The following is a 72,029-nucleotide window of genomic DNA, read 5'->3' on the forward strand; positions in this document are numbered from 1 at the left end:
ATAAATTTAATTGAGCATATATAAAATTATTGATATATTCTTAAAAGGTGTATATTTTTTTGTTAACTTTAACGTTTAGACTCAATTTCTACTCCAAACTATTCAATATTTTGAATTCAACCATCGTTAAGGGATGTAAATTTTATCCAAAACAGACCCTATAAGATCTTAGAGTATACGACGTGAATTTAGTATTGATCTTACCCAATAAATTCATTGTGATATTTTTAATGAATAAATAAAATTTTTAATTTTAAATCTATTCTCCATTAAAGTTTACAACTAAATATTAACGTTTAATTATAATTCTTTTATTGAATTTTTAAAAATATAATTATATTTAATGAATATTAATTTAAATAGATTATAAATAGTATTATAATCCCAATAATTTAATTTTAAATTGTAAATAAAAATGAAAATTTATATATTATAAAAATAAGTTATTTCTATTGTTTTATTAAATATAAAAGGAAGACGTGGATTGTTAAACCAAGATGACGCACCTACAAAATTCAACCATTAACATACACATTATTTATATCTATCAATATTATAAGATTTAAGAATCGACCTGTATATGCCACCATGGTTCTCGGCTAACAACCTTTGTTGTGAAGGAGACATTCATCTCCTTCACTGGAACAACTTTTCCTGATCTTAAGTTGAATTGAGAGACAATTAGATATCTCTCTTCAATTCTGAACAGAATCATGTCAATTCCACGTGTTATCCAAGGCACTTGCAAATTAAGTTTTTAGTCCTGGAAAGTGACCCTATCCCCCTCGAGAATGATGGTAACTCTTTCCTGAATTTTAAGACACCTTTTTAAGCATGATGGTTGGACATGAGTAGAAAAAAATATGCCTAATTCTCCCATCACTCTACCGTGACACTGGTACACTACACCTCTCCTTTTCCTTCTGCTACAGGAAAATCCTCTCAAGCTTCAGCTTGTAAAGTTACTTCTTAAGTTCATGTTTACATTGTTATACATGAATATGATCTGTTTCTTCACTCTGTAAGCTTGGGGGTTTGGCCTTGCATCACCTTTACGGTTTCAGACTCGAACCACCTGATAGCGACAAGTGATATTGTAGTACTATTAATTTACATTTATAATTATATACCAAACATCTAAAGCTATACCACACACAGTTAACACTTATAGTCCATCTCAAACCCATAATATTGTTTGCAACCAAACCCTTTTCGGATACCTTGAGGTTCTTGCTAACCTAATATGCTATCTGATAACATCCGAACTTCTCCTCCTTATCCAATCTATGCTTTATAATATAGACACACTCCAACTGCATTGTAGTTGGTATTTGTGGGAAATAATGTAAGGGTTTCATATGTAACTGCAAATTTCTCAAGATATTACAGGAAAAAAAAGGAAAATAGAGTTGAACATTGTTTAGCCAGATCTCGCACTTGAATTCAATTCTACACCCACTACAACTTCTCACCCACAATGAAACCAATTAATGCTGCTCAACAGTCTTAGGTTATGTTAGTTGCACTATAGCTTCTGATTAATCTCCCATAAACCCTTTTAGGTTTCTCCTGTGTAAACATTGAAGACGCTTGACACTGAGTTTTGAGGCCGTATTTGAGGGATAGCTATTGAACTACCATTTTCTTACCCACTATAATAGCCTTTTGCTTAAACAATATTAGAATATAAAGCATCACCATATATGTATATACATTCAATCATACAAGTCAGTACTAGACTTAATTCTCTCTCTCAGAAGACAATTTTCATCGGGGATAACAAGCTGATATATAAATTATATTTATACATATAATCTAGAAAGACTATTAAGCTTTTCAATACGAATTAAGAGATACAGATTTAATTAACACACGTTGGAGTGGATTTGTTATCCCAAACATAAAAGAACTTGATTGACCTTACTAGCACAGGAGGCTAAGCCTTCGCTTGAATAGCTTTGGAGGGCCTTGGTCTGGTGGGTGCATGAATTTGCAGTTAGGGCATGCAGGTGATGACTTACAAAGCATCACCAACATGTGGCACCGCATGCATACTGTTGCTACCATCTCTTGCTCTTGCTGATCGTCGTCCATCGCCAACCATGAAAGGTTGCGAGTTAGTCCGCCTGATGAGTTGGTCTTCTTTTCGATGGAACTGGCCCTCGTGGGGCTGACAGAGCTTTGCTTGTTGAATAATCTGTGATCAGTTGTATTAACTTTCCTTACTAATGAATCGCACGGTAGGTTTAACTCAAGGTCTAAGCTCATGTGACCAGGACTTGGGGGTTCAAGGCTTCTCCTTGGATCCTTACAAGTTCTCGTATGGGTCTTCGTATTATAAAAGTGTATCTGCCCTGACTAAACACAAAAGAAAGCAAAGCACTATAAGGTTATAGGGGTTGTTTATGTAACAGTATACTACTGCTGAAGCATATCATCTAATTATACATATACCATTATGTATGTATGTATATACCTGAATATCAAGACATCTTTGCCACTCCAAAGGTAAAGGAGTCTCTAGCTGTAGCTCCATATTGAACATCGATTTCACGCTTTCAGGTTTTAATCGCTTGTCTGAAGTTTCTTCATGATCATCTTGTGAATCTGCCAACTTTCTCTTCTTTGATGAATTCTCAAACTCCGGGATAATATTTCTGATCATGTCTGGAGGCGAGAGGGGGGATTGAAAGGAAATCATATAGAAATTAAGAACAACTCGAAAGCTAGCTATACACAATCTATCTCAGTTTTGTGTCTTTTCAGAGAGAGAGGGTGATCAGATGGGTGAAATGGTTTAAGTGGTTATATAGGCTGAAATTTGGTGTGTAAGGGCAAAGTTATTGATGGAAGAAAATTAACGAAAAGGAAGGGCTACTTATGCATGACGTGCAATCCAAGTTGGCCTCAATTAACCTAACCAGCTGCTACTCAAAGCTTAGATGTGAAGTTCTAACCAATCTCTATCTTTGGTCAATTATATATAAATTTCACCTGATCTTGATGCCTCTTATAACCCCTGCCGATTCAAAACTAAATCATGACCGTAAATGTGTTGCAGTCGTTATTTAACTCCCGGAAAACCTAAGCTTAACTTTGCTAGTTTGCTTACGAGGAAGGGTGTGGGGTTCCTAACTTTTGAAGCCATACTTGACAATACAATTTAGTTTTGGATACTTAAGAAAGGCGGTGAGAGGTGTGGAAGGGGGGAGCTGTGGACATTAAATGACAAGTCTGTAAACAGTTGAAGGGGGGAACTTAGCCTTGAATGCCGATGGTTCTTTATAACTTCCACAATTGAGTCACTCAAAGAACCACTACTTTTAAAGCTTTCAACACTCTGCTTTTGCTATTTCAACAAATTCTCATATCAATTAATCAATCCATGGACTCTAGCTTTTAAAGCTCTCAACACCCCTCCAAGCTATATCAAACCAAAAAAATAAAATTTCCCATCGGCTAAAAGCGTCATTTCATGCCTATCAATAATCTTAAGGTCCCAAATTTGCACCTTTTAACCCCAGCAAGAGACGAGCCTTCTTAGTTTTCAATCGTCCGTACAATATTTCTTAAATACATAACCAATAAAATCCTTCAATGACTTTATATTGGCCTTTCAGTATCCAACTCTGTCACTATATTCATGCATATATTGAACTCGCCCGTGATATGGGGAAAAGAAAACCTTGTCGCTTGGAAGCAGGGAAGAAAGAGAAATAGTTTTTGAATGTATAGATGGGATTGGTGCATGGCGGTTAAGGCGATCCAAGTTTTCACCAACCAAATATAAATTGGTAAGGGACCCTAAACAGAGACTAGACAACAGGTGACATAAATACACAACCCTTGTTAGATTTTCTAAAATAAGGCTGTTTTCGTAACCTAATCGACCCTTTCAAAGACTGGAGATTATTATTAATCTTTGGTAAAAACAAAAAGAAAGGGTTCGAACCCAGTTCCAAAAGCCATTAAAAAGCAAGCATTGAGAGAGAGAGAGAGAGAGAGAGAAGTCTACCTGCCTTCATTAACTGCCCCATCTTTAATTCCCTTAAATGCATAATTCAAGGGAGATGACCATTGTAAACCCACCTCGCTTTCTTCAACATCTTTCGATTTCATCGTCGCCGGTTCCCCCTTCTGTTTTAATGCTCTCAACCCAACTCTTCTTCCCTTCATTTATGTTCGTCTTCCCCTCTCTCTCTCTCTCTCTCATTGTTAATTTCAAATGGTTTTTTAATATCACTTCTTACTTATGAGAATAACTGTCAGAATCTACCATTTTCACTAATAAATTACATGTGAATCGGTTACATCCCCAAATATATACACAATCCCCTTGCCGCTTTGTTCAAAGCTCGGTACCATTCACCAATTTCCTGCAATTCCCACTATTGAATGACTAATTAATTGGTTTTTCCAGCCTCAATCTCCTCATCTACATTACTATTACCCACACCTAAGTACCACATTCGATAACGCCAACAATATCCCTTAACGAGTTATTTTAGAATTAATTACAAGATCAAATTTCGAATCTTTCAAATATTTAAGTTTAGTTCTCATCGTATATAATATTAAATTTTAATTTAATTTATATATCATGGTAAATTCATGTCATTAATTATAAATGATAAATCGTGAATTACAGACTTTATCATTTGTAGACACTACTTTTCGCCCAGTAACCTCCCTCGAAGTTTACGGCACCGACATCACCAAGTCAACAATTTTAGTCTCAATAGGACTCTATTACTAACAAACCAAGCATTTGAGTTCAAAGGAAACTCTCTAAAATTAGCAAATTCCTAGGCTATAAATGGATACGAAATACACAGCGAGGGGAGGCGTGAAAGCAAAAGCAAAAAATAGAGGGGGAAACATTCGAAACAAGGGTGCAAGCCATTCAATCTCTCGAAAAACTCTGCATGCCTCGAAGAATAAGAAATACCGAGAGCCATCAGAGGCGAGGAAGATGAAAACACGCGTGAGTTAGGGATTATAGTGCATTTGGAAAGTTTTTGGTCTAATTAGCACTCAAGTCATCCAGGAGTTATGCATTTTCATATATGGTACTCATTTTTTTTCCTTTCAATTTGGTCACTTCATGTATGTTGATTACTCCTCTAAATTTTCACTTTATATTTAATTTTAATTAGAATTATTTATGTTTATCTTTTAGTTGTTTTTATTTTATTATTTTTAAGATTTAACTTTTTATTTTTATTTATTTATTTTATTTATTTATTATTTTTTTACCTCTTTTATTTTTATTTTTTTATTTCATTTATTTTTTCTTTCTTTTGATTCATTTAACATTTATTTATTATTTACTGTCTAATATTTTTTTCGACCTTTTTTTAGAGAAATTACAATCGATTAAAGGTAAGCAATTCGAATTGGGTAATTTAAATTTCAATTTAAATTATAATTTTCGCAATTAAAGAAACGACAAATTAATTGGTACCGAAAGGGCGGTTCAATGGTGCTAATCATTCATTGACTGTAATAGACTCCCGAACCGACATTTATGGTAAAACGTAGATCAGGTAAAGATGGTGTCCGACCACCTAAATTCGTTTTAAAATGGTCGGTGGCGACTCCAATTCATTTAATCCAAGTTCGAAGCCCAATTCAGGGTCCAACCGAAAGATGATTCCGACAGCTTGGACGACTCCGCTAGGGACAGGTAAGTGAGTCAGGCCAAAATTAATTTTCGGTTGTCTTTTATACGAAAATGGTAAATTTAAATTTAATTTATTTATTCGATCACAATTATTTACCTTTGATTTTTTTTCAAATAAATAGGTGTACTAACGTTTTTTCAATGATTTCAGATTTTTGAAAAAAAAATCATCTCAGGCTCTATACCCGAGCTCCGAACCCTATTTAAGTGGGGTGAAAGTGACGCATTCGTGTGAATTTATTCACCGTGCGAGCCTAGCAAGTAGCCTTCGGGATTCATATACCTTATGTCTTCGTGTGAATTTATTCCGCACAGACATAAGGGAATGTGTCCTCTCGAGTTTAACTTAGTCCACACAAGCTTGTAATGGGCTTAAGACTAAGGGTCTGTCAAGCCCAAGGGGGCACCAGCAAGGAGAACTCGAGTACCCTTTTAGAACCTAAACCGGGAGAGTAAAGGGAATTAGAGCCCCCCAAAACCTCATTCCAAATCCTAGGTTGCTTTGATTTTATTTCCTACTTTACTTTCTGTTCAAAGCATGCGAACTAGACAAATATGTGGTTAGGATTTGTTTGGAATTATCATGGGGATATAGATCATGTCCGGGTAGGAATTAAAGCATGTGGGGTAGGATTTTTTTTTTACCTCACTAACTCTTTTTATTATTCTCTCTCATTTTATTTATCACTTGCATCATTTAAAAGAGGTGTTGATCTACCAAAAACGTGTTTGTTAAACATGAGTAATCTGTATTAATGGACAAAGGGGTTGTAATACAAGAGATGAAAATGCAGAAGGACAGTCTACAAGGCGACTATGTGTCACATTCAATCCAGAAGACGTGGTGCCCACAATTAAAGAGTATATCACTCTGCTGCAGCATTATAAAGGACAGGATGAATCGGGTCTACATCAAGCACAATGAAAGCCTATCTTTGAAGAACTGACTGACAGAGGTTGCAGGGGCAAGATGAAGGTTATTGATCTTGGGGGTCCCTTCAAATACAATAATGGCAAAACGATAGCGGAAATTAGAGACCATTGCTGTTGAATTCAAGAAACAGACAAATGAACTTCATATAGTTCCTATCAATTGAGGGATCCAATGACATATTCGTTGAGAACATGTTCAACAGAAGATAAATGCCAGAGATGCAGTCATTCGAGACTTCTTGGGCCAGTACAAAAAGAACTCAACATTTGCACGATTCATCCAGAGAAGCCGGAGCGGATCGACATGTTATTCAACCGGTGACAGACGAAGACAGAAGACTAGTCAACATGTCAGAAGATGTCAGAATATTTTGTCTCTTAAAAGATAAAACATTTTTGTCCCCAATAAGGATTATTTATAATAACAGACACATTTTCAGATCAATGCCTCGAACATTTATCCATTTTGCATTTACATTTCATTTTTAAGCATTTCATAAACATGAAATTTCTTCATGGAGGATTCGATGAAGTGGTCTTAACCACATGACACCACACGGAAGCAAGATTTTAAAACTGAAATCAGTAAAATGGGAGGTTGAATAGCTGATTATAGGACTAAGCCTGCCAGGGTGATCTGAGAAAGGAGTCCCCATATCCTAAGGGCTACTATGTTGAAGCTGCTTACAATTACCACATAGGAAGCTCCAAACATTCCTCTGAGAACTGTAAGGCACTGAAGCGTAAGATCCAAAACCTGACAGATTCTGGGGGCATGGACAGCCGAAGAAGGGGGTATTGCATATACTATTTGCACTTAGAGCATTGTTTTGTTTGAACACGTCTTTGATCTTTCATGTTTACTTAATCTTTTAAACGATTGAATTTATGCTACTTTCTAAGGTGGAATAATTGAACAATTTTTAATCTTTAGTTCTTCAAATATTAAATGAATTAAAGATTTTTGACATATGGCAAGATTAGACATATCTTATCCTGTCTCAAACCCAAAATAAAATACCTTGATTCTTTACCCAGAATAATTCATGGTCATTAACAAAAGACCAGATTTTGACATTACCACCCTTTGAAACTTTTGAACATTTCTTTGAGTCAAAAAAAGTCACACCACTGTCTTTTTAGACTCAAAATTGACTTTTGAACATGAGCATTCTTCTAACTCGGGGCATTTCGCAGGGAGCCTGAACATTAACACATGTCGGGACCAAGAAGTAGAAAGAAGAATTCATTCGAAATAATTCTATCATGCATTAATTACACTGTTTTCATATGAATAAAAATAATCCTGAAAATCTATCCCTATGTGGATACCTCTTATGTGAAGACTTCCATGTATGAAATGATGAACGGCTTTCATTCTTTATCCATTCACAACAGGAGAAAATATATATCCCTTGTGTCCCCTTTTGAGCCTATAGTATTTTTCTTCTGGTTCAACCCTAACCAAGGATCACCTTCTATACTGGGGGCAAGGTGAAAGAAATCTGCTAACATGAGTGAAGACATCAATCCAAAGGAGATACCAAATGCCAAGTGCGAAGATCAAATCAGAACAAAAAGAGAAAAGAGAAAAAAAACGAAGAAAAAAGCAAAGAGAAAATAAAAAAGAGAAACAAAAACAAAGGAAAAAAATGAAGAAAAAAGACAAGACGCATATGCAAAGATTCACTCGATTCAAATGACGCGTCGAGATTTAAATTATAAGATTGATCAAGCACAATCACTCCAGAATTACTTCACTCGAAGATCATGGAACATCCAGAGAAAATCAAGAGAAACACATACGAGCAGATTCAAATTGAGCAAGACATGATTAAAGGTATCAGAATGAATTGATCCTTGGTTTAATACCCTAAAACACTTGTTTGGGCCTATTTATCATTTTCTTTCATAACCATGAACCATGGCCTACATTACGTGCCTTAAAAGTCCATTCTAATCATACATGGACTTCTGAACAGAAGAGACTATCTTTAGATTTCATCCCGCCCGTCAGGATTAATCTTTATTTGCAAAAACTTTTTTAAAATCTTTAATGCATGATAGAGAAAAAATAAAAAAAAGGGTTCAAGACCTAAATTCTGAATGACGTCTTGAAACCAAGGGAGGATTCGAGTTGAAAACTTGAAAAGGTGGCTCGAATATAAAAATTGTGCAGCTGAGGCAATCGCATGAATTCCTTGATAAGGCATCGCACAATCCGATCATGACCATGAAAGTTGGGAGTCGGAGAACACTTCCAGTAAAGAAGCATACAAGCTACCCCATCAAACCTTTGAGCACATCAAATAAACAAAAATGCCAAACCTTTGACCAAACACAATAACCTGAGACTTTTTTACCTATTTCCCAAGATAGCTTTGATCTTGGCACTTATCAAATAGCTATAATTTATTGAAGGATTAAAAATTTAATTAATTCTTTGATATCCAATGAACTCTAGTTTTATGATTCGTCTCAATTGTAAAACCGTGAAAGGGGCAATATTTTCAAAACTTCTCATTAAACATTTTTCGAAACTCTTTTAATTGATATTTTCAGAATTTTAAAAATAAAAGAGAAATAAAAACATTTTTTCAAACAAAACAATCTCTCTAGGGTGGATCTTGGTAAATGACATGTGACTCTCAGACACAAAACTCATGCTTAGAATCAATGTTGAAGCAAGAAATGAGGAACATTGGGGGAATCTTTGAAGATTCAACATCAAATGTTAGGGCATTTTTAGAGATTCAACATCGAATATCGGGGCATATTTGGGGATTCAACATCCTGATGCGAATTATAGACCTTCTGAAGGCATTTCCTCCACATGTACGAACAAGCAACAAAGCACGAGACTCCATTCAGGAGATAAAATAGAACTAATTCATGTTACATGCATCTTAGACATACTTAAGAGCATCACATTTATCATTTTTTGTATACATAAGTTTTTGCAGCTTTTAGAGTTAAGTTTCAAAGATACTCGATTCAAAAGGACATTCAGAAATTGATGGTGGTTGCTCAACTTCACAGCGAAAGGGCGACTAACTTTCAACAAACAACTTTCCAAGTTTCATTCAGAGCCAATTTCAACTTCACGGCGAAGAACCAAATTACTCAAGATTGAATTTCAACCTCACGACGAGGGATATCCAATTCGAGGCTCAACTTCACAACGAATGGGTCATCCACGATTTCAACATCACGATGAAGGATATCGTGCCCGATGAAGTGATTTAGTGTCACAACAAACATGTCATCCACAGATTTGACTTCCTTAAGTCAACGATTAAAGCTTCTGAACAAGCAGATTATCGATCACATTTGAGATTGTTTCTCTCGAAACAAAGGGGGCGTCTCGCTCAAGACTAATTTACTCAAAACAAAGTTTTGTCTCCCTTGAGACAGTTTCTTTTAAAACAAATTTTGTCTCTCTTAAGACATTTTCTCTTAAAACAAATTTTGTCTCTCTTGAGACGGTTTCCCTTGAAACAAAAACTTTGAATTTGTTTTCCTTGAAACAAAGTTTTGTCTCTATTGAGACAGTTTCTTTTAGAACTAAATTTTGTCTCTCTTTAGACATTTTCTCGTAAAACAAATTTTGTCTCTCTTGAGACAGTTTCCCTTGAAACAAAATCTTTGAATCTGTTTTCCTTTAAACAAGTTTCGTCTCTCTTGAGACAATTTCTTTTAGAACTAAATTTTGTCTCTCTTGAGACATTTTCTCGTAAAAACAAATTTTGTCTCTCTTGAGACAGTTTCTTTGAAACAAAATATCTGAATCTGTTTTCCTTGAAACAAATTGCGTCTCCCTTGAGACAGTTTCTTTTGGAACTAAATTTTGTCTATCTTGAGACAGTTTCCCTTGAACAAAATCTTTGAATCTGTTTTCCTTTAAACAAATTTCGTCTCACTCGAGACAGTTTCTTTTAAGACAATTTCTCTTGAAACACAAAAAAAACACATTTGAAAATGTTTCTCTTGAAACACCAAACCTTCGAGTTAGTTTCGCTCAGCTTAAATGCACATCATTTGCATCATAGCTTAAGTCGAGAAAAGGTATCTGTCAATGAAGACCTTTCGAGCTTGATCTCATTCAGCTTGACTGCCTACCAACCACTTGGTGAAGTCAAAGAGTTATTTTTCAGTCGAATTTTCAAACCCAGGGTCTTTAAACGAGAAGAAGGCCAGAGTTGACTACAATTTGGCAATGAGAAATCACATTCGATTCAAATTCTGAATTGCGACTTCAATTCCATTTCAAGATGGACCCGACTCTGCAACTAAGGAGCCATTCACAACTCAACCTCACGACGAATGAGTCATTTCAGGATTCAATTCAAATTGACAAATCAGTCTCAGCATCGGATTTCGACTCAACAACAGAGGATATTCAATGGGGATTGACCCCTATATGGATGGTGTTTGATATATTCATGTTAGACAAAATTTTGTCTTTTAATCTTTGCCCTATCCCCGTTACACGACTATGGAAAAGAAAGGCAACTGTAGACACTACTTTTCGCTCAGTAACTTCCCCCCGAAGTTCACGACACCAACATCACCAAGTCAGTAAGTTTTAGTCTCAATAGGACTCTATCACTAACAAACCAAGCATTTGAGTTCAAAGGAAACTCTCTAAAATTAGCAAAATCCTAGGCTATAAATGGATACGAAATACACAGAGAGGGGGGAGGAAGTGAAAGCAAAAGCAAAAAACAGAGGGGGGAAATATTCGAAACAAGGGTGCAAGCCATTCGGGAAATCCGAAGCCTTCGAAGAAAGAAACTCAAAAATACATTGCATGCATCAAGATCGGAAAAGGAATACAAAGAAAGGAAAAGTCTTTACCATTTTGATTGAAGGAAACGAAAAGGGAGAGCCATGTTGAAGAAGAAACAGAGGCGAGGAAGATGAAAACACACGTGAGTTAGGGATTATAGTGCATTTGGAAAGTTTTTGGTCTAATTAGTACTCAGGTCATCTAGGAGTTACGCATTTTCATATATGGTACTCATTTTTTCCTTTCAATTTGGTCACTTCATGTATATTGATTACCCCTCTAAATTTTCACTTTATTATTTTTTATCATTATTTTTAGTTAGTATTATTTATGTTTATCTTTTAGTTGTTTTTATTTTATTATTTTTAAGATTTAACTTTTTATTTGTATTTATTTATTTATTTTTTACCTCTTTTTTTATTTTTTTATTTCATTCATTTTTTCTTTCTTTTGATTCATTTAACATTTATTTATTATTTAATGTCTAATATTTTTTGACCCTTTTTTAGAGAAATTACAATGATCAAAGGTAAGCAATTCGAATCGGGTAATTTCAATTTCAATTATAATTTTCACAATTAAAGACAACTGACAAATTAATTGGTACCAAAAGGGCGGTTCAAGGGTGCTAATCATTCCTTGACCGTAACCGACTCCTGAACTTTGACCGTAACCGACTCCCGAACCCGACACGTTTCTGGTAAAACGTAGATCAGGTAAAGATGGTGCCCGACCCACCTAAATTCGTTTTAAAATGGTCGGTGGCGACTCCAATTCATTTAATCCAAGTCGAAGCCCAATTCGGGGTCTAACCGAAAGACGGTTTGACATCATTATTGTATTAGATGGTAATCTAAAATATAAAGGGCAAAATTACGCATCCAATTGGTTTGAGTTGAGAATATTCTATTGAGAATATTGTTTCATAAGAAGAAGAAAAAATACCTTTTTCAGTCAGACGGAGGCAGCGGCACCAGCCCTTAAGGCTAGGTGTTGGCCACCGATCATTTTTTTTCTTTTGTTATTTTATCTTTTAATAAGGCTGTTTTTAAGCAGCAAGGTCGGTGGTGGAGGCGGCCACCGCCTCGTGTAAGAGGTTGTTTTCGTCTCAAATGTGTCTTTTGACTATGGGAGTTGATTCTTTCTCTCAAGTTTATTCTTTTTGTAAATAGGTTCGGTGTTCATCGCGTTTGTGTCCTTTCATCGTCTATTAGCTTGAATTGAGTGAGCGGGTTTGTTCAAAAGGTATTACCTCTCTTCGTCTTTCTGTGTCTTGTGTTTGCTTTGCCTAGTTAGGTGTTCTCTGGAGTAACTTTTAGATGGTATTCTATGCCCGCTCCTGTTTTGTTGTTTTGCATTGTGTGTTCCTTGATGGCATTCCGACTTATGGTGGAGCGGTGAATATAGCGTTATCGATGATGCGATGAGTCCTAGGATGCAGGAGGTTTCTGATGCAGTTGCTGGTTTCGTGTTCTGGTCGTGGAAATGAGGTGGCTGTCAGTAATAGTTTTTCATCGTGTCTATAGTTTCGATTGATGGGTCATTTAGTCCTTGTTTGAGATTACTGACAGTTTTCGTTATTTGGGAGTTGTTTTTTTGGAAGTCCAGCAATTTTGTGAGGATTCTTACTTTCATTGATGGATCTTTGGTTGATGGAAGAGCGTGGCATGCAGTCGCCAATGTTATGGCAGATGCTTTTGGTTTCGTAGTGGCTTGTGAAAAATAAACTTGTCCCGAGAAAGGTGGTATGGGGACGTGCAACTCTTAGCGTTGGGCTAGAGGAATATTTTCGATAGTGGATCGTTGGCAGCTAGATTGGTGCTTGCATTCACTGTGTTTCGTTAGAGGGGCAGCATGGTATGGGCGTTAAAGTGGAGCTCGGTGTGGTTGGCGTTGCAAGTGGTGGGTCCATGGTATTTAATAGAGCAATCGTGCATGTTTCGTCCTGCCTTGGGAGCGTTTATGTTTTTGAAATGGAGACAGCTAATATGGGGCTAGTGGAATATGAGGTGGAAAGAAGGGTTGCTGTTAAAGAGAATAAGCTTGATTCTCCGATTTTTTATTCTGTTGGACATAAAATCCAGGTTGGCGATGCACGTGGTGGGCCTTAGACGTTAAATATAGTTGTGGGCGAAGACTTTTCAGTAAAAACATGCATGGTGAATTGGCCCAATCCCAACAGTTCAACCTGATTAATCGTGATTGGTAGTAAAAGAGTATGAAATAGTATCACTTTAAAAAGAAATAAGTAAATTTTGAGGAGACGGTAGTGGATGCAAGTTGACAGTAGGGGTGTGGCTGATCGTGGTTTTTCTGCGAAGGAGTTCGCTGCTGATTAGACGGAGATAGAACATTGAAGTGAGGGCAACATTTCGCATGGGTTAGGTTCTGGGCATTGCTTTCTCTGTTTTAGTAGAGAATGTGATTAAGTTTGGAGCACTTTGTGCTCTTGGTAATAAATAGTGGGTGAGTTTTCTTCGTTAGTAGAAGGTTCGTGTATGGGCAGAGCTAGTAGAGATCTTTTTCGCTGTTTCGCTTTGGTCGATGGATTCGAGTGATTTAGAGTTGTTTGTAGTCTCGTTTTTTTACTGTTTGGTTGGCACTGATAGGGTTCAGATCAAAGTTTAGTAACCTTTGATAGGTTTATGCTCAGCTGTCTTATGTCTTGGAGATTGTATCATGGTTTTGTTCTTTGTTCTAGAGTGTGTTGTTCCTTTTTTGAATTTCATTCAGGGGGTAGTGTGTAGCTACATTGATGCAGTCTGTTTCGGGCTGTTCTAGTGGTGTAGTTCCTGGCTGTTGTTCTTGGGTTCATGTTGGACCTTCTTCATCACAAGGTTCACTCTTTTTCCTTTACTTAGGATTAAGAGGTTTTTTAATGAGGTCTTTGGGGTGGTGTACTTTGTGAATTCTAATATAAAGTAACCATTTTTCAAAAAAAAAATATAATGGGCAAGGTACACAAAGGGTCCCACTACATTATATTTTTTTTTGAGTTTATCGACTATTAAAATTTATAAAATGATCTCTTAATTATTGTGAGTTACTTTTTGGAGTCGCTCGACTATTAGTAAGAAACCAAATTTTAGTGAGAATTTAAAATTAATGCAAAAATATTATTTTCAATTTTTAAGGTAATTTTTTTTCACAAGGATGCAATGTATGTTACACTCAAACACAACACTTACATTTTTCTATATTATTTTGACTTTTGAAACATCTTGCATATAAAATTCAAAACTTTATGAATAAACATAATTATTATTTTTGTTCTATTATTTATCCGAATTATTTAAAAATTGAAATAATATGACTACAATTTATTATTAATACACGCACAAGATTTAGTTGAGTAAAAGAAGTTAAGGGAAGCAGACGATCATGAAAACCGAGGTATGGTGTCAAGAGTACTGAAGCCGAGGAATAAGTGCAGCATTTATCTGTGGAAATGGGGACCACCGTTTTTCTTAAAGAAAGAAAACTGATGAAATATTAATGCATATTGGATGTTCATCGATACGGATTAACTGCTGCAGATATAATGATGCATTTATTTTATGACCTACATATAGTTATATGTTGGATTGCGATCCCTATAATGTATATTTTGTTATACGCATCTCATTTTTATACATACATACATGCATGCATGCATGTACATATGTGTACAGAGTAGGGTACCTGGGCATGAAGCAGGGATTGCAGAGAGTTTTCAGTCGCAGTTGGGTTGGTGGTGCATTTTAATTAAGTTTTCCCAACAAAGAGACGTATACGGTCCTTTCTTTTTCATTGTTCATTTCCCATTCAGTTTATAGAACATAAATAAGTCCCTTAAGCAATAATAAAAGAAGCACAAAAAATGAAACGAAACCTATTTTTTAAGATCGTAATTAAGACTTTTTAAAATTTTAAGTCCACCTAATTAAGTTCTTTAAAGTTGTGAGAAATATAGTAGCCCTGGACAACATAAATGCAAATTGAAATCCAAAGAGTATTCATTCCCATATGTCCTATGGCTTAATAAATGGCCGTATAATTGATCAACAAACTAACTAGATAGACAGGCTCAATTTCACAAGCTTCCAATTCGGATACATAATTAAAGCTTGATCTGTTCATCTCATTTTGTTTTGAGTTATACATTCATTTGGTCAGGTCAAAATATTGATTGAAAAAAAATCAGAATAAAAACTATTAACAATATTGAATTATAATCTATACGAGTTTTTTGAATAAAAAAAGTTTGATTCCTCTCTTCAATGAAGCTTCAATATGAAAGTGTTTAAATAAATTAGAGAAAATATAGAAAATCAGTAATTGATTTTCTTGTCATTGGACAAGAAGCACAGTCAGAATTACAATATGCTCTAATCTGAAAATCATTGGATGCTGACAGTAGAATCCCTTGTCCTGGTTCTTTTTTAAAGTATTTAACTATTCTAGGTGCAACGTCCATATGTGACTTCTTTGAACATTGTATAAATTGACTTAGATAGTTCATTGTATATGTAACATCTAGTCTGGTATAAGTGAGGTATATGAGTCTGCTAATCCATCTTTGATAAACTGATTTATTTTCTACTAGATCATCATCAACATCCCCTTCTACTGTCTTATCATAATCTGCAGTGGTCAGTTTTAGATTTTGCTCCAAAGATTTTGAAACTGATTTAGCTCTCCTAAATCAGTATCTTTGATAGGCTCGAGAGCATACTTCCTATGATTCAATAGAATTTCTTTCTTTGATTTTAAGACTTCAATACCAAGGAAGTACTTCAACTTCTCAAGATCCTTCATTCCAAAATTATATTGTAGAGTTTGCTTGAGCTCATTGATTAAGACTTCATCATTCCCAGTTATAAACAAGTTACACACAGAGACTAATAAAACAACTATATTGTCTTGTTATTTTTAGTGAACAATGAATAATCATGTTTGCTTTGTATGAATCCTGTATAAATTAATTCTTCAGTAAGCTTTAAGTTTCATTATCTCGATGTTTGCTTGAGTCCATATAAAGATTTTTACAACCTACAAGTCATTCTTGCTCCTTGGCTGCAAAATCCCTCAGGTAAATCCACGTAAATCTCTTCATCAAGATCACCTTATAAGAAAGTATTGAACACATTCATTTAAAATAGTGGCCAATGTGAAATAGAAGCAAGAGCCAAGATAGTTCAAATAATAACCATTTTGACAACTGGAGAAAATGTATCAACATAGTCAATCTCCTCATTTTGATTATAACCATCAACAACAAGGTGAGCTTTGTAACTTTCAACCTCAACTGACGACTTATACTTGACCCTGTTAACCCACTTGCATACACTAACAACTTTTTCTGAGGGTAATGGCTCAACAATTCATGTATGATTATATTTTAGGGTTTGATTTTTTTGCATATATAGCTTGAATCCTGTGGGAATCCTTAATTAGGGGTGTTTAAAAATATCTGACCCGAACTATCCGATATATCGATCTGCAGACCCGATACAAAATTATCAGGTATTTTAGAGGTAAATACTCGATTTTGTGGGTCAAGTACTCGACTCGTTATTTTTTTTATGGATTTTGAGTGGGTCCGGGTCACAAAATTACCCTTAATCGGGTACTTGATGATTGTTGTGCGATTTTGTGTACTTATAAATTACGCGAAAATATGTGCAAGTATACAAAATCAAACAAGTAATATAGAGTGAGTGAGTATTATCTCCATAGGGATTGGAGAAATTACGAGTTAAGTTAAAGCACCAATCTAAATTATCTAAGTATAGTTAGTGTGATGGTATGAACAAATGATAATGTCGTGGCAAAGTGGGATGTATGCAGATGAAATTTCAATGGTGGTGTGGAAATATAACAGGTGGAAATGCTATGACAAACTGAGATGTATGAAGTGTAATCAATTGAAAATGCTAAGACAAAAACAATTGAGAATCTGGGATTAAAAGAGATAACTTGACAATCCTCACACAATAAGATGCAATGGGAATGATTGGTGGGGTTACTAAGGAATCCTAATCAATGTTTTCTAGAATGGTCCAAACTTCTATGGCTTACTTGCTTGACATAACTTACAAAGAGTGTCCCTATTCTATCTCTAGTCAAGGAACTTGATAGATGAAAACGCCACGGCAATACCTCTCGGCATGAACAATAACATAAAACCTATCGATTAAGTTCTACTCATTTTAGTCGTTGAAATCCTATCTTTATCTCTAAGGTGGATTAGGTCTTAGTTAGCAGCTAAAACCCATTGCTCACGTTGATCTTCACCTAGTTTCTCTCAAACACTAAGTAGTAAACCTAAGAAACAACTACTCTCATAGCTCTTACACTCCTAAGAAATTTAATTCAATGAGCAAAACAAATAATAACCATAAAAACTTAAACATTCATTAAAACAAACACTTAATCATCCATAAATAACCAACACCAAATAAGGTTTAGTTCATGGTAGGGTTTAAATAATCCAAAGATATCATTCGTTTTATAATAACCCACAAAATATAAAGGAAAAGAAAGCACAAAGGTGGAGGAAAAACTCCCAACGTGCACTGCCATGAGATCTCTCGGCCACCACGAACCACCTTAGCATCTCTAGCTTCTCTCGAACGTCTAGTTCACTACTCCCTTGAGCTTGAAAATGAAGGTCACCACTAAAAAGATGAAAAGGGGAAGAACAATAGAAGCTTGTAGCCACCCATCACTCTTGCTTAGTTCACCCCTTTTTTCCAAAAAGAATTCTCTCTCATTTTTGTGGCATCATGTTCTATTTATACTAAGGATATGTCTTAGGGTTTTGTGCTAAAATTCCATTAGTACCCTAGGTAGAATTCCCCTCACGTGAAAGAGAGTACAAATGTGGCAGTAGTCCCCCTCCTAGGTGGCAGGTAACAAAAGTCACGTATGGACTGGACAATTGGCTCTTTTATAAAAATATGTTTAGCTCTTTTTTTATCTTTTTCTGCGCCAGAATGTCGTCCTAGCCACATGACATTTTCTTCACGCTTCATCATCCCAAATTGGTGCGATAATTTTCCTTATTCACCTTTTATTCCATGAACCTGCACACATCATCCAATAATACATTCCCGTAAAACATCATTTGTAGAATAAAATGCCAAGGTAATTCTTAAACCACCAAATACAACTACATGATCCTAAATGAAAGTGAAAAAGAAAAATGTCATGTCAAAGTTCAGGTCAAGATAGTGATGTAAGATAGAATTTCAGCCCTAAAAAAATTAGATTCAACATGCTAAACAAATTGATAGGTCAAGTATTGTTCATTAGGGCAAGATCCTTTGTATGTGTGTGTACGTGATTATATCTAGTGTATGCTTAACAAAGCTAGAAAGTTTCTACTCAAGCACTTTTGTTTTGCTATAGCAATTTATTTATCCTTTAAGCATAACTTTTACTCTCATTTTCTTAACACTTATATTTTTTTAACTACTGCTACGAGGGGAGTCGGCCTATCACACATACTTTCCTAGACTTGAAAATAAAGTGGAGCAAACACCCCATTCCCTAGCCTAATGAGAAAAGTCATCCCGTGACTACTTTCATTCACTCGTACGCCCTGGCTGCCATTTATTAAGATAGAGTATTCATGTAATTCCATGGCAAAAAAGAATATTCCTCTACAGTTATGTTGAAACACTTATTCACAACTAAACACAATTCAAAATATAAGGAAGTCAAATTGTAGCCTTTAAGATCATTGTTAAAATTTTATGCTACAACAAATGAAAAAGTTTCTAAGTTCCTTAACCATAGAAAACATACTATCATGTATTAACGAATCACAAATGTAAGCACAATAATTTTATTATTATTCCACCACTTTTGAAGCACACCAACTTCCCACCACTATACCATTTCTCTTGCATATTTGTTTTTTATTTAATATACCCATGCTCCACTACCTATACCCATGCTCCACTACCTATACCCATACCCACTCACTAACCCACTTTGCCCATGCCTCAACCTTTCCAACGAGATGCCCATACATTGTTGCACACCAACGCCCCACTCACCTGTAAAAAGACAGATCATAAGGTAGGAGAATGTTCTTTTATTCGGTTGTAACTGGGTATTTAACTCAAGCAAGCAGTCTGTAGAAAGGATCTAAAAAATTGATCCTGAAAAAAAAAGATTTCGAAAGAAAAAGGAAGGCTAGCAAAATATACGGTAAACGTTCTTTTCAATAACAGACTTCAAAGGTTACATATCACTCTGTTTTCTTATTTTTGTTTTAATGCATGTTTTTTTATCGGTTCATTTCTATATAGCAAACAAATTTACTCTTAGGTTCGAATAAACATGTTATATATATATATATATATATTCTTTTCGAATATAAATAGCAATTATAAAAATTAAACAAGTTTATTTTGGGCTAACCAACCCAACTAAACCATCAAAATAACAAAAAATAGTGTTTTTTTAGATTTTAAAATGAAACAAAAAGGAGTAAAATTGGGTTATATATGATTATTTTATAGTTTATCTCGCTTCAGGTCCCCTTAGTTTCGACCGTGTTTTGCGTTCCAGTCCAAGGGGAATTTTTTTTTGTTATTTACCATTTTTTATATTAGTTATCACCTATTGGTTTATTTGCTATTTGGTCACCTGAATTTAAGCGTGATTTTGCATGATGGTCCACATAAAGATTGTTTAATTTTATTTTAAACTGTATGAACTAGTTTCATAATTGTTCACTTTTTATTTTTTAATAGTGTATTTTAGCTTTTAAAAAATGGATAACTAAGTTGTAGTCCCTACAATATCTTTTGTTTTATATTTTAGTCATTAATTTGTTTCCATTTTGTTTTGATTTGGTCACTTAATTTTTGATTTATTTTAATTGGGTTTTTTATATGTTTAATCCATTTTATGAAATCCCCTAATTATTAACATCATTTTAGTTCATATATATGTGTTTTTATTTGTTTATTTATTTTAAATTTACCATTTAATGTTATTTAGTTAATTTTCTATTTTTGATGTTAAATTAAATTTGTAAATCAAACATAGGAATTAGAATTCCATTTTAGTTTAATTTAGGGGACGATTCGAGTTAGCCTCTATTAAGATCGAACTCAAAATTTCCAATTTTAAATATAGGGTAACCAACTAGGTACCAATTTTTGGGCGCTTGTGGGGATGCTAATCCTTCTCCACGCGTAACTGACTCCCGAACTTGATTTCTTGATTTTCGTACCCTAAAACTCGGTATTTTATTAAAATAAAATATTTTATTAAAATCACTCGGTTTTTACGGTGTTCCAATCTCACCTTAAATGATTGGTGGTGACTCTTCACATTTTTGAAATATTTTCAAAGAGAAAACCCCCAAGTCGGTATCATCTTTTCCAGCCTGGGCGAAAAACGGTGTTGACAGCTTGGCGACTCCACTGGGGAATTTTCTTTTTTAAACAAATTGAGAGTCGAGCCATGAGTTGGTTACCCTATATTTATAATTTGGAAATTATGAGTTCAAGTCTTTAGTTATTTTATGATTCATTTATTAAAGTTTTTTTTAATTGCTTCATTTTTTCGTACTAACATTTGAATCTTTGCTTTCAAGATTTATCGAAGTTTGTCGAGTTGTTTCGCTTTCCTTTTGAGTCGAAGGTTTGAACGTTCATCCTCAAACAAAACGTGCATTTGCATAACATAAGCTCTTTTACGAGCTTTGTCCCTTTTAAGTTGAGATGAAAGCTTAACCTACGTGAGATAATTTGTTTCTCTGCATGGGTTTTAGTAAGTAATCTTTGGGGTTCATATACTTTATGTCTACGTGAGATAAATTGTTTTTCTGCATGGACATAAGGGAATGTATCCTCTCGAATTGAACTTGATCCGCACGAGCCTGTAATGGGCCAAGATTGAGAGTTTGGTAGCCCAAAGGGGCACTGACATTAAGGATAATTCGAGTACCTTTTTCCTCATAGAGCCAAAACCATGCATAGAGTGAATCGAAGAACGATCACCCTAGGTATAGCTATATCGAACCTCTGTCTGTCAGTAGGTACTCAAAATAGGTGTACACAAAGGAGGAGCATTTCTGAACCTTTTCGCTTTAAATATTGTTGGGTAGAAAGCATGTTTGGGTAGAAAAAAGATTTTGCCTATCCAAAAGATTTTGGCTATCCAAAAGGATTTCCGTGGAAAATGGATGTCTAATTGGAGGGGCCCTACGTTATCAAAAAGGCCTTCTCCGGGGGAGTTTTGGTTTTGACAGAGATGGACGGAAGAGTACTGAAAAACCCGATAAATTCAGACTCTGTCAAAAAATATTATGCTTAAAAAAGAAGAAAAAAAGAGAGGTTCAAGGTGAAAACCCGCAAAGGGTGCCTTGGAACCAATGAAGGATTTGAGTTGAAAACCCGAAATGGCGGCTCAAAGGCATTTTGATATGAAGGCATCCAACAAGTAACCTCCTCTAAAGACTAGTTATTCATGAATGACTTCACTTCCGCACACAACTCTATCACCTTGAGATCTCCCAGACAAGTGATTACCTCGGGAAATCAAACTAACTGATTCAGGAACACTTGTGCTAGAATTCATTATGACGTATTCTTTTACTTCCAGAATCTTTGTTCAACTCTTTTGATTACCATGAATTTGTGTAAAACTTGTATTTTATCAATAAATTTCCTGATTATTGTTTCGATTTTCAAAACATTCATTTCCGCGCGCCATAAAAAGCATCATAATTCTAAACAAATGATTTCTTGGTATTACTTTGCGATTAACCCCGTAAAAATATGGGGAATCCAAGGTCGTCCATCCGATCGATATTTGCACTAGTTAAAGCGAGTGATTGATGAGAGGGCGAGACAAGAAATTACCGTAGCCCGAATAACACAGAAAAAATGAGAATAATTACGAATCAGACACGGAGTCAGTAAAAACAAAGACTCGACGAGAATAAAGAGAAAAATGGGCTTGCGAGACCCTAAAAACCCAAAAAAAAAACACATACCATACATACTCATGCATTCATTAAATAAGAGCATATGCATACATTTACATCAAGTTTTGAAAACATGACAGGAACTCAAAGAGTCAATGAAAGATTCATTTCGCAACTGTCATAAAGGATCAATACATATCTTTCATGGATTGAAGCAAATTCGAAGAATGGGAAGTCACTGCTTTCAGGTGCTTCAAATACAAATTCACTTACACATGATAAACTTTTGCAGGTTTAAATCTTCAAAGAGAAGATAAACCAATCAGTATTTCCAATGGAGAGATAATAATGAGAAGAACTCATCCAACGAGGGAGAAAAAGTTCATAATGAGAAGAACTTGTTCAACCTTGGCTCAGCATTTCCATTGGAGAGTTCATAATGAGAAGAACTCATCCAACGAGGGAGAAGAAGTTTATAATAAGAAGAACTTGTTCAACCTTGGTTCAAGATTTCTAGTGGAGAGTTCATAATGAGAAGAACTCATCCAACGAATGAGAAAAAGTTCATAATAAGAAGAACTTGTTCAACTTATGCTCAATATTTCCAATGGAGGGTTCATAATGAGAAGAACTCATCCAACGAGGGAGAAGAAGTTTATAATAAGAAGAACTTGTTCAACCTTGGTTCAAGATTTCCAGTGGAGAGTTCATAATGAGAAGAACTCATCCAACGAGAGAGAAGAAGTTCATAATGAAAAGAATTTGTTCAACTTTAGCTCAACATTTCTAGTGGAGAGTTCATAATGAGAATAACTCATCCAACAAGGGAGAATAAGTTCATATTGAGAAGAACTTGTTCAACCTTGGTTCAAGATTTCCAGTGGAGAGTTCATAATGAGAAAAACTCATCCAACAAGGGAGAAGAAGTTCATAATGAGAAGAACTTGTTCAACCTTGGCTCAACATTTCCATTGGAGAGTTTATAATGAGAAGAACTCATCCAATAAGGAAGAGGAAGTTCATAGTAAAAAGAATTTGTTCAACCTTGGAGGAAAACGATTCGGCATCCCTATCAAAGAATTTTTCGAGACCAAATTGAAAAATGGTGCTTTACATCTTTGCTCCATTACCGTTTCACAGTAATGAGCAAAGCAGTAATGAGCAAAAAGGGGCAGCTGTAAGCAACATAATTTTATTATTATTCCACCACTTTTGCAGCACACCAACGTCCCACCACCATATCATGTCTCTTGCATATTTGTTTTTTATTTAATATACCCATGCTCCACTACCTATACCCATACACCCACTCATTAACCCACTATGCCCATGCCTCAACCTTTCCAATGAGATGCCCATACATTGTTGCACACCAACGCCCCACTCACCTGTAAAAAACAGATCATAAGGTAGGGGAATGTTTTTTATTCGGTTGTAACTGGGTATTTAACCCAAGCAAGTAGTCTGTAGCAAGGATCTCAAAAAAAAAAGATCCCGAAAGAAAAAAGGAGGCTAGCAAAATACACTGTAAATGTTCATCTTCAATAACATACTTCAAAGGTTAAATATAACTCTGTTTTCTTATTTTTGTTTGAATGCATGTTTTTTTTTATCGGTTCATTTCTTATATAGCAAACAAATTTACTCTTAGTTCGAATAAAACATGTTATATATATATTCTTTTTAATATAAAAAACAATTATAAAAAATAAACAAGTTTATTTTCGGCTAACCAACCCAGCTAAACCAGCAAAATAACAAAAAATAGTATTTTTTATATTTTAAAATGAAACAAAAAGGAGTAAAATTGGGTTATATAGGATTATTTAATGGGTTATCTCGCTTTAGGTCCCCTTAGTTTCAACCGTGTTTTGCGTTCTAGTCCCGAGGGGGATTTTTTTGTTATTTACCATTTTTGTATATGAGTTATCACCTATTGGTTTATTTGCTATTTGGTCAGTTGAATTTAAGCGTGATTTTGCATGATGGTCCCACGTAAAGATTGTTTAATTTTATTTTAAACTGTATGGACTAGTTTCATAATTGTTCACTTTTTATTTTTTAATAGTGTATTTTAGCTTTTAAAAAAATGGATAACTAAGTTATAGTCCCTACAATGTCTTTTGTTTTATATTTTAGTCATTAATTTGTTTCCATTTTGTTTTGATTTGATCACTTAATTTTTGATTTATTTTAATTGAGTCTTTTATATGTTTAATCCATTTTATGAAATCCCCTAATTATTAACATCATTTTAGTTCATATATATGTGTTTTTATTTGTTTATTTATTTTAAATTTATCATTTAATGTTATTTAGTTAGTTTTCTATTTTTGATGTTAAATTAAATTTGTAAACCAAACATAGGAATTAGAATTCAATTTTAGTTTAATTTAGGGGACGATTCGAGTTAGCCTCCATTAAGATCGAACTCAAAATTTCCAATTTTAAATATAGGGTAACCAACTAGGTACCAATTTTTTGGCGCTTGTGGGGGTGCTAATCCTTCCCCACGCGTAATTGACTCCCAAACTTGATTTCTGGATTTCGTAGACCTTAAAACTCGGTATTTTATTAAAATAAAATGTTTTATTAAAATCACCTAGTTTTTACGGTGTTTCAATCTCACCTTAAATGATTGGTGGCGACTCTTCACATTTTTGAAATATTTTCAAAGAGAACTCCCAAGTCGGTATCATCTTTTCCCGCCCAGGCGAAAAACGATGTCGACAACAAAGAACCAAGTCCTAAAGTTAATTATATCATTCTCAATATTCATGTATATTCAATTCTAGTCATAAGTGTATCATCATCTGGCAAAATAATTCTGCTAACCTAGTAATGTAAATATCCTAATAAGGGTAATATCTCCCCAAACTTGAAGGATGCATTGTCCTCAATGCTCGGGAGAAAAACTAAACTAAACTACAAGCTATGCTATGAAATGTAAGGTACCTTGTCTTATCTATGATGGTGGTGCCATGATGATTGCTCTGCGCCGGGGGCGCTTCTTCAACAGGGTGGGACTCGACTCTAAATCTGATGTTGTCTTAGCGGTTGGGGTACTAGTGCCATCAAGGTTTTTGGCAGACAGAATCTCAACATGCCTTGCAGACTTTTTCAAGCCTCTTCTGGTTCTACGCGGAGGAGATTATTGCGGCATTTCCATTTGCCTGGGCATCTCATTAGCAGGTTCCTCAGTAGCGTGGGTCTCCATTGGCAGTTCTTGCTTGGGCTGGGTCTAGGGTTGGAACAACATCACTGGCAGAATACCACCTGTGCTTGGAGACTCATTTCAGCTTCAAGCTCTAGATTTTTCTTCAAATCATTTAGTTGGGGAGAATCCGAAGGAACTGACAAAGTTGACTTCTTTATCAAGGCTTATTCTATCAGGGAATCAATTCTCTGGTGGTATACCAAGGGAAGTCAGATATTTTCCAATCTCCGGTATCTCGATTTGTCAGTAAATAGATTGAGTCAGTCCATCTCGGAGACAATAGGGGATATGTTGAAATTGTTTTACTTGAATTTGAGTATTAACAATTTTAACCAGAGAATTACTGCTCAGATAGGCGAGTTAGTTCAATTGACTGATTTAGATCTGAGTTATAACATGTTTTCAGGACAGATTCCAACGCAATTTCAATATTTGCAGAGCTTGTCAACGTTGAATCTATCTTATAATGACCTCTCTGGTAGCATCACTATTTTCAACGTGCTCCGAGGCTTGATATATGTTGACATAGCACATAACGAGTTGCAGGGTCCAATTCCTGATGTACCTGCATTTCAAAATGCTTCAATACAAGCATTAGAAGGAAACAAAGGCTTGTGTGGCAATATTAGTGACCTGAAACCTTGCAATCCTTCTAAAAAAGGCCACTACAAGTTACTATACGCAATCATATTTCCACTGTTAGGAGCTGTTATCCTTTCTATTTCTATTCTTGCTTCGTTTTTCAGTTTCGAAAGATGGAGAAAAGATGCAGTGGAAGAAAGTGAAATCAGCATGAATGATGTAAATCTCTTTACAATATCGTCCTTTAATAAAAAATTGTTGTTGTAGACATTCATTTTCGTCCGGAGTTTTTTTATATATAATAATATAAAATAGTTTTTGAAAACATTTTCGAAAAACGTATATCATATAGTTTTTAGAAAACGGTTATTGAAAACATATAATATATAGTTTTTAAAAAATCATTTTTTTGAAAATATATATAATATGGTTTTGATAATACGATTTAAAAACATATATTATATATTTTAGAAAACGGTTATTGAAAACATATAATATATAGTTTTTAAAAAATCGTTTTTTGAAAATATATATAATACGGTTTTGATAATACGATTTAAAACATATATTATATATTTTTGAAAACAATTTTTGAATATATATATTATATAGTTTTGAAAATAATTTTTGAAAATATATATTATATAGTTTTGAAAAAAATATTTTTAAAAACATTTTGAAAACGTTTGAAATATATATATAATATGTAATTTAGAAAACATTTTCAAAAAAATATATATAATATATGAATTTGAAAACATTTTTTAAAAATATATGTAAAATTTATTTTTCATTTACATTTTATTTATTTTCTTTTCATTTATTCATTTATTTTTCTTTTTAGGGTCTAAAATAGCCCAAAAGGAGTCAAACGGGGCATGACCCAACCCAATCAAGCTATGGTTTCACATTCAGTTCAAATGCGCCGCACAACGAATGTGGCGGCCACGCACCAAACAACCAATGAGTTTTTCGGCAGCACCAACGAGACTGAACCATCCCGGGTATTCAGCAACAACATCGGCCATCCCGATTAAGTCGGGAAACGGAGGGTAAAACGACCCCCAAAGCTAACGGAGAACAACCCCGATTAGGGGCTATAAATACCTCGCTGGGGGCATAAAAAAACCAACAACCGGAGAGCAATATCGCACAGCCAACACGACAAAAATAACGAAAATACCCATCACAACATCAAGCAAATGAAGCACAAAAAAAACAATCAAGGCAACAAAAAAATAAAGCAAAAAAATATTCAAAATAGCAAGGAAAAAACACAAAAAACATTAAGGATTCGGTTTTTAGACTGCACGGAGGGAAACACGGTAGTGGAACGCCAAAGGTCGTCGGAAATTATAGAGGCTCGTCGAAAAAAAGTAAACCCGTTCATTGCTAGATCTATGATGGTGGGGATATTTTTTGGGTATTTGGGCTTCGATTTTTAGGTTGGGACGTTAAGAGGAACATTTTGGGTCGATCGGATTTTTTTAGCCACCGGAGGTGGTGGAGTCGCAACTGATCAGTGGTCGGCCATTAGCAGTTGAAGTTTCAGGGAAGGGGGTTGAAAGCTTTTTATATTGGGGAGAAAAGTTTTTTTTTTTTTGGGTAAATAAGGATAAATGATTTTTTTTGAGAGTTTTGGGCTATTCATAAGGAGGGTCACATTGTAATTATGAAATAATTTAATTATTTTCACAGTTCATCTAACTTTGATGTGTAATTCATTTTGGCCATCTATTATAAATTGGCCTCTAAATTTTGAATTATTTCGATTTAATCCTCGATTATATTTCTTATGTTTTGCAATTTGGTCCCCTAACCTTTTGTTTTTCTTTTGTAGCTCACTTTTAGCATTAATTTGATCTATAAAATTCAATTTGTTCCAATTTGATCCTTTAATTTTTTTATTTTAGTATATTTTTTAAATTTCTTTTAAAACATAACATTTTCTTCATTTTTTCCTTAATTGTTATTTTTATTTTTTTAAAATTTAACATTTAACATTTTTTCTTTTGAAATTTGATATTTTCTTCATTTCATTTCATTTTTATTTTATTTTATTTTCTCTTTTAACATTTTATTATTATATTATTATTATTCCCATTTTTTATCTAACCATTTTTTGTTTACTAAATATTTATTTATTTTTCTCTTTTTTTATTCTACAATCTAACATTCTTCTGACTTTTTTTAGAAGTAATTTCAATCGATCAAAGATAAGTAATTCAAATTGCGTCTTTAAATTTTAATTTTCGCCATTAAGACAACCTAGAAATTAAATTGGTACTGAAAAGGCAGTACAAGGGTGCTAATCCTTCCTTGACTGTAACTGACTCTTGAACCCAACACATTTATGGTAAAACGTATATCATGTAAGATGGTGTCCGATCAACCTAATTATTGTTTTTAAAATGATCGGTGGCAGCTCTAACCCATTTATTTAAGTCGAAGCCCAATTTTGGGCCCATCCGAAAGACAGTTGTGACAGTTGTATTATGAGATCAGAAGTGCAACGAAAAACTTTAGTTCTCAGTTTTGCATTGGAAAAGGAGGATTCGAAAACATATACCGAGTAGAGTTGTCACCGAGTGATATTGTAGCTGTGAAGAAAGTTCATCCACTGCGATCCGATGAAGTTAGATCTGCAAAAGAATTCCAGAATAAAGTAATGGCGTTCATAGATATATGACATCGAAATATTGTGAAGTTTTATGGGTTTTGTTTGTTTGCCGAACACTCATTCTTGGTTTACAAGTACCTCGAAAAGGATAGTTTGGCTACAAATCTAAGCAATGGAGAAGCATCAAAAGAATTGGATTGGGGGTAAAAGAGTAAATGTTATGGAAGGAGTTGCTCATGATGGGAATAATTGTCTTTCCCGCTTCGTGAAGTAAAGATAGACACTTATAGATTAAGGATAGTAAAGAGAACACAAGAGTATAATTCTCCAATTTAGAGATTCTTCCACTATACAAAAGAATAATATGATTACAAGGATGTGTTCACAAAATTTGACTCACACTTGGTGGCTCATTCAAGCTCGAGGATAAAGACTTCCCAAGATATATATCTTCTCTCTCAAAAATGCTCTCTAATTCTCTAGTTTCTCACTCTAAGAAGTGAACTCTCTTAGTGTTTTTGGATTTTGGATAGTTAGGAATGAAGTCTCTCACCCCTATTTATACTACTCCACCTCCACAATGAATGGTGGAGATTACTTGCATCCAAGGGTGGAGGTTAATTATCTAGAATGCTCCACACACTCTTAGAAAAAAAATATTAAACAGTTAGGAAAAAAATAATGTTCTTGAACTTTGAATTAAAATAGATGGAAGTTTAATACCAAAATTTCTAAAAGTGTTTAGTATTAATCTTTAATTACATTGTTTACAGTTTAGTCCATGTCGACAAAGTGAATGAGTTTTTTTATTAGTCTGAGATAAATACAAGTTAGTATCTATCCAAATAATATTTATGAACTATTTGACATTGAACGTTATCAAATTTTCTAATATGATATTTTTATGTTTAAAATGTATGTGTTGGATTTCGAAGTTTCATTTTATTGATTAATGTGATGCCTCTCCTTAATGGCATCAATAAAGTGATACATGGCATATCTCATAGTGGTGACACTTTTTATATATTCTTTTAATTTTAGTAAACAAACTAATGTGATGTTATCTTATAATATAATGTCTCATTTAAAAATAAATTATATAATTTTATCGAGTGTAATAAAATATTCACACGTGATATTATAGAAATTATGTCATATAATATTATCGTGTGATTTTATATGTTCATAAAATATTAAACTTGTTGAATGATTTCAATGATTAGAGATAATGTTGTTCTCTTTAATGGATTCATGTTCGAGCAATTACGTCTTTTAATGTGTTATTAATGACTAAAAAAGAAATTGAATATATACTATATTATTATCACACTAGATTATTAAAAAAATCATATTAATAAAATATTTTAATTTCATAATTTAAAAAATTACACATGTCATCACAAATTATGCCACCCACAACCAGTGGTGGATGCACTAAGCCATGTAGGGGTCAAGTGCATCCTTATTATTTTGGAAAAGTGGTTAAATTTAACTTAATGTGTTAAGAAAAAAAGAAAAAAATTACAATTTTTGCATACCCATTATTTTTAAGAAAAGAAAATTAAAAATTTGGACCCCATTCTTAAATTTCTGGATCCGCCACTGCCCATAACATCTTACCGTTTAAAGGGGATAGTACATTGATAGTATAAAAATATATTTTTAAAAGAAAAGTTACCACATTTGCATATTCGATAAGGTATAGGGGCCAAACTTACCATTTTCCAATTTTATTTCCTAGGTTGAGTTTGCTAATGAAGTGGGTGAAAAGGTAAATGTTTGAGTGGGAGGGAGGTTTGGTGGTTGTCAAAATATGAAGCTAGCCTCAGTCTCATCAATCTAATGAATTAACTATAGTTTTCCGACCAATAAGAACATGTCGGCAGGTTATTGCTTTCGCTATCTTCAAACACACATAATCTGAAAATTTGAAGTTAGTTAAGCTTTGATCGTTCTTATTTGTTTTATAGATGAACAGCGTACCAAAGAAATGAAATAAAATAAAGAAAAGAGAAATATAACATCATTTATTTATTAAATTTATGGGAAAAGGATGATTCTCAATCTATTCCAATTATATTATAAAATACTGTTAATTAGTTGTTTGAATAAGACATTCAATTGTTACATACTAAAACTGAGAATTTTGTTTATTGAGTCCCTCAATTATTAAAAGATACCAAATGATCATCCGACTATTTATTATGTTTTAAACTCGTCATTTTTCGTTAAAAGTTGACGACAATCTGAGTTGAACATTAACATGTTGACTATGATATGATAAAATATGATCATAGAATTTCAAACAACTATCATTCTCAACTATCATATTAACGTTCAACTCAGTCGATAGTTAATTTTTTAACAAGAAATGATGAGTTTAGAACATAATGAATAGTTGAGTGACTATTTTATAACTTTTAATAATCGACAGATTCAACGAAAGAACACTTTATAGTCGGAGGTCTATCTTATAACTTTTAATAGTGAAAGAGAATTAATAAAATAATACTCTATAATCGGGGACCAATATATATACTTTAACCTAAAAAAAGACATTTTGCTAAAAGAATATTAAGCTAAAACAAAGTAAGTATATTTTATTGATTGGTCAAAATATTTATCTTTTCACGTTCATATCTTTTAGATCATGTTTTCTAAAGTAAGTATGTTTTGGAATTTTGATAATTGCAAGACACTCATAATTTTAAATTTGTAATAAAGACTGGGTCAGAAGAGAAACCCAAAATTAAGAAAGCCGAAAAAAATAAAAGGCACACCCACTGTGGGCTTGAACCCATGACTACAAAGTTAAAAACATTACGCTCTCTAGACAAACTTTATATGAGATGTAGTCAATTAAGGTACATATTGATTTTTACTACCAGTATAGAGAACTAGAAAGTTTTGAAAGCCGATTTATTGATTTATTTCCAAGTTAATCATTTCCCTGGTGTAGAGAAACTCTTGCAAGAATATTCTCCGGAGGCAAAACTAAATAAATCGGTTCCAAGTAATCGGGGAAAAGGGGGGGGGGGGTTGTCAATAAGGTATATTAGAGAATGAGCTTTGCAGAATGCTGCTGTTGTATAGACCGTCTTTATCGTTGTTGTTTGAGCTCTCTCCTTTTATAGACCGTCTTTTTCAATGATTTTGAAGTGGCTCATATAAGTTGACTTCTTCCATCTTTTATTCTTCCATTTGCAGGAGGGATAGGCTTCAACTATTTTCGGTAAGTTTTTTCATTTGTAAAAACTTGTATCATACACAGCAAGAGATAAAAATAGAATGAAAAAAAAAACTACGTATTTTCACTAATGCTCGACACAATCAGGCTCAAATGTCACTTCAAACATATATATAGCTCTTCGATGTGTATTACCTTGGAATTTGTCAATGTTACTTACAATATCCTTTATGTCTAGCTCTAGCTGAATAAGGCCAGAACAGGTTAGAACACAAGTGCACCACGTCTTAATCTTTCACTGCAAAACCACCACAAAAATCGGCGTCAGCTTTCTGACAAGAAAAGTGTTAACGGGAAGAAAGCAATGTCTCGTAACATCCAGCACTATACGGCTAAGACAGTGACAATTGGCGATAAAGGATAGTCTTCTCATCGTTTTCGTCATATTCGTCAGGATCAATGTCAACCTCTTCTCCATAATCCACTTCGATAATGGTTCTGTCTTTGATATATGGTTCTTCCAATTCAAATGACTGAGCTTGAGAATGATCTCCACCTTCAGGGATAGCATCTGACAATAGCACTTGCATCTCGGATTCTATGTGTGCTTCCATTTGAGCTCGCTTTCTATCCCTTGGGTAGGTGAAGTAGAGAAAAGAATAGATGAAACAACAGAGTGCCATTGGAATTCCTATTGCTGTGTATAGTGCTTTTGCCAACGATGAAGCATTCTCTCTATCTGTTGCAATCTCTTCAGATTCACTAGCCCCTTTCTGAATAGGTTTGTAACCATAAACGTGTTGGGCTAATATTCCAACTGCAGGTGGGGCGAACGATGACAAGATGGATTCAAAAGATCAGTCCAAAGCATACACACTTGTTCGAGATTTCTCTGGAACTATTTCTGCAAATATTGGACTGCATGCATTGGAAACATCTTCATTACATGTAATAAATATATGAACAAGACAAGTACTTTAAAACATAAACTATTCACGCTCAAGTTTGTCTGATTTTTTTCTCTTCATGTGCTTTCTAGTTGGAAACTTCCAATCTTATCATATAGACTTGCATTTCAAGATCCAATATTTGATATGACATCTCGAAACACATTTATGTTTCTCAAGCTTATGACTCAACCGAGTTCATAAATGCAACTTTGCGAATATGTAAAACGTAATTTCATCCAATGGAATATCAAACAAAACAGAGGGGAGAATAGAGTGAGTTTGATAATCTTACTTGTTTGCGGCTGGAGCATTCCAGGAAATGCAGAAGCCAACAATGATTAGGAACAAGCCATGCATCACACCTGTGGATGGATCATCAGGTAAAACAAGCAAGAGCACTGCCGCTAAAGGGGTAGCTGATGCCGAGCTTATTTGGGCTAGAATGATCCTTCCCTTTTCAAAACCGGACCGGACATTGAACCGGTGAAGGTACTGGTTCACTGGTTCAACCGGATTCAACCGCGGTTGAACCGGATTTTATATAAAATAATATATTTTTTTAATTTTACATAATATTCAAAGCAATATTAATATATATGCAACATTTTTTTTAAGTTTACAATATTAAAAGGTATAAAAATATCACAAGTCATAACATGTATAAATGAAAAACCATAAAATCAAGTGAAACAAAATGATTCAAATCAACTACAACATAAATATTTAAGTTAAAACATATTAAATAATAAATATAATTATATAACTATAATCAAAAAAATAAACTTGGGGTTTAAAAAAATCATAACAAATGATGTTATTTGGTTTAATTGTTTTAAAAAAAATAATCTCACATGGCTAAGAAACATAGAAGAGTATCCCAAAAGTTTAAAGAGTAAAAATATGAGAACAAAACAATAAAATATAAGAACAAAACAATCCCACATGGCTAAGAAACATAGAAGAGCATCCCAACTTATTTCTATAAATAATAGAGGTAATTTGACATTCAAAATCATGGAGCCTTTTGGTGAGCACAAAGCGAACTATTCTTTCGCTTCAATTGAGCTCAAATTTTAGGTTTCAATTGAGCTCAAATTTTAGGCTTCAATCGAACTTCTAAATTTTTTTTTGAGTTCGAGCCTTTTCGATTTCAAGTTTTAATATTATATTTCGAGTTGATAATTTTTAGCTCGTGAGTTTTTGAGTCGAGTTGAGCTTACTTTTAAAGTTTTCGAGTTCGAGTCGAGCTCAGCAATACTCGAATTTGACTCGGCTCATTGAACAAACAACGTTGTTTGGTTTAATTTTTTTTTAAAAGAAAAAATGTGAACCGGCGGTTCAAACCGATTTTGTCGGTTTTCAGCCGGTTTACCCCGGTTTTCCCGGTTTTCAGTCGATTTTTCAGGTTCTTTATCGGTTATGTGCTAATCCGGTTTTGGAAGTTAACCCGACCGGACAGGCCACCGGTTCACGGTTCAACCGGTCGAACCGGCCGGTCCGGTCCGGTTTTAATAACATTTCCTTCCAGAATTTGGTAGACGTGTAGAAAGGAAATCCCCCATCCTACCCCAAAGAGCCCCCCCCCACAGAAGTAGCAATCACAAACAGGGCTATCAGGAATGCAGTTTTCTCGTGGGAGAACCCGATTAACTCCAACCACATCGGTGCAAATGACAATGCAGACCAGGGGAATGAACCAGTAACACCCTGGGCCACAATAATTTGGAAAGATGGGATCTTTATGACCGTTTTCGCTTCCTGAACCAGGCCCATCAGTTCAGACCATAAGGACCTATTCGAAACTTGATTGCCAGATTTCATCCCACCGTTTGAAAAGTGTGGATCATTGGCAAAGAGGTTGACTAACGTACCAACAATAATGCTGATTAGTCCTACCAGATGGAAGGCGATTCTCCAACCAGGAATGCCGATGAATGTTATTGGAGCTAACAGTACTGCAATGAATCCTCCAATAACAGAGCCAAGATTGCTTGTAACTTGTAGCCACCCAAAAGCCATGCCACGGTTACTGTCATCCGTCGAGTCAGCAACAATGGCGAGGCCAATTCCATTTAAAGCTCTAGATATGGCTACCTGTTCAAAAGATGCCAAATGACTAATAATTTAATTTGATCTATTGGTTTGCTCGCTGCAGTGGCGACCAGTTCTCCCTGTAGCACTCTAAGCAATTTTTATAGTAGTAAACTGAAAATTCGCTTCATTGCACCAAACAAATAAGAAAAGTCTAATAGCGTGTCCATCTATAAACAACGACATTAAAGAAAAAACCCAAAGTACTCCAAGATTTCTTTTTGGTGCCTCAAATGTGCATCCTGAAGAATGTTTCTTGATTCAAGTTATATCAAATTTTAGCAGATCAAGTCAAGTCCATTCATGCCTTTCCATCCAGTAGTTTTGCTTTACCAGATCAATCATAACCAGTAGATTCACCAAATGACCTCTATCTGATCAAATGCTTTCACCACTATAGTACCCATACACTCCAACCAAAACATAATTAGGGAATACAATTCAATCACAGTACAGAAAACCTCTATTAAACAATACCCAATTCAACAACTTGGTTTAAGTAACTTCACCCCAAACAACATATAAAGAACAAAATCCCAACATCCCCTTCACATTCCCATCAACCAAACAGGAAAAAGGATAATAGAATATTACTAGATTAACAAAAGAAAAAAATTTGGGGGGGTAGGTAGCTACTGTTTACCTGAAAGAAAGTGGAGAAGGCAAGCAGAAAGGTGGCAGCAGCCCACAAAAACGCACCCAGAGCTATTACATGAGCTCGATTGGATAACAAGAAGATTGCACGATAGATCTGAACAAGGTTAGAGAGCCGAGTCCGTTGGGATTCGTGTGAAGAGCGGCACCAACTTCCTTGTAAACGCCCGGTAACAATGACTCATCGGCTTTCTCCATGATCCCTGCCAGGTTCACCAAGACCAGAGTCAAAGTCTCGGCCATCATTTTTCCCGGTTTACCAAGTTCTTGTCCCGCAGGTTTTGGATATCTTTCCAAGACAATGACGTAGAGGAGTAGATTTGTTCCCTGGCCGTCACCCTGTGTTGGTTTTGGAATATTCGGATGCTTAGCTAGAATTTTTGGGAATTGAAATTGGAGTGGATATATACGGTGATAGGACAAATGGATATTGTAGGATATACGTGCAACACATGGGAGAAATTGCGGACTTTCCCTTAATTGGAAGGCCATCAAGTCACCTATAGTTAATATTGGAAATAAATGTGGCACATTTTATGGTAAGATCCCTTCAATCAAGAATAATTGAAAGTTCAAATGTTACCAAATTATAAAAATTAGTATAGTTTTTCTAATATTTTCTGTTATTATACAAATATTAGAGAATTAAATTAAGTATTATATATATAACTTAGGGTTAGATGATATTTTGATTAATAAAATTATTTTCTATTATTATTTGGTATTTGAAGAAATATTTTATTTATTTTTATCTTTGAATTTTTTATTTTTATATAAGTTATTTTGATTTATTTTTTATTAAAAATTAATTTTTCTACGAACATTTCATATACAAATATAGTAAATTAATTTTTTAAAACAATTAGAAAAATCAATTCTTAAACTATCATTTATATATATATATATTATATAACATAACACATTCTTAAAATATTATGTAAAATTTTATAATAAAAAATACATTAAGATAACGAACCAAGTGGGTTTCGTGGTAAAAGAATTATTGTTATTCCTTGAGGATCTAAGTTCAAGCATTATATATGTCAGCGGTGTAAGTGTTTGATGTCAAAAGATTACCAAGTTATTTTTAAACAGATGATGCCTTGTACATAGGGATGACAAACGGATGAGTCAGGTGCGGATACCCTCTCCCCTATCCCCATACCCACCTAATATTTTCAAATCAACTACCCGCCGAAAAAATTTTCAAATCCACACCCGCCCATGCGAGTACATTCTCAAATTCATCCCCACACCTACTACGCAACTGGAGACATACCCGACTAGACCCGCCTGACAACAACCTTAAGTTATACATAAGCAACAAACATGTCCATTAAAAAACATAATAAAATAAACCAAAGATTATAAGTTATTTTTTATACAATATTAAGATTTATAAATTAGTCTCTAAAATTATACTTAAATTCATAATGGTCCAAAATTTATTGGGTATTTAGTGTGCGGGCGGATGCGAGACGGGTAAGGTCTCAAACCCATCACCCGCCCACTACTCGCGATGGGTATCACTTTCTAAATCCAAACCCGCCCATTACCCACTACAGTTATACTCATCCCCGTCCCAATTAGAACGGGTACGATGCGAAATTTTCGAAATTGTAAACGTTTGTGATCCCTACTTGTACACATCCTAGATTAATAAAAAAAACGTAATACATTTAATCCTATAATTAAAAACCTTGTCGCGGAAGTATCCAATAAATATATATAATTGTTTGGGAAAACTATTCATTTAGATTAAACTTTCAATATTTTTAAAATCATGTCTAATTCTTAGCTTTTATTTCATTTTAGTACCCATAATTAAAAACTTAACGTATTTAATATTTAAACTATCAGTTTTGGTCTGTTTTAGTACCTAAACCTTGATTTTTTTTCAAAAACTTAACTCTAAGTTTTTAAAGGATGTACTAAAATGAAATAAAAATTAAACATTTAGGTATGATTTTAAAAAAAATCAAAAGTTTAAATACTAAAACTGACTAAAATTAATAATTTAAGTACTAAATGTGTAGTTTACCCTAACTGGTTTTGGCAAAGAATCCGGGAAAATTAAGGTACTGAACCGTACAGGGAAATTGGGTTAAAGTTGAAGAATCAATTCAAGGTTTTATTTCTTTTATTTTTTAATCAATAACGGCCCGTTTATTTATAAAGAAACAAGTATAACGGAAGTATGTAAAATTGGCCAATAGGTGATGCGACCTCTTGGATAAAAAAATTAGCATATTAGGTTATCTCGGAAATTAATTTAGGATCTAAGGAAAATTCATCACACTTATATGATGAGTTTATCAAAATAATATTTTTTCCAAACTATTAACATGATGATTTTTAATAAAATATAACTTCAGGATGAAAAGTTTGAATAAAAAAATATTTTATTAAAATTCGTCATGTTAACGTAATGAGTTTCAAGTCACAATAATAAATACCATAGATTCTTAAATAATTTAATTTTGTGTCATATTGAGTTAAATAATTAACCCGCCTACATCAATTTCTCCACGGAAGTATACACATGACCATAGGAATCGTGCCCAACAGAAGCCCAAACAAAGAGGAACAAATTGACGATTGTATTCCAAGGAGATTGGAGGGCTACCAAAGCCCAGTGTACTAGGATGTGATTTGCTAAAATCTGCATGTTTACTCTTTCTCAGGTACTTGTAATATTCCCAGTGTATTAATATTATGATGTCATTTCTTTGGTTGCAGCAATAGAAACTCTACGTGCTCGTCTTTACGAGAAACTATAAGTTTATAGAAGATATTTGTAAGCAAAAACTACAATTTACATTGTAGTTGTAAGTCAATTACAGATGAACCCAGAAATGTAAAAACTAAAGTTGAAAGGAAAAAAAATTTCAAGAGAAGCAAGAGCCACTGAAAATTTACATAGCATAGGCAAAATCTTTTCTATTTGAAAGAAGAGGAAAGCTGTACAGAATATACGGCACAAATTCCATACATATAACTATCAAATCATACATAACTGACAATGAAACATATCAAAATTCCAAAGGCAAACTTTAAGGTGGTGATTATAGAATTCCCAGTTCTCAGATGAAGGACGGGGGGAACTGGTTCAAACTAAAGCACAAACAAGTATTTATGAAGTGAAACTATGAAAACAGAATAGTCACCAGGGAGAATATAAATCTATCTCTTCCAACTTCGACTTCGGGATAATGGGTCTTTCATTCCACCAACAAGCCATGTCTCTTGGACTATATCAGTTGAAATCTTGTTGAAATCAGGGTCGTATTTCATCACCGCTAAGCTCTCTTTCATCTTCTTGCTTTCTTCTTCCATTAAAGACCTCAAATTCTTTCTTTTCCCCTCGTCTTTCCTCTTACATTCTTTTAATTTTTCTCCTTCCTCGTCACCTTTCTCTACGTTTTCCTTGTTCTCTTCCACCCTGTTAGATTCTAACCAGCTGTTAGCAGGAGCCGACCGACACCGCATGAGCAGGAGAGCATTTGCAGGTGGAACTGCTGGCTTATCATCAACATGATCAAGGGAGCTGTCTTTTTCTTTGTCTTCTTCTTTATAAAACCCATTGCTTTGATCCTCCTGCAAGACCATGAACCATTTGGAAAAGATGGTTCTTGATGTCTCATTGCCTTGTACGTAGTTGTCGTTTTCTTGGTATTCTTCATCTTCGTCTTCATCATCAGTAGTGATATCGGATTGTGGAAAAGATCCGAAACACCGAAAATCGAAACGAATGGATCGCAAGCATGTTAAGGAGTGCATGACTTCTTTCTTAAAACCAAGTGACTCCACCCAACTACGTCTCTTTCTGTGTATTCTGTTGCAGTGAATTCTTTCAATCTCTTCCATGACGGATTGCCAGCTTTTGCATGAGCTTGTTTTAGACCCGACTTTGATCTGCCCGGCGCACGTGACTTTCGGGGAGGTGGGTTCCGTGATCTCGGATCCCATTTGCTTGTTTTTAGCCCATAGAAGAGGACTAGCTTGGCCGCCGCCAGCTCCACCACCCTTTCTGGTGCTCGATTTCTTAAGGAGACGGTAGTGGTGGTGGTGCTTGTTGGGTTCTGAAGGCCTTGCAGGACTACAAATGTGCTTTGGCGGCATTACTGTTAGTTGGACTCGAGAAGGGAAACATACTAACAAATCTGCCGAAGGAGCTCCTCTGGTTTCTCTTCCTTTCATGGCCACTCTTTGTGTTGCTTCTCTCTTATTCTCTTTGCTAAGTTTCAAATTCAGTTGAGTTCTTCTTCAGATGTTGGACAACAACATTGTATATGGTTTTGTTTTGTTTTTAAATAAATTTGTTTATGGGATTTTTTTAAAGAAAAAAGGAGAGGGGTCGACAGCTTTCCTTTGCCTTTTTTATTCGTCTCTTTACTACAACCTGTTGCATGTTAAATTTTCTCTCCTTTCTGATCTCTTTCAAAAGAGGGGTTCACAGCTCACAAGTGAACTTCTTTCTTAGCCATTGCTTTCACTCTTCTTTTCCCTAAACATATTATAAAAAAGTTAAAAAAAAAAGGGGGAGGGGAGAAAGAGTTAAAGCCCACAAGCTTTGTTTCTTGGCCATTGCTTTCTCTCTTCTTTGTTTCATACGCTCAAGTTGTGAGCCCATTCCATCTATTCCATAGGCCATAGTGCCCATAGAAATAAATAACTCCAACAACTACTAATTCCCATAGTGTTTCGGAACAAAGGAATACGGTAAGTTGGTTAGTTGGGAGAAAAAGAAGCGTAGCCGAAAGTAATTAACGAATAGGGCGAAAAAATGGAGGTTAAAAGAAAAGGTTGGGAAGATATAATGAGTAATGCAATGCACTCGAGAGCACGGGGTCCATCCACTAAACAGCTTTGCGTTGCGTTAGGATTAGACTCTTTCTTTAGCTTTATGCTTACGACTTTCCTTTCCATGAAGCATAGAGAATACTGTTATAAATCTCTCCTTTATCATTTATAGTCATCATTGGAGAGATATAGTAGTGGGGTAAGCAACACATTTTCTTACGAACCCCAACATCATAATTAGCTACTCTGTACGCGTTTACACTCTGCTTTTCTGTTATGGTTTCTTTTTTCCAGAAATAATCACCTGCTTCTCCGGAAATTTGGAAAATAATATAGAATCAGATTAAGAGAGTTGCCTTCATGTTGGTTTTCTTGTTCTTGTTATTAATTTGTCATCAGAAAAGGTTTCATGTTGATGCGAAACTAGTTCCTACTAATTAATCACGATTGTTTCTTAAGAAAAAGTGTTTGGCCATCAGCCACCCTGTAGGAGGTTGTGCGTTTTTGTTTAATGAAAAATCTTTATTCCCTTTACAACTAATTAATTTATGTAACTATACTTTAAACAGAGTGGCCCTTCTTTCATAATGCAAACCATATGATTCTCAAGGTGTGAAGACGGCTCAGAAGCAATCATTTTTATCATTATATTTTCTGTAACATGTACCAACAGTCTTTGTTATTGGAACAGAGAATGTTGGTACTAAGAAAACTGATCATTTAAGGTTCAGAGGAAATCTGCTTCACTCTAACAATAATCACAACTGTCCCACCGTCTGTTTAGTCGAAGACACTGTGAAACTAGGGAAATGGCACTATAATACTGTATAGTTAACTGTTTTATGCCAACCATTGAATATTAGACTAAAAACGAAGCCCCAATTACCAGATTATTCAATTGGGAATCTGCATTTGTTTTCAATTACGACAAATAAGCAGTTGGAGAAGATATAAAGTTAACTGAGTTGGCTTATCTGGTAACAGAAGCAGCAGAAAGTGTCGCTAATAATTCCCTGCATGATGATCTTCTGCAAGCATTTAAAACTACAATAGAGCAATTCAGTGATATTGCAGAAATGCTCTCAAAAGGAAATGCAGTGTTATAGTTTCAGGCAGTTGGCTGAAACTAATACTATCGATGAAAATGAAGATTTTGGGTGGGGAAACCCGACTTTGGTTAGCATCTCAGGGATTGATAGCCATGATCGAGAGTTTACCGATTGTTTTATTCCACAAAACGATAGGCAGCAAAATGTCATTGAAGCCTGTTTATCAGTCCAGTCTAAATATTCCATGAACATTTATGTAGTGCTTGCGCCACAATCTGACTGCTTTTATCAATTATCATTGCTTCTATTAGTTTGGAAAAAAAGTCCAGTATGAATATAAATTCAGTTGGCTTGGACTTTGTACTAAGATTGAAGACAGGCTCAATTACAAGAACCCATTGGTCTGATTTGGATAAATAATTAAGTGTTACAGGCATCCAGTCCAGTCCACTAGTGAGTCACGACCTTCATTAAGTTTGATCTTGTAATTTCCCTAAAAAATAGTTCAGCAATTGAATTTTGGATCCACCAAAAGCCATCAATCCTATCCTCTCTCAGTTGTTACTGTCCCCAACATGCATGCAACTGAGCCGCCGCCCTATATATTGCTTCATCATTTGCCTCTCCTCTCTACCGCTCCCCATCTCTCTATGGAGGAGCGGACTACATTGCCTACCATCACCAATAGTCCTAACTCTCGTCAAGGAACTGTTGGAATTGAAGTCCCACAACCCAAGCCTGGTTTTATGGCAGGAACCTACATTATTCAGGTCCCTAGAGATCAAGTGCCCTCCTAAAATGTAGTGATAGCAGAACAAACAATCCAGATAGGAATAGGAATAGTAGTAGTAAATGGTGTTTTTGTGTCGTCCCTGGACTTGTGATCTTTGTCTTGGTTCTCGGCATAATTGCATGGATAGTTTATATGTACCTCCTAAAGAGTACGTAAGCCAAGTTGTTAATTATTAAGTGTGTTTGTACATCACAAAGTATCCCATCTTAAATAATGTGTTTTTCATATGAACTCAACTCTTTCCTGTTTTCAGCCTTCAAAGTTTATTGAAGTAACAATATCAAAATCCCTAAGATAAATATATCATTAAACATTTAACTAGCAGAGTTTAAATCAATTCCAATGATTTTCCCATCCTCACATAAACATTGGTCTTAAAATGTAATTCTAAACAGTGATAACTTAAGAATTAAATTGCAAAGATAAACTGTAGCACAACTAATACAAATTTGTTCATATGGAATTTGCATGTGTAAGCACCTTAATACAGAGGTATCAAAAAGGCCAATGATTTTATCATAATGTACTCCTTAACCAGAAACAGATCATTATAGTGTGCCTTTCTCCATTGTTCAAGATTAAAATTAAAAAGGGATCTCTCTAATTATTGATTAATTTAATAAAACTTTCTGAACTCTTTTAAGATTCAAAGTTTAACTGTTGACGCAAGAATTCTATGAAATAACAACGGGGATTCAATTAACTCATCTGACTTTTGCGTTGTAAATGTTTGGACTGTGATTTCCACATGCTTTGATTTAAACGTAAGAGATTGATTAATTCTTGGAACCAGCTGCCTTTCTTCCCTGCTTTGACGCCAGTGCATTTCTGGGCAATAATGCATATTAGTGACAAAAGCAAAGTCGTTCCAGATTCAAGTGCTTTGGCTCTATAATTACATGAGTCAATAAAGTAATTTATAAGGGAATGCAGGCTCTATTTCTCATCTTTTTTTTAGGTACAAGATAAAAAAGAAGCACTAAGCTACCATTCAAGACTTAAAAAACAGAAACGTCTTCATCTTCATCCACCAATTATCACCTTATCAATCAAAGTCCAGGTGCCTGTATGTATATATATATACACACACACACACACACACAGTACTAGTAAAGTTGAAGCGCTTTAAACGTGGGGAATGGGGACCCTTTTCTGAGTCAAATTTTGATCATGATACAAAACTTGGAAATGGTGGAACAGGCCCCCCATCGTTGGGTTAAACAAGTCCAAAAATACAACTAAAAGCAGTTAATGTATGCATTTGCCTTGTCTCTTTCTATAACTTTTATAAATTACAATTCCTGGGGTTCTTTGCGCCAGGCTGCCTTGTGCTTTCACATTTGCTTAGTGGGAGAATACTAGATCTGATGGTTCACTGTTTTCAGTCGGGTGGAAGTAATCTTTTTTACAGTAATGATGATGGGTGAGATCCAAGCAACAACCCTAATGTACAAACACCTGATAAATCTGCTCCCTCCCGCAAGGTCATCAGTATGGGGAATCAGATTTATATATTATTATAAGAAATGTTGAAAGCATCTTCCCATGAGTATTATTCACATTCCGAACAGCACCAACCAACCCTTATTTTGCTCGGCCCTCTAGGCGGGGACCATCCGCCCATGAGTATCTCCTGTCAAAACAAATGCTACATCGTACAGGCTTACAGGACCATTTTCTAGGGAACAATCACATCTCAAAACCAGAGGCATATTTTAATGCATCAGACAGAGAAGTAGAGTCTCCCTGTAAATGATCCCGAATAGTTTAATCAAAATGGGATCAATAATAAGTGAGGGTGAGTTGGTTTATCTGTTCAATATAGGATGCATCCCCAAATTAGGGATTTCCCATCCCGGTACTTCTATCAAGGACGTCTCATTGATAGTGGAAGTGTTGTCAGCTTACCTGACGAGGTTTACTACAAGGACCCTTTACTTAAACCTTATTTATTTTATGATATTACCCGTGGCCGGGAATCCCATAGAGGTGGGCCTGTTTCATATCAGAATGTGCATGAAGCAGTGTTGTGCTTGCGCTTGTACGAGTACCTACAGAAAACATCAAAATCTTTGGGCGCGCCAAGAATCACAGTAGGTATAGTAACACCATATAAGATGCAATTGAAATACATACAACGTGAGTTTGAGAGTGTTCTAAGAACAGAGGAAGGGAAAAGAGATTTATATATTAATACTGTCGATGCTTTCCAGGGCCAGGAACGTGATGTTATTAGTATGTCTTCTGTCCATGCCTCAAATCATGGGGTGGGCTTTGTTGCAGATATTCGTCGAATGAATGTTGCTCTTACTCGTGCCAGAAGGGCTATGTGGGTATGAGATTCTTTCTTCTAACCTTTATATGCTATTACATTCTAGCTTAGATCATTCTCTAAACTACCTTGTGTCATTTTCTGGAATTGACATTAATGTTTTAAAAGGTTATGGGTAATGCGAGTGCTCTGGTGCAATCTGATGACTGGGCAGCCTTAATTGCTGATGACAAAGCTAGGAATTGTTATATGGACATGGATTCTCTCTCCAAGGACTTCACAAAAGACTTGCTCCCCAAAGACTTTTCCGGGCCAAGGGGACTTGGTTATTCTCCATCACAGGTTAAGACTGCTAACTTGAGGGGTTTAAGATCTGTTGGACCAAGACATAGGTCACTCGACGTGCACATGAACTCCAGGTCAGGAACACCATCAGAAGATGAAGAGAAGTCAGGGACAACAATCTTTTCTAGGAATGGGAATTATCGGCCATTTAAGCCACCGCTGGAGACTTCTTTGGATGATATTCATCAGTCAGCCGACAAATCTATAGATGCCTGGCAATATGGCATACAGAAGAAGCAAAATTTTGCTGGTACAATGGGGAAAAGAGATTCCTAGAAACTAATTGTTTTGTCCTTGAACTTTTTTTTGCACATGATCCTGTGAGCAGAACTTTATTTATAATCCTTGCATTGAAATTTATGAATAGTTCTTAGCTCCCCAAGGATCGAAACAGTTTGTGGGGAGTTGGTGCCAAGCTTATGTCTGATGATTGCTCCCAGATGAATAAGGTGAGAGGGATATGCATAGGTCACCAACGAACTCAGCCAGTCCTCGAGACTGATTCCTGCTAGGAGGTGGATGATCTCGGGGTAGGACATATGAAATCATACCCTAGATCCACCCACTAGCCTTTACAGGCTTCAAAGGTAAGAAATATATCATGTCCATGGTATGGAACAACATTTTAATGTTAAATTTCATATGGGATCGGTGTGTTAATCCTGTCTAATCCAGGAATTGAATGCTGGCATCAAGGATCGTTCCGCCCAACCAATATCCCTTTGAAACTAAAATTTTCCACAATATGAGGAATGCACGGTTGACTTAAGTTCTGGAATGTGAATTCATTTAGATCAGTCATATTCGAAGAAAGCGTTGTACATTAATCTAATCTACTTGACAAATGCTTACAAAATCAGAGGATAACTAATGATTTGTAAAGGGGCATGCATTTTCAGACTTACGTAGAATCAACATCATTGGGAGTTGCCGTATATATTCCTTGAACGTGCAGGTGCCCTAAGGTGATAATTTTTTAGTTTCACAGGATACGATTTGGTTTACCTTCGAATTCTTTGCTTTTATTCCCTATGCTGTTTAAAAAGCAAAAGACTTGGATAGAAATAGGGCATTTCTCGAAAATTCTGTATAGAGAATACAGATGTTAGGAAATCTCATGTAGCTGACCTTTGTGTGTACAGCCTCAGGTTCATCGGCTATGGACCCAAAACAATTCTTCCCCACCTGCTTGGAAAAGCCCAGCTGCTCTGGTTTCCAACTTGAAACCATTAAATAACGGCTCCAAGTTTTAAACGATACCAACTACTTATCAGTTATCATCTCCTGTGTTTTGACTAATTTCTTCAGGTTACCGTGCCTAGTTGAGTAATGCGGGAAAAATAATTTTTGTAGTGGTTACCTCGTACGTACATGAACATCAAATGCTTCGTTTTATCATTCTATTAAAAACCAGCTCCTGTTTGGACACTATTTGTTCTTCTGTAAATTCTGACATGTGCCTGCTCACAGACAGGATTGTAAGTTGGTGGGCGTTGCTATCCAAAACCAAGAGATTTGAAACTCTAACAAACCTGCGAAATAGGCGAAATTATACGATGCTATGTGTTCTCTTTTCTAGCCAATTAAAAACAAGGGAAAACTGGGACATTACTCATGGGATAAATCTTCAAAGGGCAGGTATCCTAATCTGTCCTGGTGCTTTGTCTGGCTTCCCTAACTTTTTCCTGCTGTAAATGGTCTATTCCACCCTCCAAATTATTAGACTTTATCTTTTTGGTTAGGCTCCAGTTTCAACATTGTGAGATATTATTTCACAGATTATTTTTACCACGTCATTAATAGTCTTAATCAATTAAAAGGATTTATTTCAATTTTTTTCTATATTATTCACACACACATATTTTAGTTTTCAAATAAACTTTGTCATTAATGCATATCAAAATTAAACTTAAATTTAAGCACTGTTTTTGGTCTTTATTATTACATATCAAAATTCAATATTTTAGCAAATTGGGACACCTGGGACAACCATTCTAGAAAAGTTAGAAAAGAAGCCTCCAGCCAAGAAAGTACAGCTTAAGAAAAAGAGGGGTTCACAGGCACCCGGAATTTCCCGGTTTCTTGAATTGATTGCATGAGAGGACGATCCCAGTACATTAGCCATCAAAGCTACGAACCTCACCTCACCTCACCTCACCTCACCTATTTTAAAAGCATACTCTTTTGATGGTTGACCTTTTACTCTATGATTCTTACCATCCCAATTTACACCGCTCGGAAGTTGAATATTCCATTCTCTGTTCCATTATTCCTTGAATCAATCAGGTTCGTTGCTCCTTTTTGCCATGGCCTCTAACTTGCTTTTGGTCTGTAGATCTTCACATTTCATGTACTTTGAACTGCTGCTGTGATCACGTGAAAAGTAACGTGATTTATTCACTGGTCTCTGTTTGGTCTGAAATGTTTCGGTTCTAAAGACGTCTGTTTTACATTAATTTTCTGCGTTGATTCGTTGTATTGTTGGACCAACGAAAGAAGAAAGGGGTTGAGGACTGGAGTAAGTAAACAAAGCTTGTTTCATCGTTGATCCAACACTACAGTAATATCTTGCTATAGAAGATGATTAGCTTAGACAACGGCTCAACGATTTTGGGCTTTCTAATTCTACGTAGTTGCAATCGGTTTGAAGTTGTATACTTTTGAAGTTACGCAGTTGATCGTGATTCGTGTAGATCGTTCACTAATAAAGCTTTCTTTTACTTTCAATAATCATGTTCCCTTTATGGATGACTGGTAGAAATTGCTATGATCCAAATGGGGTCTTGAAGACCGATTCCTGGATTAGGTTAAATGGGCAAGAAAGGAACAGAATTACTAAGATTGGTTTCATTTGTCTATCTCTGGCTACGGGAACTGCAGTCTGGTCAGCTGTGTCAACACTGACAGAGATGGGTTTCTTAAGTGAGAAGTTTTATTCAGCTTTAGTGTATCTTCATCCTTCATGATCTTATACAATTTCTTGTTTCTGTTGAATTAAGATAATAGTTGTCTTTTTATTGCATAAGCTTACGCTTGTACCACACGATTGATGATTCTAATAGTACACTTCTGAAGCATTTAACTGTTAACATTCAGGGAGACATCTATTAAACTATGAGTGCTACACTGAAGAAATCCACTTCAAATGGCTCCGAGAAGTCTGAAACAACTGAAGAGCAGCAGGCAAAGGTATCTTCCGCTTATATGGTCTCCTATCCCTATCCTAGATTATATGTTGAAAGGTGAAGTGAGCAAAAGCTACTTATATGTTGTAGGGAGGAAAGCTTTATAACCTTTTGATATTTGCAGATTAGTGAGATAAGAAAGTTGATAGGACCATTGCCTGAGAAGTTGGCCATTTATTGTTCTGATGCAGCCATCGCTAGATATTTGAGGGCGCGGAACTGGAATGTCAAGAAGGCAACTAAAATGCTAAAAGAGACCTTAAAATGGAGAGCAGAATATAAACCAGAAGAGATCCGCTGGGTATGCTTCAATTCATCTTCCTATAAGTAGTTTTGAATAGGGAATACCAAATTCACACGGAATTTGGCCCATACAGTCTGCTTGTAACAGGTTTTTCATTTTATCTTGGAACTGAGGGTGCTAGGCTATTGGCAATGAGTAGTCTGATGATTTTTCTTAGCAGTTGTATTCTTTTGCATTTAGTTTCGTGCATTCAACATGGTTTGTTGAATTGGAAAATTTTTATGGATTTAACCTTAAAGAGTAATGTTTTTCTTTTTGTATGGTATAGGAAGAGATTGCTCATGAAGCCGAGACAGGGAAGATCTACAGAGCAAATTATGCAGACAAGCATGGAAGAACAGTTCTTGTCATGAGACCTAGTTGCCAGGTTCCATCTGACTCCCTTTGCCTCTTACTTGTGCAATTTGTAGATCTGGTACTATACAAAAATTAAAGCTACTTTGAGTGAAAGGCGTCACAGCTTTCTCTGATGATTACCCTACAACCAGGGTGGGGGTGGGGGGGCGAAGAAACAATTGATGAATACATAAGATAGATCCCAATCTAGTAGTCTATGATTTTCTGGTCATGGTGGTTCCCATATTTGTCCCAAGTAAAATAGGATTTTCCACCACCACTTTAGAATTTAGCAAGTCCAAACAAAAGGTCAATGTAACAGTGTCTTACAGATTAGTAAGCATATTACTTTGCTGCACATGGATTAGTCTTGGCAACTTAGTTAAGTTCGTTCTGACTGCAGAACACAAAATCAACTAAAGGCCAGATTAGGTATTTGGTTTATTGCATGGAGAATGCAATTTTAAATTTTCCACCAGACAAGGAGCAGATGGTCTGGTTGATTGATTTCAATGGCTACAACATGTCACATACATCAATGAAGGTGACACGGGAGACGGCTCATGTTTTACAAGACCACTATCCGGAGCGCCTAGGTGTGGCAATACTATACAACCCACCCAAGTTCTTTGAACCATTCTGGAAGGTAGCCCATTTTGAGATTTTTTTCTGCCTTCTCTTTTTCTCCTTTCTTCCTAAAGAACATTAAACATACCAGTTTTAGGTGTCCCAAAAATATGCATACCTGATTATACACGGCATACAGATTTTGCAGATTTGAAAAGATCCTGATTAATATAGCTTTTCAACTTTTATATTTCTTTTTGGTTTTCAGCCAATGCGAGTTTGAAACATTTCAGCACTCCTAGGTTTTTTTTTTGTCTATATAAATTGCTTTTCATGTCCACATAAATATGAAATTATTCATTCCATTTAGATTCAGGCTTTATCTATGCAAGTTTGGTGGCTCTTTGCAAGACCGCATCTTTTACAGATTATGTGTTGCCTCGAGATAAGCTAGACTGGGTTCAGTTCCAGTTTGTTTTGTTATTGTAAGACATCTGATGCTCTGGGAATCTGTTTCTTGACAGGTGGTCAAACCATTTCTAGAACCCAAGACTCAGAAGAAAGTCAAATTTGTTTACTCCGATGATCCCAGTAGCAGGAAAATAATGGAGGACCTTTTTGATATGGAGAAGCTGGAATCTGCATTTGGTGGAAATGATGATTCAGGTTTCAACATCAGTCATTATGCTGAGAGGATGCGGGAAGATGACAAGAGGATGCCTGGATTCTGGACAAGGGGAAATCCTCCATCAGCAGCTCCGCCGCAACAGATTCCAACCCTTCCTGTTGATTTGAATTCCATCAATTTGAACTCAGATTCTAATGCTTTTGACAATGGCAAGGTAGACGGTTCCCCTAATCATATTTCTGACTCTGAAACCCTCTCTCCCAATGGAAGTCTCTTGGTTAATGAAGGCAATGATAATGGCACCAGGGAAATTCACTAGAGATAGAAGAGATTCAATCTTCTGTTTCGAACCTCGGGTTAGGTAATAAGGTATACGATGATCTGACCATATGCAGCTATGCCGGCTGTTTTGCTGTTTTAGTTAGAAACATCAGGACAAGTAAAGCTCCTCTCAATTTACATCAATGTCGTTCTGAACTTCTGTTGAATGAAATTTTCAATTCAATTAATGTACTTTGTCCCTTGACAAGAGCTTACTTATTTCATCCTTGTCAAGTTCAGTCTTTGATCTTCAATAAAATTTTAAAACTGCTTCTGTAAAAAGTTCTAACTATTTCATCCCAAATCAATATCATGTGTTCCAAATGAAAGACAAAAATTCTAACTATTTCTATAATGGGTTTAATAGGAACCCCGAAGAGATTATTCAAAGAAAAAAAGGCACATTCCCATTCCGTATATTCTCAATACAAAGACGAAGGGAAGTACTTATTTCTGTACATCAGTTACAGGGTTTGAATGTTCAATATTATTCTCAGAGATACACCTAATTAGAGTTATACGGATGTAGGTGGAAAATCAACTGTGACGCGGCTAATCTTCTGAGTTATTGGTCTGAACCAGCGTGATTGTAGATGTAAATGGAAAATGCAAACAGATTCTCCTGGAAAACAGAAGGGAATTGTTTCAGTTGGCAAGGGGGTGCTAATATACAGAAAAAAAACAAAAGCCAGAATTTGATGCTACCTATACTTGGAAACAGAAATGTCAATGGAGCATCTGATCTAGTTTCTGCCTGTACTGAGCCAACCTCTGCAAAAATTGCAAATAGCAAGTAGAACTACTTTTCTCAATTAATATTTAATAATTTCAGATAAAGGAATCATAATTAAGTCCTCAACAAGACACTGCAACTCTTCTCATTTATTTTCTTTTGAGCTTGAGATATGAGAGGTAAAGATGGACTATAAACATATCATATGATGATGAAAAGCACTTATAACTTGTACCACCGGTTTGAACAACCAAAAGATTTTTCAAAAGAAGTACGCAGAGCTTCTATGATACTGCAATTTCATGCTACTTGAAGCAAAATAATGCATTTAGAATCAGTAGAGTGAATGGATTTACACACAGGTTCGTAACTGATCAATGATAATGCTGAGAGGAAGTTGCATACCGTAGTATAAGCATAAACTCCAGCCTCTGTTGATGCTATGGGACTTCCCCTTCGAATAAACTTCCCCTCTTTAAAAATGTAAAGCATGGGTATCCCCGTCGATAGTTCTAAACTGATAACCTGTCCCATAAAGAATACAGAAGAAATGTAGCCTTAAGCAAGAGCACCATGAAAACTGAAAACATCATGAATGGAACAAAGAAATGGATTCATACCTCCTGTGTGGTTAATTTGTCAAGATACATAATAATAGACCTTAATGAGTTCCCATGCGCAGCAATCATGACATTCTTTCCAGATAAAAGTTGGGGTTTAATCTGTGCAAAGCTTGTGTTGATTGGGGTTCCAAATAAGTGGCTTATCTAAGGCCTAATAGATTGACAAATTGACATATATATACCTCATCTTTGAAATATGCAACAGCTCTCCGAGCACACATCTCCAAACTCTCGCCATTTGGTGGAGGTATATCGTAACTTCTACGCCAGTCGTGAACTTTTTCCTTCCCAAATCTATATGCAGTTTCCTGTTTATTGAGACCTTGTAATTCTCCATACCTGCAAAGAGAAGATAGTGCATGAATCATACATGCAAGAGGATTGAGAAAATTTGAGACAAACAGTAAAGAGGGCAATCAGAAAAGAAGCAATGGCAAATATCATTCATTCTTCTTGAAACAAAGTAAAAAGAAAAAGTGTCTACATTCTCCCATTCAGTTGCCAAGCTGTTATAACTGGAATTGATTGTTTTATGGCGTCTTCACTGTGTATTTGACTCCGTAGCCTTGCTTGCTCATTCTCATCATGCGTGAAAATAGGCACCTGCGAACAAGACAATGTCAATAGGTTATCAGTCACCAAAGAAAGTTTCTTTCATTCACAAAAGTTTTCCCTCAAGTTACCTTCTTGCCACGGTGCTGTGTCATGGCTAGCATAGCAGTCATCTGTGCACGAATTAAGACCGACGTAAATATCATGTCAACAGGTATGTTTCTGATTCTCTTGCCGGCTTCGATTGCCTCCCCCACTCCCTTGTGGGTTAAAGGTACATCAAGGCAACCCGTAAACAGGTTCTTCTCTTTCCATAAAGACTCCCCATGGCGAATCAGTATCAAAGCTGCCTCATCTGTAATGAACACAGGAAGATATCACAAACTAGTGATGAATGGTGCATTTCACTCATTAAATACGAAAGTATGCAGATGATCTGGCTGGCTTACTTGATTTCTTGAGAGATTCTTCATTAGAGGGAGATAGAGCAGAGGCTAGAATTACACAGAATCCCTTCTCTCCAAAACAATTAGACCCTCTCTTTGCCTTGAGATCTTTGGGAGGAAACCTCACTGAGTTGTTCCCAATTCGGCAATGAATTTCACAACTGCTAAGAGGCTGGAGAGTTCCAACTGCTTGCTGCAACATAACATTGGTGGCCATTCTTAAAATTCAAGATTAGCAAGCACCAACTAATAATGGCAGTAATCAATACACACAGTAATACACAAAAAGAAGCTTCTTTTATCCTCAATAACTGTATCTCTGAACAATCAACGATCCCTTCTTATACTTGGTGACTTCTTTGCAACTGTTAACTATAACCATTTCTTTAACAAACTAACCAACCCCTCAAACGGTTATGTTAGCTGAACAAGTAACCAACTAATCATCAGAAAGAGATATATTCATGAGTTGTTTCCACGTTTCTTCTTTTTCTTCATATGTGGTCACGTTTGGACCATCTTTATGACAGTTACCCTTTTCCTTCAGCTGAACATATATATATCACCTATTAATCAAATAACACTTTATAAATCTTTAGTTATGGTCATAGTTATTAGAACTTGTATTATGAGTATTTGTAATTATTATTATATAAAAAAATATTTATTCTTTGAATAAAAACCTATTATTTTTTCATTAATTATGGTCATGTTTGGGGTGATGTTAATGGACTCTGGAAAATGTAAGCAACTGGGCTCCTGGACCTATATGTTTAAATGGCTGCTTTGGGCGGCTGGAAATTGGTCCAAATTAGGCACCAAATTAGGCACCGAATATACAATGTCAAAATTAGGTGCAACAATGGTTGAAAATTAAATGGGAAATTACAAACTTTAGTCACTAAACTTTATGGTATTTATAAGATTAGTCCTTAAGCTTCAACTATAAATACCCTAGCTCATTTAGCTTCAAAACCATCCCAAATCATTCTAGCTTTCTCCCAATACTAGAGAATTTAGAGAGTTTCTTGAGAGTTGTTTTCTCCTTTTTATCAAGAAAGAATTATCATTGTTTTCTCCTTGATAGAACGAGAGAAGTTGTAATTCCTATTTTCTCATAGTGAAATTCTTTTACCGTTGCCCGTGGTGTTTACTCTATATTATTTAGGTGTTTTTCACGTAAATTTTGTCTCTTTTATCTTCATTTTTATTTTCTCAAATTATTAGTTGCGATTTTGCTCTATCTGATAGCCGTCTTCCGCAACAATTGGTATCCGAGCCAAATTAGAGTGTGTAATATCTACTTATTATCTTTGTGGTTGCCACCAAAAGGTGGATCCTCCAACATAAGAAAGTAAGAAGGTATTACCCATTCTTTGAAGGTTCCAGAGAACTATTCACAATAGTGAAATAGTGGGAGCTATCTGTAATCGAAGCTATGGCAACGAAATTTGATATTGAAAAATTCAATGGGAGAAATTTCTCATTGTAGAAATTGAAGGTGAAGGTCATCCTGAGGAAAGACGGTTGTCTAGCAGCTATCAGTGAAAGGCCGATAGATTTCATTGATGACGACAAATGGATCGAAATTGAAGGGAATGTTATGGTAAACTTTCATCTAGCATTAGCAGATGAAGTATTTTCAAGCATCGAGGAGAAGAAGACATCTAAGGAGATATGGGATCATCTCACCAAATTGTGCGAGGCCTCATCGTTGCACAATAAAATTTTCCTTAAGAGGAAATTGTACACTCTTCGTATACCATAATCTACTTCAGTGACGGAGCACTTAAACACACTGAACACGTTATTTTCTCAGCTTACATCCTTAAGATGTACAATAGGAGAACAAGAACGTGTTGAACTTCTACTTCAAAGTCTACCTGATTCATATGATCAACTCATCATCAACTTGACAACAGTAATATCATCAGTCTAGTCTTCGATGACGTTGCAGCTACTGTTCTACAAGAAGAAAATTGGCGCAAGAACAAGGAAGACAGACAAGTAAATCTGCAACAAGCAGAAGTGTTGACAACGAAGAGAGGGAGATCAACAGAACGTGACCAAAGCAACAGTCACAAACATGATAGATCGAAGTCGAGAAGCAAGAAGAATTTAAAGTGCTATAATTGTGGAAAGAAGGGCCACTTGAAGAATGATTGTTGGAGTCTAAATAAAAACTCCAATCCACAAGGAAATACCGCAAACACTTCATATGATGGAGATGCTTTATGTTGTGAAGCGTCAACCACCGTGGAAGGTAGAAAAAGATTTGCAGATATATGACTCATTGATTCGGGAGCAACATATCACATGACCTCAAGAAGAGAATGGTTCCATCATTATGAACCTGTCTCAGGAGGATTTGTGTATAGTTGCAATGATCATGCCTTAGAGATCGTTGGCGTGGGAACCATCAAATTGAAGATGTATGATGGAACAATCAAAATTGTTCGAGATGTGCGGCACGTGAAAGGCCTGAAGAAAAATTTATTATCCTATGAATTGTTGGATAATAATGCAAGCAAGATTGAAACACGAAAATGAATCATGAAGGTGTTCCGTGGAGCGCTTGTGGTAATGAAAGACGAAAAGATAGTAACAAACTTGTACATGCTTAAGGGAGAGACTTTGCTAGAAGCAGAAGCCTCTGTTGCCTCATGTAGTTCAGATTCTGTAATTATATGGCATCAGAAACTTGGACACATGTCAGAACAAGGAATGAAAGTCCTTGTGGAGCAAAAATTACTTCCATGCTTAACAAATGTATCTCTTACTTTGTGTGAGCATTGCATAACAAGTAAGCAGCACCGGTTGAAATTCAACACGTCAAATTCTAGAGGAAAACATGTATTGATGACTACTCTAGGAGATGTTGGGTGTACCCTATTAAGAAGAAGTCAGATGTGTAACAACCCGAAAAATGGAAAAAAAAATATAATTGTAATTTGAGGTTTTAATTAAGTTAATTGGTGAAATTTGAGGATTTAATTGGAAGTTTTAAAACTTGTAGCCTATTTTAAAAAGTGGAGGAAATTCAATGACCAATCACTGAATATTTCCAAGGAGTGTCGGCAGATTTTTTTCTTATATGCGTGCAAATTGATTCTGGTTTCATAACAGAACAATTTGTTAAGTTTTTACCCCACGCACCTCAACTTCCGACGACGATTCTGACACCGTCCGAATTCCGATCGTCGTTTTGAAAGTACCATCGTGTTCGTTATCGAGTCAGGAACAATCCCCTCAATTTAATTGAAGCGAAACGCTGCCAAACGTCGTGAATTTCAAGTCAAAGCATCGACGTTTTTTTTAAGCTCAATCGCCTAGAAAATCCTAAATTCATCGCCGATCGTTGCTCCTTTTACGACACCTCCCGCACCATCGTGTTCCTTGTGCCGTTCCGAGTCCGCCGGTGTCATCCTCGATCTCCGTTGACGGCGGCGCGTGGGGAGGTGGATCAGTCAAAGATTCGGCCGAGTCGAAATCTAGCTCTCCGCCGTTCAAAAATTTGAACCGATCTTTGTAAGTATCTCGAAATCGCTCAAAATAATTTTTAGAAATTTTTCCGTGATTTTTAGAGCCCCGGAGGACGTCGCACGCGCCCACACGCGCCGCCGCAGGCGAGTGAACGCTGGAAACTGGTTTTGAATCGGGTTTGACCAGTCACGACCCGTTTACCCGTTTACCCGACCCGTTGATCCGACCCGTTGACCGGTGCTATTATGGGAATTAATTCGGTTTTGGTGCTATTATGAGAATTAATTCGAAATGGGTGCTATTTTGGTAATTTTTTTAAAAAAAGGGTGCTATTTGTGTAAAATGTTTGACAGTTTGTTGACTTCCTTTGACCAGAACTTTGACCGGCTTTGACCGGCTATTAAACGACCTTTGTTTTCGTCCACAAATACCTATCCTGATAGTTTTCGACGTCCTGAATCCGTTTTTGGGGTCCGTTTTACTAAATTCAAACCCGAAAGTCTCCAAATCGTCAGTCAAAACCGTTGACTTTATTTTTGACCAAGAATTCGAAATTTTGGAAGGTCATACTTTATGTTTTTCGACGTCCTGAATTTGATTTCGAAGTCCGTTTTGCCAAATTCTGACCCGAAATTCCCGAATCGAGCTTGTAAACCCAAAAGGCTTAATATTTTAATATTTTGATTATTTAAATGAGATTTGGTCAAGGATTTACTCAATAAAATATTTTATGAAGGTACTCGTGTTTCACCTGAGCAAGGATCAATTAGGTCCGGTATTATCCGTTCGTTAGATCAGCCTGAACCGCGTACTACGAGAATTACCCGTAGGTTTCCGTATATTATTTAAATAATATTTAGATTATTTATATTAGGATTCCAATATGGATTTTTTTTCTAATTCGTAGGATCTAGCGCTGCAGCAGAACGTGATCGACAAACCCAATAGTAGGATTCCCTATCCGATTTCTCAGAGTGTGACAGGTGTGTTTCCTGACAGTGTTGTTTTACTGTTTTAAAATATTATTTGAATTATTTCAGAATGGTGATTATTCAAAATATTGTTATGACATGATACATGATATATGATTTCTGAATAATGGTTACCGACATCTGATTACCGTATTTTTGTATATGATTTTCAAGCATGATCCATTTTCATGTTTTAATGGATTAATCACCATTTTTACTCGAATACATATTTGTTTATTACTATCATTGGGGAGGAAAGAATTGTTGGAAGAAGAAAATATTGCAGGCTCCTCGGCTTTGTGCTCAGGGCCTTACTGGTCGTGACAGGGTGTATGGTTATAGGAACCTACACAATTTGTTCGTGACGGATGGGGGTAGTGTTCATATTTAAAAAAACATGTTACATAAATCGATTTTTATTGATAATATCTTATTAATATGTTTTTGTACGCTGTATGGAACACACTGGGCTTTTTAGCTCATTCTGTAAATTTTAACCTTTTTCAGATAACAGCAGACCGTAAGCTAGCAGATTTGGCATCAGGAGAAATCAACTACTTTATTTTGTACGAACATATATTTCTGTATGTTTTTCGGTTATGTTTGGTGACATGTATTTTATTATCGTTTTGGACATATCTGTATTATTAATATTATGTTCTATATTATATTTAACGTTCTATAAGTTATATATATATAAAAAAAAACCTCTGAATGGGATATGTGACCACTTAGGTTTGGGTCTAACTCACAGACCGGGTCTTGGGGGGTTACATTTGGTGGTATCAGAGCCTTCGGTTTTAAATACTCGGACTGTATATGGGTCCTAAACTTTGAATTTTTTTTTTTTAAAAAAATGTCACCTTATGTTATGATTTAAAGTTTTATCGAGATCTCTGATGCTAATCTGACATATGTTTCAAATTCTTCTGTAGAGCCTTATAGATCCAACGATGAATACTGCTAGAGGTCGTAGGACAGGACGGGGACGTGGTAGAGGGCGAGTCACTCGACCTTCTGTTACGATAGAAGATCCGATGTCAGCACGTGATCCTCCTGTTCCGCAAGTAGATCTGACTCTTTCTCATGATGATCAGTTTACTCCTATGAGAGACCCTCCCATCACTGAAGATGAGGATTCTGAGATGAATGAAGACGCCATTAATAGAGCTATCTTTCGCATGTTTCAGAGAGCCGCTAGAGCCCCTAGTAACATGACTGCAGTGGAGATTTCAAATTCTCTGGTTGCTGCTGGTGTAGTACCATTCGAGGGTATTACTGGTGGACCTCCGACAGACGCTGAGTATTGGCTGGAGGACACATAAAGGATTATGGATGAGATGGACCTCAGACCTGAGCAAAAGTTAAAGGGGGCCCTAACTATGTTGAAGAAAGAAAGCTTCAGATGGTGGCAATCCATTTCTGGTAGTATTCCGAGGAACCAATTAACATGGGATCTTTTCAAGACGCGCTTCCGAAGTCGCTACATCGGAGAGAGATATCTGTAGGAGCGACGCCAGGAGTTTCAGAATCTGGAGCAGGGTAATATGTCTGTTATGGATTATGAGGTTGAATTCATCCGATTGAGCCGATATGCTCCTGGACTTGTGGACACTGAGACAGATCGATGCTTGAGGTTCGAAAATGGACTCAGGTATGAGATTAGGAGTCGAGTCGTTACCCACCGAGAGAGAAATTTTGACGCCCTGGTTGAGATAGCCAAGACTGCTGAGGAAATAGAGCGATTGGGTATAGAGCACAAGAGAGATAATGATCGAGCCCAGAATCGATTCAGGAGGCCTTCTGGTTCTGTTAATTCTTCTGCACATCCTAGCAAGAGAGGCAGGGGTGATTCTTTTCAGAGAGGCGGTGCAAGTGTCAGACCTGTTGCATCTGGTGCTTCAACAGTTCAGTCTTCTAGATATGGTGGTTCTTTTGGGTCGCAACCCTTTCCAACATGTGATTATTGTGGGAAAAATCACTTTGGAGAATGCAGGAAGAAATTGGGCACTTGTTATAAATGTGGGTCTGGTGACCATTATTTGAAGGATTGTCCGGAGATACCTCATTCTGTACAGACACCAGCTCGTACTCCCGCTAGTTCTCATAGTACAGTTCAGACTCCAGCACGGGGACGTACTCAGGAGATAGCACATGGATCAGCTAATAGAGGCCGAGCATCTCAGAGTAGGGGTCCAATCAGATCTGAGGCCAGACAACCTGCATTGGTTTACACTGCTAGACTTCGACAAGATCGAGATGGGCCTAATGTGACTGCAGGTACTGTTACTATTCATTCAGTTCCATATTTTGCATTGTTTGATAGTGGCTCTACAAATTCCTATGTATCACATTCCGTTTCTGAGGGTCTAAATATTCCTGTTGAGAATATTGAGCGTTCAGTGATAGTTCAAAGTCCCTTAGGCCAATCCATCGTGTTGGATCGTATTTTTAGAGAGTGCCCTATAGAGATCAATGGGGAGATTTTTCTGGCTGACCTGATGGAGTTACCCTTTAAAGAGTTCGATTTGATTCTCGGCGTAGATTGGTTGGACAAACATCGAGTAAATATTGATTTTGAGACTAAGAGAGCTGTTCTGAAGACCTCAGATAATCGAAAGATTGTAATGATCGGGGAACGACGTGGATTTCTGACGAATGTTGTGTCTACTTTAGTAGCGGAGAAGATGATCAGGAAGGGTTCCGAGGCGTTTCTTGCTTATATTTTGGACACTAGGAGATCGCAATCCGATATTGAAGGCATCCGAATTGTCAAGGAATTTCCCGATGTTTTTCCCGAGGAGTTGCCTGGATTACCTCCAGATAGAGAAGTCGAGTTTGTGATTGAAGTCTATTCTGGTTCCACCCCAGTTTCAATGGCTCCTTATCGTATGGCCCCAAAGGAGCTTAAAGAACTGAAAATCCAACTCCAGGAGTTGTTGGACAGGGGATTTATCCGACCCAGTGTATCACCGTGGGGAGCCCCAGTTCTCTTTGTCAAGAAGAAAGATGGGACGTTAAGACTCTGTATCGATTATAGGAAACTAAACAAGCTCACGGTGAAAAACAAATATCCTCTGCCCAGAATCGACGATCTATTTGACCAATTTCGAGGGGCTTCTATTTTTTCAAAGATAGACTTAAGATCTGGTTATTATCAACTTAAATTGAAAGATTCGGATATTCCGAAGACTGCTTTCCGTACTCGATATGGGCATTATGAGTTTTTAGTGATGTCATTCGGGTTAACTAATGCCCCTGCTGCTTTTATGGATCTGATGCATAGGGTATTTCGACCTTATTTGGACCAGTTTGTAGTTGTATTCATTGATGACATACTGGTGTATTCTAGAAGTGAAGCAGAACATGAGGAGCATTTAAGGATTGTTCTTCAGACTCTAAGGGAGAATAAGCTATACGCTAAGTTGAGCAAGTGTGAATTCTGGCTCAGCGAAGTGACTTTTCTTGGACATATCGTCTCTGCTGATGGTATTCAGGTAGATCCGAGCAAAGTGGAGGCTATTATGAACTGGAAGCAACCCAGAAACGTCTCTGAGATCCGTAGTTTCTTGGGCTTAGCTGGTTACTACCGTCGTTTCGTTGAGGGGTTCTCCCTTATTGCAGCTCCTCTGACGAAACTATTAAGGAAAGATGTTCCATTTGTCTGGTCTGAGGACCAACAAGCTAGCTTTGAGAAATTGAAGACTGTTTTAACTCAAGCCCCAGTGTTGATTCAGCCTGAATCTGGGAAGGATTTTTCTGTCTACAGTGATGCTTCTCATTCTGGATTAGGATGTGTTTTGATGCAATAGAAGAAGGTTGTCGCTTATGCGTCACGTCAGTTAAGGCCGCATGAGCGTAATTATCCTACTCACGATCTGGAATTATCTGCGGTGGTTTTTGCTTTAAAGATCTGGAGACACTACCTCTACGGAGAAAAGTGTTATATATATACTGATCATAAGAGTCTGAAGTATCTGCTTACTCAGAAAGAATTAAATTTGAGACAGCGTCGCTGGTTGGAGCTTTTAAAGGACTATGATTTTGAGATAGAATATCATCCAGGGAAGGCTAATGTAGTGGCAGACGCCTTGAGCCGTAAGGCGATATCAGATCTCAGAGCCTTACTTGCCAACTTGAGCTTATTTGATGATAATAGTTTGTTAGCAGAGTTACAGGTTAAACCTACTTTAGCCGAGGAGATTAAGGCTAAACAACTCCTTGATAACTCGTTGCTTTCCATTATTGAACAAGTTAAGCAAGGATCGAGTTCGGAGTATACTGTGGACCAGGATGGTATTTTGTGTTTTCACGGTCGTTACTGCGTCCCTAAAGATGATGTTGAGACAGATTATTCTTCTGGAGGCTCATAATAGTCTTTATGCTATGCATCCTGGTGGGGACAAAATGTACAATAATCTCAAAGAGCGCTACTTTTGGACTGGTATGAAGAAGAATATTTCAGATTTTGTGGCAAGGTGTTTGACTTGTCAGCAGGTTAAGGCAGAGCACCAGCATCCGTCTGGATTGTTACAGTCAATTAAGATTCCTGAGTGGAAATGGGAGCGTATTACGATGGACTTCGTTACTGGTCTTCCTCTAACTCCTTCCAAAAAGGATTCTATCTGGGTGATTGTTGATCGACTCACCAAGTCAGCGCACTTTATCCCTATTCGGGTTAATTATTCTCTGGATAAACTGGCTAAGTTGTACATTTCTGAGATCGTTAGACTTCATGGTGTTCCGTTGTCTATCATATCTGATCGAGATCCGAGATTCACTTCCAGGTTCTGGAAAGCTTTGCACGAGGCTCTGGGTACTCGTTTGAATTTCAGTACAGCTTTTCATCCTCAAACTGATGGACAGTCTGAGCGAGTGATTCAGGTGTTGGAGGATATGTTACGGGGTTGTGTGATTGATTTTCGTGGTAGTTGGGAAGATTTCTTGCCGTTAGCTGAGTTTGCTTACAATAATAGTTATCAGGCGAGTATTCGCATGGCACCGTACGAGGCTCTGTATGGCCGTAGATGTCGTACTCCTATATGTTGGACAGAGTTGCATGATAGAAAAACTTTGGGTCCAGACTTGGTTCGAGAGACTGAAGATACTGTCAGACTGATCCGTGATCGCTTAAGAGAGGCATTTGATAGGCATAAGTCATACGCAGATAAGCGACGTAAGGATATCGAGTTTGAGGTTGGAGATCAGGTTTTTCTCAAGGTATCTCCATGGAAGAAGGTATTGAGATTTGGACGTAAAGGTAAACTGAGTCCGCAATTTATTGGGCCGTATCGTATTCTGAAGAAAGTTGGACCTGTTGCTTATCAGCTTGAGTTGCCTTCCCAGCTCAGTCGTATTCATGATGTTTTTCATGTTTCTATGTTGAGGCGATATCGTCCAGATCCAGATCACATCATTCAGGTTGATGAGGTAAAGCTGAGACCTGATTTGTCATATGAGGAGGAGCATGTTCAAGTTTTAGAGAGGGATGAGCGAGTTCTTCGGAATAGGCGTATTCCAATGGTCAAAGTGCAGTGGAGTAATCGTAGCCCCTCAGAAGCTACTTGGGAGACGTTGGAGTCAATGGAGCTTCAATTTCCGCATCTATTTTCATAAGTTAAATTTGGAGGACGAAATTTCTTGTAGAGGGGGAGAATTGTAACAACCCGAAAAATGGAAAAAAAATATATAATTGTAATTTGAGGTTTTAATTAAGTTAATTGGTGAAATTTGAGGATTTAATTGGAAGTTTTAAAACTTGTAGCCTATTTTAAAAAGTGGAGGAAATTCAATGACCAATCACTGAATATTTCCAAGGAGTGTCGGCAGATTTTTTTTCTTATATGCGTTCAAATTGATTCTGGTTTCATAACAGAACAATTTGTTAAGTTTTTACCCCACGCACCTCAACTACCGACGACGATTCTGACACCGTCCGAATTCCGATCGTCGTTTTGAAAGTACCATCGTGTTCGTTATCGAGTCAGGAACAATCCCCTCAATTTAATTGAAGCGAAACGCTGCCAAACGTCGTGAATTTCAAGTCAAAGCATCGACGTTTTTTTTAAGCTCAATCGCCTAGAAAATCCTAAATTCATCGCCGATCGTTGCTCCTTTTACGACACCTCCCGCACCATCGTGTTCCTTGTGCCGTTCCGAGTCCGCCGGTGTCATCCTCGATCTCCGTTGATGGCGGCGCGTGGGGAGGTGGATCAGTCAAAGATTCGGCCGAGTCGAAATCGAGCTCTCCGCCGTTCAAAAATTTGAACCGATCTTTGTAAGTATCTCAAAATCGCTCAAAATAATTTTTAGAAATTTTTCCGTGATTTTTAGAGCCCCGGAGGACGTCGTACGCGCCCACACGCTCCGCCGCAGGCGAGTGAACGCTGGAAACCGGTTTTGACCGGTTTAACCGGTTTTGAACCGGTTTGACCGGTCACGACCCGTTTACCCGACCCGTTAACCCGACCCGTTGACCGTTGACCGGTGCTATTATGGGAATTAATTCGGTTTTGGTGCTATTATGAGAATTAATTCGAAATGGGTGCTATTTTGGTAATTTTTTTTTAAAAAAAGGGTGCTATTTGTGTAAAATGTTTGACAGTTTGTTGACTTCCTTTGACCAGAACTTTGACCGGCTTTGACCGGCTATTAAACGACCTTTGTTTTCGTCCACAAATACCTATCCTGATAGTTTTCGACGTCTCGAATCCGTTTTTGGGGTCCGTTTTACTAAATTCAAACCCGAAAGTCTCCAAATCGTCAGTCAAAACCGTTGACTTTATTTTTGACCAAGAATTCGAAATTTCGGAAGGTCATACTTTATGTTTTTCGACGTCCTGAATTTGATTTCGAAGTCCGTTTTGCCAAATTCTGACCCGAAATTCCCGAATCGAGCTTGTAAACCCAAAAGGCTTAATATTTTAATATTTTGATTATTTAAATGAGATTTGGTCAAGGATTTACTCAATAAAATATTTTATGAAGGTACTCGTGTTTCACCTGAGCAAGGATCAATTAGGTCCGGTATTATCCGTTCGTTAGATCAGCCTGAACCGCGTACTACGAGAATTACCCGTAGGTTTCCGTATATTATTTAAATAATATTTAGATTATTTATATTAGGATTCCAATATGGATTTTTTTTCTAATTCGTAGGATCTAGCGCTGCAGCAGAACGTGATCGACAAACCCAATAGTAGGATTCCCTATCCGATTTCTCAGAGTGTGACAGGTGTGTTTCCTGACAATGTTGTTTTACTGTTTTAAAATATTATTTGAATTATTTCAGAATGGTGATTATTCAAAATATTGTTATGACATGATACATGATATCTGATTTCTGAATAATGGTTACCGACATCTGATTACCGTATTTTTGTATATGATTTTCAAGCATGATCCATTTTCATGTTTTAATGGATTAATCACCATTTTTACTCGAATACATATTTGTTTATTACTATCATTGGGGAGGAAAGAATTGTTGGAAGAAGAAAATATTGCAGGCTCCTCGGCTTTGTGCTCAGGGCCTTACTGGTCGTGACGGGGTGTATGGTTATGGGAACCTACACAATTTGTTCGTGACGGATGGGGGTAGTGTTCATATTTAAAAAAAAAACATGTTACATAAATCGATTTTTATTGATAATATCTTATTAATATGTTTTTGTACGCTGTATGGAACAAACTGGGCTTTTTAGCTCATTCTGTAAATTTTAACCTTTTTCAGATAACAGCAGACCGTAAGCTAGCAGATTTGGCATCAGGAGAAATCAACTACTTTATTTTGTACGAACATATATTTCTGTATGTTTTTCGGTTATGTTTGGTGACATGTATTTTATTATCGTTTTGGACATATCTGTATTATTAATATTATATTCTATATTATATTTAACGTTCTATAAGTTATATATATAAAAAAAAAACCTCTGAATGGGATATGCGACCACTTAGGTTTGGGTCTAACTCACAGACCGGGTCTTGAGGGGTTACAAGATGTGTTTTCCACTTTCAAAAACTTTAAAGCGCGGGTGGAACTTGATTTTGGAAATAAGATCAAGTGTTTCAGAACAGATAATGGAGGAGAATACACAAGTGAAGAATTTGATGACTTTTGCAGGAAAAAAGACATCAAAAGACAATTCACAGTGGTGAACACTCCTCAACAAAATGGAGTGGCAGAGAGGATGAACAGAACCTTGTTAGAAAGAACAAGAGCAATGTTGAGAGCTGCAAGCCTAGAAAAATCATTTTGGGCAGAAGCAGTCAATACCGCCTGTTATTTGGTGAATCGAGCTCCATCAACTGCAATAGTGCTGAAGACACCAATGGAGATGTGGACTGGTAAACCAGCTGATTATTCAAACCTCTATGTATTTGAAAGTATTGTGTACGTGATGTACAACTCCCAAGAAATCTCAAAGCTGGATCCAAAATCCAGGAAATGCAAATTCTTGGGGTATGCTGATGGAGTCAAGGGGTATCGTTTGTGGGATCCAACTATCCGCAAAGTGATTATCAACAGAGATGTTATCTTTGTAGAAGATAAGATGCAAAGAAAAGAAAAATATGGTAGCGCTGAAAAGTCAGAGACTACACATATACATGTGGAAAAGGAGGTTGAAAAATGAGATTCTTCTGAAACAGAACCAACACATGATGAACAAGAACCAGAGAGTTCTGAAGCTCCAACAACTCGTCAATCAAATTGTGTGAGAAGACATCCCAATTGGCACTTTGATTATGTTATAGAAGGAAATATTGCATATTGCCTTTTAATAGAGGACGGTGAGCCATCAACATATCAGGAGGAAATAAATAGCTCAGATGCTTCACTATGGATGATAGCAATGAAAGAAGAAATTGAAGTCCTTTACAAAAATAATACATGGGACCTTGTGCCACTACCACAAGGAAAGAAGCCAATTGGTAACAAATGGGTCTTCAAAATCAAGCGAAATGGTGATGATCAAGTTGAGAGGTATCGTGTAAGACTGGTGGTCAAAGGATATGCTAAAAAAGAATGTATTGATTTCAATGAAATATTTTCTCCTATGGTTTGACTAACAACAGTTCGAGTAGTTTTGGCAATGTGTGCTACATTGAATTTACATCTAGAGCAGCTAGATGTTAAAACAACTTTTCTTCATGGAAATCTCGAAGAAGAGATTTACATGCTTCATCCAAAAGGTTTTGAAGAAAAAGAAAAGAAAAATTTGGTTTGTAGGTTGAAAAAATCTCTGTATGGTCTAAAGCAGGCGTCGAGGTTGTTGAGTTAATCGATTGACGGAATCAGCCAAGAGGGGGGTGAATTGGCAATTAAAAAGTTGGTGGAAGTTTTTGCAGAAAATTGAAAGAAGTTGCACAGCGATTTAGAGTGGTTTGACTTTCTCAACCAAAGTCTACGTCCACTACCTTAGCTATCCACACTAAGGATTTTCCAACAAATTCACTAATTTGTTCTTTCTTTTGAGGCCAAAGAGATAACCTTACAAATCTCTCAAGAATATACCCTAATTCTTGAGAACACTCTTTCTCAAAGAGAAGATTACAAATTCTCAAACTTAATGAAAAACCTCACGAGACAAATGTGTTTGCACAATTCTAGAACAATGAAAAAAACTAAAAAATGAATACAATTGAGTACAAGTAGTGTTCTTGAAAGCAAAATGAATATTGAATGAAAAATAGGCTTGAATTGCTCAAACAATGAGTTTGATGCTTTCTCTTTGATTCTCTCTTGATTCTAGTTGCTTGTTATTTCTTGTTGTTGATCAATGGCTTCTAAGCTTGTTTAAATACTCCTTCAATTGATTCTGAACGTTGGGGATGATTAGTGGAGTCAATAGAGTCATTTAAGTGTGAAAACAATTAATAAAACTGGTTGGGAGCGTGTATGCATCGATGCATACACAAGGTGCATCGGTGCATCAAGTGTAAAATTCAAATATTTTGATCGTTGGAACACTTAGTGCATCGGTGCACTAAGTGTGCATCGATGCATCAAATGCATTCGATGTTTTGAAAAAGCCTGAGTGCATCGATGCATAGTATGTGCATCGATGCATCAAATACATTCGATGTTTTCATTAAAACCCGAGTGCATCGATGCATGAATTGCATTCGATGTTTAATTAATTCAGTGGTGCATCGATGCATGGATTTGTGCATCGGTGCATCCCTTTGAAAAATTGATTTTAGGCTCGTTTTTGGTTCAAAATACTTTGTGAAAATTGTTTCAAAAATAGTTTAAGTATAAAACATAATTTTACACATTTAGTAAGGATTAAAAATTGATCTTGAAAGACTTGGAGTAATATTTGGATATTCGAGTAATTAAATCGAATATTCTTAGAAAATCTTTTGTAAAATCTTAAAATTCATTTATACTTAATTTGTTATATCGAAACATCAAAATGTTTTCAATAATCTCCCCCCTTTTTGATATAACTAAACATTTGTGTAATTTTAAGATTTGTTTAAGAAAATTATTTTTGAAATCAATTTTGAAAATTACTCTCTCCCCCTTACTATAACACTTTTATCCCCCTTTTGTTAAATCAAAAAGACTCTAAAACGTTATTAAACAAGGTTTAAAAAATATACGCCAATTGAGTTACTAAGAAGACATCCATAAACTAATGTTTCGACATGTTTTGAAGGAACAATGTTTATGATATCCACTAGTTGACTAAATATAAAGTGGGGAAGATTTATTTTGGTCTTATTCTTGATACAGTGCATCCACCATAAATCCCTAGTACGAAGAGTGGAGTACCTACCTCTGGATGGTCTAAACCACCAAGAGATCATCAAATGAAGAAAATGATTGTGATGAGATCATAAAGTACTAACACTAGAGTTTAGAATATAGGGATATTCCACAGTTTCATTCTCATTATATAACCCATCATCATCTAGCCCAAAACGGAAAGTTATAGTCTCGGGGTCAATATTAATATATTGGCTTAAAAGATATGATCTAATTGCTATAGTCCCAGTTTGAGTTTGGTTTTGAATGCATACCGCATTGGAGTAGAAAATGTGGACTAACTGATGATAGACGATAGGTTTAAGGTGAAACATTTTATCAAACTTCCAAGTTTTAAGAATCAGAAGGTATTCGAAGTCAATATCTATCATGGCTTGAAGAGAAGGAATACGCTATTCCCGGATTCTATAGGATTGGAAAGAATTTATGTACCTAGAGTATAATTCTTCTCTACGATGTTCAGGCATATTAAAACAAGATCCTATAAGGCTATTAGGTAGAGGAGGAACGAGATTAAGAGGTCAGGTTGAACGACTCGATGAAGTCTTAGGACGTTTAGGGTTGGACATGGTTTAAGGAATCGAAATAAGGAAAGAAACCTGCAATTTGAAACACATGTATGCACAATAATCAATCTCAAAACTCAATTGAGTCCTCAATAGTTCAAGGTTCTCTAAACCGAATCCTAATGGGCAAGGTTTTGAAAACTATTTGAAAATAATTTTTGAAAAATCATAATATGTATAGTTTTCATGAAAACAACATAATTAAATCAAAAACATAAAAATTAAAAATTAAATTTAGATTTTCAATATTTTTTTATTTTCGAAAATTCAAAAATTCATTGAAAATTTGTGAGTTTTTGATGAAAATTAGTTATAAAATCTAGTTTGTAATCATTAAACAATCAATGCCCGATATAATGTTCATCCTAGAACTAATTAAGACTAGTCCTAAGATCAAAATATGATAAACTATAAGTTTTTAGAAAAATACCTTGAAAATTTTGGATTGATGAAAATGAGATGTTGTGTTGCACAATTTAATGATAGTAGCAGGATATAGAGATGAAAAGATTGAGGATTCCGACAAATTTTTGTTGATTTTGAGCAAATGGAGATTTAGGGAGAGAGAGGGGCAAACGACGCAAGGGGGTGTTTTGAATAGTTTTTGAGAGAATGAAGAAAATCAGGGTTTTTATCCAAAAAACCCGACTGATGCATCGATGCATGGCCTTGTGCATCGATACACATTCAAGGCGTGCATCGGTGCACCTTCATGGTGTATCTATGCACATTCAAAGGGATGCATTGATGCACTGTTAAGTGTATCGATGCACTAAGCACAAAAATGTCAAAAATTAATTTTAAACACTCAAAAATGCTAAATTAATTAACTCTAGTGGTATTGGCAACTCATATATTGAAAATTAATCATGTTCAATCAATCAAATTAATCTATAAACTACATTTGAACATAAAATTAATTTTCACCAAAGAACATAAACTCCCCCTAACTAATAGCAAAGAATGCAATAAAAAATTATTATTATAAGCATTTTTCATTTATTCTTAAAAGTGCTAAAATTATTTTAAACACTAAGTGAAAATATGTCAGTTAAACCTAATTCTCTCCTAAGTGTCCAAAATCTTTTTTTGTCTAAAGGTTTTGTAAAGATATCCACTAATTAGTGCAAAGTATCAACAAATTCTAGAACTACATCTTCCTTAGCGACATGGTCTATAATGAAGTGATGTCTTATTTCAATGTGCTTAGTTCTAGAGTGTTGGATGTGATTTTTAGTGAGACAAATAGCACTAGTATTGTCACACTTGATATGAATGGTACCTACATCAATTCCATAATCAAAAAGTTGTTGTTTCATCCATAAAACTTGTGCACAACAACTACCGACTGAAATGTATTATGCTTCAGTGGTAGATAATGCAACACAATTTTGTTTCTTTGAAAACCAAGAAATCAACATATTTCCAAGGAATTGGCAAGTACCGGATGTGCTTTTCCTATCTAATTTGCATCCTCCATAATCCGCATCAGAGAAGGCATGCAAGCTAAAGCTAGAGTCTCTAGGATACCAAAGTCCTAAATTAGGAGTGTCCTTAAGGTATCTAAAGATTCTCTTAACAGCTAGTAAATGTGATTCCTTAGGGCATGATTGAAATCTAGCACATAAGAAAACACTAAACATAATGTCCGGTCTACTTGCAGTTAGATAAAGCAAAGAACCAATCATTGACCTATATAATTTAACATCCACACATTTACCTCCTTCATCTATGTCAAGCTTTGTTGATGAGCTCATTGGAGTGTCATGAGGTTTCCCATTTTCCAGTCCAAACTTCTTGAGCATATCTTTGACGTACTTAGCTTGATTGATGAAGATGTCATCTTTTCTTTGCTTAATTTCGAGTCCCAAGAAAAATGAGAGCTCTCCCATCATGCTCATCTCGAATTCACTTTGCATTAGCTTAGAAAATTCTTGACAAAGGACATCATTAGTAGAACCAAATATTATATCATCAATATAAATTTGAACTACTAATAATCTTTAACCTTTATGCTTAAAAACAATGTCACATTCCCTTTGGAAAAACCTTTTTCAATTAAAAGTTTGACAATCTTTCATACCAAGCTCTAGGAGCTTGTTTTAAGCCATAAAGTGTTTTTGTCAATTTAAGAACATGATTTGGAAATTTTAAATCTTCAAAACCAGGAGGTTGTTCCACATACACTTCTTCCTTTATGAAACCATTTAAAAATGCACTTTTAACATCCATTTGATATAATTTTAATTCATGAAAACATGTAAATGCTAATAACATTCTAATTGCTTCCATCCTAGCTACGGGAGCGTATGTTTCATCATAGTCTATGCCCTCTTTTTGAGTATACCCTTTAGCAACAAGTCTAGCCTTGTTTCTCACTATATTACCACTTTCATCAATTATTCCAAATCCATCTAGTACATACATTAGTTTTATTACTAGGCCTTTCAACTAATGTCCAAACTTTACTCCTCTCAAATTGATTTAACTCTTCTTGCATAGCCAAAATCCAATGTTCATCTTTTAATGCTTCTTTAATATTCTTAGGCTCAATGCATGAAATAAATGCAACATAATTACAAATATTTCTAAGAGAGGATCAAGTTGTTACCCCTTTGGATTGATCACCTATAATCTCACCATCCTTGACATAGTTGTATTCCCTTGGGTAAGAGACTTCCATTTCTTCAATGGTTGGATTCTCGAGGGGATCATGAGTTTCCTCATCTTTCATTTCTTCCTTTGATGATGGTTCTCCAACGTCATTTGTATTTATAATGCCTACATCTTCATTCACACAAGAATCCTTCCTCGGAAGGAGATTATCATCGAAACACATGTTAGACTCTTCTACAACTAAAGTTCTTTTTTAAATACTCGATAAGCTTTAGAATTTAAGGAATAACCCAAAAAAATTCCTTCATCACTTTTAGCATCAAATTTGCCAAGATTGTCTTTACCGTTGTTTAAAATAAAACATTTACATCCAAAATGATAAGAATAGCTAATGTTAGGGTTTTTATTTTTAAACAGTTCATATGGAGTTTTCTTCAAAATAGGCCTAATCATTACTCGATTAATAACATAACAAGCGGTATTTGTGGCTTCCGCCCAAAAATATTTTGGCAAATTGTTTTCTCAAAGCATATTTCTAGCCATTTCTTCTAAAGTTCGATTTTTCGTCTCAACAACTCCATTTTGTTGAGGGGTTTTAGGTGCTGAAAAATTATGACTAATATCATTTGAATTACAAAAATCAGTAAATCCAAGATTTTCAAATTCAGTTCCATGATCACTCCTAACACTAGTTATAGAGTAACCTTTTTCATTTTGGATTACTTTTGAAAACGTGATGAACTTTTCTAATGCTTCATCTTTAGTACTTAAAAATAGAACCCAAGTATATATAGAATAGTAATCTACCAAGACAAATGCATATTGTTTTCCACCCAAGCTAGTAGTTCTAGATGGCCCAAAAGGATCTAAATAGATAAATTGAAATACTCTACTAGTGGATACGTCATTAATGGATTTAAAAGAAATTCGCTTTTGTTTTCCTTTAGCACAAGCATCACAGATTTTATCATTATCAAATTTTAGTTTAGGCAACCCTCCAACTAAATCTCCTTGAATTAG

At 35.8% G+C, this 72,029-nt stretch overlaps 5 protein-coding genes and 1 pseudogene across 6 annotated transcripts; 2 read left to right on the forward strand and 4 right to left on the reverse strand.

The window, feature by feature from the left end:
- Window positions 1–1,909: 1,909 nt before the first annotated feature.
- LOC120198978 lies at window positions 1,910–2,718 on the reverse strand. The gene is made up of 2 exons (XM_039200208.1): window positions 2,477–2,718; window positions 1,910–2,358 (listed from the first exon to the last, which is right to left on the reverse strand). Exons 1-2 carry the CDS (start codon window positions 2,699–2,701, stop codon window positions 1,924–1,926), a joined length of 660 nt encoding a protein of 219 aa, XP_039056139.1. The 5' UTR covers window positions 2,702–2,718; the 3' UTR covers window positions 1,910–1,923.
- Window positions 2,719–32,171: 29,453 nt separating this feature from the next.
- Window positions 32,172–34,976, reverse strand: LOC120198979 (annotated as a pseudogene).
- Window positions 34,977–38,567: 3,591 nt separating this feature from the next.
- On the reverse strand, window positions 38,568–39,914 carry LOC120198981. The gene has a single exon (XM_039200211.1). It carries the CDS (start codon window positions 39,837–39,839, stop codon window positions 38,823–38,825), a length of 1,017 nt encoding a protein of 338 aa, XP_039056142.1. The 5' UTR covers window positions 39,840–39,914; the 3' UTR covers window positions 38,568–38,822.
- A 1,620-nt stretch (window positions 39,915–41,534) lies between these two features.
- LOC120198984 (DNA-binding protein SMUBP-2-like) lies at window positions 41,535–45,621 on the forward strand. The gene is made up of 6 exons (XM_039200213.1): window positions 41,535–41,819; window positions 42,001–42,261; window positions 43,078–43,162; window positions 43,605–43,679; window positions 44,088–44,617; window positions 44,725–45,621. The coding sequence occupies exons 1-6, from the start codon at window positions 41,535–41,537 to the stop codon at window positions 45,175–45,177; spliced, it is 1,689 nt and encodes a 562-aa protein (XP_039056144.1). The 3' UTR covers window positions 45,178–45,621.
- Window positions 45,622–47,082: 1,461 nt separating this feature from the next.
- Window positions 47,083–50,457, forward strand: LOC120198980 (phosphatidylinositol transfer protein 3-like). 2 transcript variants are annotated; one of them, XM_039200209.1, is made up of 6 exons: window positions 47,083–47,187; window positions 47,998–48,090; window positions 48,211–48,387; window positions 48,659–48,757; window positions 49,130–49,372; window positions 49,818–50,240. In XM_039200209.1, the coding sequence occupies exons 2-6, from the start codon at window positions 48,016–48,018 to the stop codon at window positions 50,238–50,240; spliced, it is 1,017 nt and encodes a 338-aa protein (XP_039056140.1). In that variant the 5' UTR covers window positions 47,083–47,187; window positions 47,998–48,015. The 2 variants fall into 2 exon arrangements, with proteins under 2 accessions (XP_039056140.1, XP_039056141.1); XM_039200210.1 differs by lacking the exon at window positions 47,083–47,187 and having other exon boundaries at window positions 47,941–48,090; window positions 49,818–50,457.
- Window positions 50,458–50,889: 432 nt separating this feature from the next.
- LOC120198982 (2,3-bisphosphoglycerate-dependent phosphoglycerate mutase 2-like) lies at window positions 50,890–52,798 on the reverse strand. The gene is made up of 7 exons (XM_039200212.1): window positions 52,600–52,798; window positions 52,282–52,505; window positions 52,083–52,201; window positions 51,781–51,937; window positions 51,596–51,697; window positions 51,381–51,500; window positions 50,890–51,013 (listed from the first exon to the last, which is right to left on the reverse strand). Exons 1-7 carry the CDS (start codon window positions 52,796–52,798, stop codon window positions 50,969–50,971), a joined length of 966 nt encoding a protein of 321 aa, XP_039056143.1. The 3' UTR covers window positions 50,890–50,968.
- Window positions 52,799–72,029: the final 19,231 nt, after the last annotated feature.

The sequence above is a fragment of the Hibiscus syriacus genome, unplaced genomic scaffold, assembly GCF_006381635.1.
Source record: "Hibiscus syriacus cultivar Baekdansim isolate YM2019G1 unplaced genomic scaffold, ASM638163v2 tig00005246_pilon, whole genome shotgun sequence".
NCBI lineage: Eukaryota > Viridiplantae > Streptophyta > Magnoliopsida > Malvales > Malvaceae > Hibiscus > Hibiscus syriacus.

Excerpts from the sequence above, each read along its gene's own strand:
- LOC120198978 (XM_039200208.1), bottom strand. The coding sequence starts at position 2,701 with ATGATTTCCTTTCAATCCCCCCTCTCGCCTCCAGACATGATCAGAAAT. Across the intron at positions 2,359-2,476 it reads AAAGATGTCTTGATATTCAG|TCAGGGCAGATACACTTTTA; the intron begins GTATATACATAC and ends TTTTGTGTTTAG.
- LOC120198981 (XM_039200211.1), bottom strand. The coding sequence starts at position 39,839 with ATGAAAGGAAGAGAAACCAGAGGAGCTCCTTCGGCAGATTTGTTAGTA.
- LOC120198984 (XM_039200213.1), top strand. The coding sequence starts at position 41,535 with ATGCAGTGTTATAGTTTCAGGCAGTTGGCTGAAACTAATACTATCGAT. Across the intron at positions 43,163-43,604 it reads CAAAGTCGTTCCAGATTCAA|GCTGCCTTGTGCTTTCACAT; the intron begins GTGCTTTGGCTC and ends TCTTTGCGCCAG. Across the intron at positions 43,680-44,087 it reads CTGTTTTCAGTCGGGTGGAA|TTGGTTTATCTGTTCAATAT; the intron begins GTAATCTTTTTT and ends AGTGAGGGTGAG.
- LOC120198980 (XM_039200209.1), top strand. The coding sequence starts at position 48,016 with ATGAGTGCTACACTGAAGAAATCCACTTCAAATGGCTCCGAGAAGTCT. Across the intron at positions 48,388-48,658 it reads AACCAGAAGAGATCCGCTGG|GAAGAGATTGCTCATGAAGC; the intron begins GTATGCTTCAAT and ends TGTATGGTATAG. Across the intron at positions 48,758-49,129 it reads TCATGAGACCTAGTTGCCAG|AACACAAAATCAACTAAAGG; the intron begins GTTCCATCTGAC and ends TTCTGACTGCAG.
- LOC120198982 (XM_039200212.1), bottom strand. The coding sequence starts at position 52,798 with ATGTTGCAGCAAGCAGTTGGAACTCTCCAGCCTCTTAGCAGTTGTGAA. Across the intron at positions 52,506-52,599 it reads AGAATCTCTCAAGAAATCAA|ATGAGGCAGCTTTGATACTG; the intron begins GTAAGCCAGCCA and ends TGTTCATTACAG. Across the intron at positions 51,014-51,380 it reads GAGTTTATGCTTATACTACG|AGGTTGGCTCAGTACAGGCA; the intron begins GTATGCAACTTC and ends CAATTTTTGCAG.